The sequence below is a fragment of the Malus domestica genome, chromosome 10, assembly GCF_042453785.1.
Source record: "Malus domestica chromosome 10, GDT2T_hap1".
Taxonomy (NCBI): domain Eukaryota; kingdom Viridiplantae; phylum Streptophyta; class Magnoliopsida; order Rosales; family Rosaceae; genus Malus; species Malus domestica.
Window position 1 is genome coordinate 18,791,988 of NC_091670.1, and position 72,089 is coordinate 18,864,076.

Below are 72,089 nucleotides of genomic sequence, written 5' to 3' on the forward strand. Positions count from 1 at the left end.
AAGATTTTTTGTGTGTGTGCGCGCGCGCGTGACTGGTGAAGAAAAAGAAGAAGGAGATTGGGCAAAGCTGCCCAACCAGAGGAGGAGAGCAGGAGCTCCGGGAGAGAAAGGAGAGAGAGCTGGGCGAATGGAGAGAAGAGAGAGAAAAGCTCGGCCAATCGAAACAGAGGAAAGGAGGAAAGGAGAGAGAGAGTGGCGCGGGGGATCGGCCGAATCTCCTTGGCCCGTTCTTGACCTGGTCGGCACCCATGCCTATTTTCGATGATTTTCACCCGTTTTTCCGGCGAATTGCTTCAAGAAACCTCATGGGAAACACTCTAGCAGCCTTCCTCTATCCATTCCATCTCAAAATTGGAGAGATTTGGCTTTGAAAATGGAGAAAACCGCAAGAAAGGGGTGCGGCGGCTTTGGCTTCGAATCACCCAATCCTGAAGCAATTCCTTCCAATTTTCACCACTCATAACATCCTCTTGAGGCCTAGAACAAAGCCCAAACATTGGTTGGGACGGCAGAGTTGATTTGAGGACGAATTGGAACTCACCCATTTCTAGGGTTCTTCACGGGTTTGATGGAATTGGAGTCTTTCCAGGCAAAATTGGCCTTGTCCACAAGTATAAAGTTTACTCTACCCATTGAGATCTTCATTTCTGTAAATTTTGGTAATTTTTTGAAATAGTTGGATTTTCCGGCGAGTCGGGGCCGCTGACCGCCACCCATGGCGGCGCATGCGGCGGCACGTGGCCAGTGGGCCGTAAATGTTATTTTTAAGCTATATTTGATGTCCTAAGTTCAGTTTTGATAGTGGCTTAACATTGGTTGATCATTTGGACTTAATTTCGATTCGATTCATGGTTAGGCCAAAAGGTGAATCGACGATCCAACCGTCGGATCGTCACCAAACTTTGATATGTAGTAGAATGTAATATTTGAGGATTATAGGAACTTACAAATCGGGAATCTGATTTACGGATCTTTCGGAATTGGAGTTGTAAGTTCATAATATAGAATGTTAACCATCACTTGGTTTTGGCAATTGACAGAGATCCGACCGTTGGATGGTAATGAAATTTTAGGATGTTGTCCTAGAGGTATATTGTAGATCTCTGGAAGTTTCAGATTGGAAATCTGAGTTGCAGATCTTCCGGATCGAACTACGTAGTGACGTGTTTTATATAAGTTATATTCTATCGATATGATTTCTGAGGCATGTCTTGATGATTATTCTAGGCGCCGATCGTCATGACACCTTGATGTGTTGTGCTAGGGAGTTGAAGGGCGAACTCCAGGTGAGTGGGCAGTTTTTTTTCCGTATATACCTATATAAATGATATTTTTCCCAGAAAATCAATTTAAGTGAAATGTGATATGAAATGCGTTATGAAATGCCATGCAAAATATATATCTATTTTATTTATGCATTAGTAATTACATACATGCATGATTGGTGATGCGGACGCACAGGTAAGTGCCAGGTAAGTTCATAAATTAAAATTATGAGACTATTGAGTTGATGTGATTAAAAGCTCATAAACCTGCACTAGGGTGATTATGATTTAGCAGAGATGTGATTCAAGCCTGTAAATATATTTAGTCACCCCCTCACCATATGCTCACATTGGATCTAATTTAGGTGCCCAGTCTTGTCATACAGACCACTCGTAGGTGGTTCCGACTCGTAGGTGACTAGCGATTTATCGCATAGCTATCAGGAGAGGATAACGTGAGCATAACTATATTACACCCAGTTCTGTCGTACAGACCATTTCAGTGATTCCGACTCGTGTGCAGTGTAGTGCCGTACAGGTCACTTGTGGTCACTCCGCCTAGATTGATTGATGAGATTGATTATGAGCTATAGTTTCAGCCGGGCTAATTACTCGGTTGGCATGTTATTATTTATGATGAACTTACTTCACTGATATACTTATATGATATGATGAAATATATTTTGACATGGCATATACTTTACATATCACTATTTTTGAGCTAGTTTTGAGATAAGTAATTATATTTTTATATTCTTGGGAAACTATACAGGTTTTACGGAGAGGGGTTACCACGTTTTGAGAAATGTTTTATCTTTGAAAAGATTTGTTTTACTGACCCACTCAACTTTGTTTTTCACCCCTTCAGTTTCTAATTAGCTGGGTTTGGTGGCCACGATGAATCCAACGGTGTCCTGACAGAATTCACCAAAGTAGGATTTACCTACGGGTGTTATATCTTAGTAATTGTCCTACTCGACTGCACCTAGACGTTCTTTTTACTCTGAATGTGTATTTATACATTGAGTTTCGCACTAGCATCATTTCTTAGCTAGTATTGCTAATGTTTCGGTTTTTATTTATTAGTAATTCTATTTATTTTTTTAGCTTCCGCACTGTGCAAATGGTTACGTCACTCGCACGTGACGGCCAGCACGCCCTCCTTCGGGATGGGGTGTGTCAGTTGGTATTAGAGCCTAGGTTGCAGTCCTGTATATCTTGAGAATTTCCTAGTGTCTTCTGTCAGAACTATACCGCCTTATAGAGAGCCACATCGTTCAGATGAGCTTAATTTCCCTGATATAGCTCAGTTAGGGGAAGTTATTGCTAATATGATTCAGTCTATTACCTAAAGGATTCCTCTTAAGACTGTGTATAAATTGAAGCTGAATCATTAAATGGAAAATGAAGGACTTGAGGGAGCAGAGCATTGGCTTAATCATTTGGAAAAGACGTTTCGGTTTATACAAAGTCAAAGGAATCTTTCTTTTGAAAGGTAGGTCGAGACGACTACCTGGTCTCCGTGTATCAAAATTGCATCCTGGTGGAGATAGGAGTCTTATACGATGTCACCGGAGGAAACAGCTGATTGAGAATTGTTTAAAGTTGTTTAAGAAAAGGTTTATTCCTCTGGCATATATGGACGGTAAGAAACAAGAGTTTACAATTTGAGACAAGGAAAAGAATGAGAATCAAAGGAAAGATGACCAAGGTAAAGGTTATGTGTCTCAAGAACCTCGCAAGACTTAGAGCTTCAAAAGAAGTGGAGCTAATTCTAGTTCTGCCAGCAAAGGTTTAGTACCATTGGTCAGATGCGAGGTGGTAGATTTACTGGAGATCCTAGATTACAAAGGCGAGGTGACTCTAGTAGAGAAAATGTACCTTTGTGTCGTAAGTGCAATAGCATACACTTTGGAGAGTGTAGGTGAGAAAGCAGAGGATGCTTTACATGTGGACAAATGGGACATAGAGATGCAAGATACTCATAATCTTTCAGGCTTGATCATGGGCACGTTAAACATTCTTGGTCACTTTGCTAGAGTTTTAATTGATTGTGATGTAGAAATTTTATGTTATTAACGATGTTGCCAAAGAAAGTAGTGAATGAGCACGATCGAGGAGTGTATATGTATTTCCCCATGAGGGGCAAGATGGTAATATTGTATCCTCGGGAATTGTTACTTACTTATCGAGACAATAGTGAGTTATCAGTATTGCGGGCTGCAGACCGTAATATTAATAACTTATTCGTTGGATTCGTTAAGCAAGTAAACAGGTAGTTCATTCTATGCTAGTATTGTGCTTATTCAGGGTGTCCAGTGATGGTGGATTTCGATGTTATTCTAGGCACAGATTGGTTGCATTATGAACGTGCCAATATAGATTGCTACGAGAAATCAGTTACTTTCCATCGTCTTGGATCACCAGAGATTACTTTTGTGGGCGAGCAAAGTGAAAGGATGTACGCCATTATTCTGTTGTAAGAGCAAAGAGATCATTATCAAAAAGCTGCCAAGAATACTTAGCTCACATAGTGTTAAATGATGCTACACTGAGTAGTGTGGAAAATGTAAAAGTTGGTTAGACATTTTCTGTTGTAATTCTGGATGAGTTACCTGGGTTGCCGCTAGGCAGAGATGTGGAGTTCACCATTGATTGGTTTCTAGGTACAAATCTTATATTAAAGAATGACTCCTATTGAGTTACGAGAATTAAAAATTCGGTGTGCAGGAATTGATTGATAAAGGTTCCACTTAACATAGTACATTACCTTAGGGAGCGTCAGTTTTTGTTGTGAAAAAGAATGATGGGACATTAAGGCTATGCATTGATTATGGGCTATTGAATCGGGTAACGATTGAGAACCATTATCCATTACCTCGCATGGATGGTTGGTTTAATCAGCTTCGAGGTGCCTATGTATTTTCAAAGGTTGATTTAAGGTCTGGTTATTATCAGTTGAAGTGTAGCAGTGAGGATGTTCCTAAGATTAATTTTAGGACTCGTTGTGGTCTTTATGAGTTTTTGGTGACGTCATGTGGAATGACAAATGTGCTTGCTGCTTGTATGCGTTTGATGAATCAAGTATTCCAACAATATCTAGACAGGTTGTTATTGTTTTCATTGGCGATATTTGAGTATATTCTAAGTCGAAAGCGGACCGTGTTCGACATTTTAACTTGGTATTAAGGAAATTGAGAGAACATCGGTTGTATGCTAAGTTTAGCAGATTCCAATTTTGGTTAAATCAAGTGGCATTTTTGGGACATGTGGCATTTTTGTATGCTAGGTTGAGCAACCGCCTCGCCGCGAGCATCAACTCTAGCATATTATTCATGTATTGAGGAGCGAGCCCTTATTCTATAAAAGAGACTCCCTCACTATCATTAGAGAGCATCAACTCTAGCCCATCATTCATGTATTGAGGAGCGAGCCCTTATTTTATAAAAGGGACTCCCTCACCTTCAACGCCACGAGCCGAGCAGCTTCGCAGCATGTGCTACTTCTAGTTGAGCATCATTTCAGATTGAGCACCGCCTTATATCGAGCATCAGTTCAAGACAACATCTAGTTACTTTGGCCCACACATGGACTGAATTTCAAGTCTCCACCCAAAAGACTCTCTTAACTGAAGACTTGGGGGACTACTGTTTATACCATATTTAGGGCCTCGTATTTAGATCTCGTACAAATACTCGGGGGACTTAAATGTAATTATGTGATAAAGGAATGGGCAAATATGTAATAAGTGAGGAGTTCTTATTCTATAAAAGGACCTCTCACCCTCATAATTTGGGGAGGCCAATTCTTAAGGCTCCTCACCCTCTTAACGCTCTCACTCTCAGAGCTTTCTCTCTCCCCCACTTCTTAGAGAAATACAATACAATCAGTGTGGACGTAGCCCAAACCTTGGGGTGAACCACGATACATCTTGTGTTATTTATATTTCTTGCAGATTCACGGCTGGATTTACGTTGTTCTAAGACCTCCGGTTTTGTGCATCAACAAAATTCATATTCATACTAACAGACGATCGGATCTAATACCAGAAAAACGACTTCCTTCTCAAGAAGTGCAGAAAGTACTGAAGAATTGTGAGATATCATACTTCTCTTCTATCATTAAAAGACCTCTATCACCCTTAGTGTCGCTCTATTGTTCGTAAATGGCTTGTCGCGTTGTGGCCTTCTCTACGGTTTCGGTCAATGTGAGGAGGAACCCCCAACGTGTTATATAAAACGGAGAAATTAGATTTACATACTTCTTTTTGTTACTCTATTGATTAAAATTCTATTCATTTTTAATTTTTGATCAAGGTCCTTGTGTTGGAAGTATGCCCACAAAGCCACTCATTTGATGTAATAGCTTTTGGAATACTTATTGTATTAAACTTTTATATGTTTAATGAAGGGCAAAGCTTATTGTTAATCACTATTTATTGTATCTTGTGTTTAAGCAATAAGGGAATCCAAGGAATATATTTGATCTAAGAGATAAGTGATTTAAGTAAGTTAGATTAACGAGACCTTTCTCTTATGTTCATTCCTAAAACGTTCCTAGCCATAGGATTGCCAATTGGGCATTGACAATCCGCTAAGGTAAGTATGTGTTATGTCGACTCAAGCGCGAGTATGACAAGTCTCAAGTCATTTAGTGTTGGACACTAAGACAAACACATAGGTGCTCGAAAAAGTAATCGAGTACACTGAACAACGATAAAAAAGAGAGTTCAAACATACATGTCATGTAAGAACTCGATAGTTGCAATATGCAAAGTAGTCCTTTGACCTGAGGCATCATAGATGTCTAATGGTTAGGTCATTGATCTTTGATCATGTTAAATGACATTCCATTGGAGTGTCCACGACATTGTTGGGATCAAGCTATCTAGTCATGTAGGCATATGAATGCACGACAAGGGATCTCTAACCTTCTATGGTGGAAGGAGAATACTCTAAGATATGATTCGGGAGTCTTTGGCCAAAGCATATGAATATGACTTAGGAAATTTGTTCCAAATCATATTCAATCGAATCATATAGAGAAGTATCACATTGGATAGTAGACATGAAACAAACTATCACTCAAACAATGTGATTACGAGTATTGTATTAGAGAATGACCGTATTGCATTGTAGTTGTAACTGGATAGGTTCTCCAACCACTTTTACTTAGCTTGGGTAACCATGATATGATGCTAGGTGTCACTCATGGTTTGTGGAAGCCTTGAAGATTAGCAAACACTAATCAAAGGGAGAATTGAAATGTTGTTTCAATTCACAATCGATCGTTAAGAGTAACAATCGCCCACTGCCTCGTTAATTGGAACCTAATGGATCGTACACCGAGTAAGGGTGAAAGTGAAGAAATATAAATGAGATGGATAAGCAATTAAATGGTTTAATTGAGAATGGTCAAGATTAATTAATTAGTTAATTAATTTTACGAAAGGTTCGTATTGGGCTTTTAAGTTGGTTTTGGGCTTCGGGGCTCAAAAGCGTTTTAGTCCACAAGGCCCATTATGTTTAAGTTGTATGACAACTAAAACAAAATGGGCAATTAGCCCAATAACAAAGGTAAGGTCGGCCATAAGGGTGAGGGTAGCAAACTTGGATTAATTACAAGTTTGCCACTCACTTGAAATGAAGTATAAAATCAACTTTATAGCTTTATTTCTAATTAGGGTTTTTCTTGGTCAAATGAGGTGAAACACTTTCTCTCATTTTCTCTAAAGAGGCCGGCCACTTAGAGAGGATTTAGCTAGCAATATTTTCTTCTCTAAGTCATCTATTTCATCTTCACACTTCATTCTTGGTGTGAAGACTTAGAGACATCAAGCTTTTGATGTTTTGAAGAACTAATCCTCAAATCCTCAAAGAAGAAAATGAGCACTAAAGGAGGAAAATCACAAGGAAGATCTAAGGAGCAAGGAGGTGACTTGAAGGCCCTCCACTTGGGTGAATCCCTTGTGTAATCAAGGATGAGCTTCAAGGGTAAAGAAACTCTAAATCTTACCTTCTCTTTAAATGATGTTAAAGAGTTTATTGGTTCACCATATACTAGGCTTTGAAAGTCATGGGTTTTATGAATTGTTTTTGAATGCATGCCTACTTTAATATGTTAATAGTTTGCATATGTATTGACACACCCCGTCCCGAAGAAGGGCATGCTGGCCGTCACGTGAGAGTGACGTAACCATTTACACAGTTCGGAAGCTTTAAAAATACAATTACTAAGATATAACACCCGAGGGTGAATCATACTTTTGTGAATTCTGTCAGAACACCGTTGGATTCCTCGTGGCCACCAAAGCTCAACTATTTAGAACCTGGAGAGGCGCAAAACAAAATTGAGTGGTTCAGTAAAACAAAGTTTTTCGAAAACATTTCATTTAAAACATTTCTAACCCCTCGCTGTAAAACCTGTATACTTTCCCAGAAAAGTAGTATATAAACATATATATATATATATATATATATATCATCAAAAGCTCAAATCACAATACTTCAACGCTTTTCAGGAAGAATATGCCATGCCATGTCATATGCCAAAATATAGTATGAATGCATCAATATAAATCAGGCGAAATAATAAATCAACCGGAGACCCTACAGTGGTCCTGTACGGCTGATTCTATAGCTCAATATCCCATCCAGCCGGAGTCACCAACTGTGACCTGTACGGCCTTGCCGGAGTCACCACTGTGACCTGTACGGCACTACACTGCACATAAGTCGGAACTACCTATAGTAGTCTGTACGACTAAGATGGTGAAATAATATGCTCTAGTGCTTCTCTCATCAATCATCTGTGCACATAATCTAAGGTCACCTACCAGTCGGAACCCCTCTAATGGTCTATACGACTGGCATGTCGGAACCACCTCTAGTGGTCTGTACGACTAGCATCTACTTGGATACAAGATGAGCGTGTGATGCAGGGTGAATAACATAAGCACTAACACCAAGGGTGCAAGTTATGAGCTCTCAACATAATTCACATCATCATTCATTCGCATAAACCATATAAACTCACCGGATACTCACCTGTGCGTCCACAACACCAATTCACATATATATATAAGCATCAATATCAATTCATATAATTTATGATATGCATCATGGCAATTGAAAACATACTTTCATATAAATTCGATTTCTGGGACAATTAATAGTATATAGGTAATACGAAAGACAAAAACTGCCCACTCACCTGAAATTCGCCCAACAACTCCGTAGCACCATACATCAAGGCGTCATGACGATCGCCGCCTAGAACAATAATCAAATCCAACCTTAGAAATCATATCGATAGAATTTATAACTTATATAAGACACGTCACTACGGAGTTTGATCTGGAAGGCCTGCAAATCAGATTTTAAATCCATAACTTCCAGAGGTCCACAATATACCTCTAGGACATCATCCTAAAATTTCATTACCATCCAACGGTCGGATCTCCGTCAATTGTCAAAACCAAGTGACGGTTAACATTCTATTTTATGAACTTACAACTCTAATTCCGAAAGATCCGTAAATCGGATTCCCGATCCGTAAGTTCCTAAAATCCTCAAATATTACGTATTACAACGTATCAAAGTTTGGTGACGATCCAACGGTCGGATCGTCAATTCACATTTTCACCTAACCACGAATCGTAACGAACTTAGGTTCAATTATTCAATTTACGTCCATCAATTATCAAAACTGAACCTAGAACCTTAAACACAAGCTAAGAATGACATTGGCGGGCCATTGGCCACGCGCCGCCGCACGGGCCGCCGCGGGTGGCGGTCGGCCGCCTCGGTTCGCCGGAAAATCTAACTATTTCCAAAAATTCTCAAAAAAATACAGAATTGAAGGTATCGAAGAGTAGAACAAACTTTATACCTGTGGCCAATGCCAATGTGGCCTGGAAACACTTCAATTTCATCAAACCCGTACGAAACCCTAGAAATGGGTGATCTTCAATTCGACTTCAATCCAACTCCGCCGCTCCAACCAACGATTGGGCATTGTTCTAGGCCTCAAGGGGAGGGTATGAGTAGTGTCAATTGGAAGAAATTGCTTCAGAATTGGCGGATTCCACCGTGGGTGCCCTCGGGCTCGACGTGAACTTTTGTCATGAAATCACGACCAATGACCCTCAAACTCGGATGGAAATGGAAGCTGGGATGATGCCATGATGATACCAAGTGAAAACTGAGTAAAACTCGCCTGAAATGGCCAAATTTGGCCGGACTTCCCTCCGGGTCGCGTGGGTTGGGTGCGCGGGTCGCCAGGACCCGACCGATCCCCTCCTTTCCTTTCTTCCTCCTTTCCCTCCTGTTCTCTTCCTGATTCGTCACTCATCTTTCTCTCTCTCCTTCCCATTCGGCTTCATCTCTCTGTTTCCAGATTGGGCAGCCTTGCCCAATCCCGATTTTTCTCTGTTTCTTCCTCCCTTCCCCGACAGCTTCCCATACATACACACACAAAACCTTTCGCTCATCCCAACCATCCATTTCATTCATCATTAAATCTGGGCCGTCCATTTTCATAAAAGAATTTCTATATTTTACTAAAATTATAATTCCTTAAAATCCCAATTTCAAACGTTAATAACTTTTTCGATAAAACTTCAAATCACGAACCGTCTACGCCCACGCGTCCGTAGTGCTGAATACTACGAGGATATGTCAAGAAAAGAAAAAAAAATTCTTAGATGGCACGACACAACGATAACCTCGAATAATGCACGTGCCTCAAAGGGCATTTTTGTAAAATCCTTTATTAAAACTTTAAAAATTCTTAAAATTAGGGACGGACTGTCACATGTATTCAAATGTTCTTACTTGTTCTTAGCTAGGACAAAATTTTTCCTTCACCTTGGGTATTAATAACATCATTAATTATTTGAATAATAAAATATTTTTATTTTTAAATATATTCTTTTAGTGTTAAAAATGTTACAATTAGTATATTTATATTTATGGCTAAATTTTTTATCATATATTTTTATTTTTAGTTTGTTCCTATTTTTAATTTACAAATATTTTTTAATTTGTACCAATTTTCTTTTCATTTTTAATTTGTACCCATATATTAGTTTCTTTTTGTGCCCATATTTTTTAAAGTTTTATTTGTGTTTGTACCCATGTGTATACCGTCACGTGACATTGCATATTTAATCAATGATAGAAAAATTACATATGGTATATTTATGTTTTATGCCTAAACTTTGTATCATATATTTATATTTTTAGTTTGTACCCACTTTTAATTTGCAACATGTTTTTTAAAATTTGTAGTATTTTCTTTTTAGTTTTATTTTGTACCCATGTATTAATTTCTTTTAGGGCCTATATTTTTTAAAAATTCATTTGTACTCATAAGTTTTTAATCTTTTATATGTACCCTAATTTATTTGTAATGTACCCATTCTTCTTTATTAATGTACCACTTTGTTATATGTGAAATGTACCAATTTTTTTGTAAAATGTACCAATTTTTTTAACACTATGGATACATTCTTTTTCCATTTATTATTTCTTATTTTTACGTAGTTTTTATCCATTTATTCAATCAAAATGTTTGAATTCTTTTATTGTAACCGTTTCTAATAGTATTATAATGAGGGATTTTAAATTTATAGGATTATAAATCTTATAAAATATCAAACAATTAATGTCAAAACTATAAAAATAAAAATATTAATAGTAATACAATGAGGTGTACAAAGTCAATGGACTTTGATCAAACTTTGAATATCATTAAGGTTTTAATAAAAAAATATTAATGATTAAGGACCGTATCTAAAGTATCCCTATATAAAACCCTTGATGCTAGACATTCTGATAGACAAACGAAGCAGCTTATAGAAAGAAGCTGCTACAAGCTACTAAAGTGACTGAAATGAAAATAGGCAGATGTTCAAGGGCATCACTGCAAGTGTAAAGGCAACGGGTAGAATTGCCCGCACGTGGCATGAAATAGAAGGACGTGTCGGCAAGTCCAGGGAACACCTGACTTTCTGGAAATTGATCCAATTACATTTTGGTGTTAGGGAAAGGGAACAGCCCTTCAACAACGTCGGTCACGTGTATGACGTATGCGAGTGCGACTCTCTTCACCGACTCTCTGCTTTTCTGGGAAATGATAAACTCGCTTTAACGTTTCTCCACGTGTTTCTCTCAGCTCTCCCCCTTTTGTTCAAAACTTAAAACTTAAAACCCCCACGTCACAGCCTCACAGTCTCCGCGACCAAAGAAACCCACCAACCGCCATCATGACGGCCGCTTTCCGCCGGAGCACCAACCTCACTCGCCTGTTACACAAGAACTCCATCACCGACCCGATCGCGCCCCGGAGACTGCTCCAAACCCAAACCCAAACCCAGACCCCCTCCAAAGCCTACCTCCGCTTCCCTCAAGTCTTCCGCAAAGCCAGAGACTACGACCTCTCCCCCTCCGTCTTCTCCTCCGCCTTCTCCTCCTCCAAGTCCTCCGTCGAAGCGCCGTCGGCTTCCAAGTTGGGGTTCGTGGGATGGTACCTGGGTATGATCCAGAGCCGCCCCATTTTGACCAAGAGTGTGACCGCGGCGCTTATTTACACCGCCGCCGATTTGTCCTCCCAGGTGGGTCGAATTGTAATTATATCGTCACTTTTGGGCATTTTGTAGTTACCCACTTGGTCAGTTTGGCTCTGGTTGTATCTAACCAAGTAATGATCTTTATCAGACATTAGCAAAATCATCCTTATCAGAATCTTATGATCTTGTAAGGACAGCGCGCATGGCTGGCTACGGGATGCTGGTTTTGGGTCCGTCGCTGCATTTCTGGTTCAATCTCATGTCGAAAGCTTTGCCGAAACGAGATATGTTTTCGACAATGAAGAAAATGGCAATGGGGCAGCTGCTTTACGGACCTACAATGACGTCTGTTTTCTTCTCCTTGAATGCATGTCTACAAGGTGTGCATAAAGTTCCTTTCTTAATGACACATTTTTTTGTGATGAGTGATGCTTGTATGTTCGATTTTGTGGAAATTTTGTATTTTGCAATGTTTAGGAAAGTTGTGGAATTCCCTATGCACATTTTGAAGGTTCAGGGGTTGAATTAGGCGGAAATTAGGCTGGTTTGTCAATGACTGTGAATTAGGCTGGTTTATCACTTTGACGAATTGTTCATCATAGGAATAGGATGCTGCTACCGAAAGTAGCCAAGTTTTGTGAATATGTTATACAATTCCAGTTGTAGTTCACCACAAAATATGGTCTAGATGTTTGTAGGCAAGACTTGGATGCATAATGAATAAAACCTGTACTGCTGCGTAAGAAATTTACCCGTTGTAAACTTTAAAAAATAGAGTGAAATTGTGTCTGCAGAGAGATGTGTGGATACCATGATTAATTTCATATGGTCTAAGTAGTTACCATGATTGCCAATTCCAGGTGAAAATGGTGAAGAAATTGTTGCCCGCCTACAGCGAGACTTGTTCCCTACATTGTTAAATGGTGTTATGTACTGGCCAATATGTGATTTTATCACATTCCGATTCATTCCTGTCCATTTACAGGTATGTGGAAGGCTCTCTTTTAGCTTGGTTTTTCTCAGTTTTATTTTGGATTTTGGAATTACGTGAAATTGGGATTGCTTGGGCTGCTGAGTTTTTACAAAACACGGGTTAAGAGCCTAAAGTTTGGCTCTTGACAAGCGTAGGAAGTTTCCGACTTGATCAGTTCACCTGCACATTTCTCACGCTCTGGAAACTAACTTGGTTGTTTTTGATGCTCTCATTTTGAACAGCCATTAGTGAGCAACGGATTTTCGTATCTGTGGACCATTTACATGACGTACACGGCAGGCTTGGAGAAAGCTGGCACAAGGACGTCCTAGCTGATTGACTCTAGGCGCCTATTCTTTTTACTAGTCTCATCTTCAAGATTTAGACATGTCTCAACTACCCTGCTTGGAAGTTGCTTGTCTCAACTACCCTGCTTGGAAGTTGCTTGTGATGAACCTTCTGGACGCCTGAGCAGAAATGCGAGCACGACATCCACAGCCGGACTATGGTTGAAGGCTTGAAGCACAGGCTATGAATCTCGCTCTCATTGCGATTCATTGGTAATTACATTCGGATCGTGTCTTTTCACCATTCGTGTAAAAGTATTTATGCTGTTGGGTCAAGTTTGAGGGTTTTGTATAAAGCAATAGGTTGATGTTGTTGAAGACACCGCAAGTATCAGTTGGAGTGTCCACGTAAAAATCTTTACAACAATTACAAGAGTAAAACGCCAACAATGAAATCGCTGACATTTGAGAAAATATGTCAGCTGAGAGGAGTAACGCCAAGCAGCAATGGAAATGGTCACTGTCCAACTGCAATAATTTGAACACTGGATATTGCATTTTTCGCATGACTTGGTAACAATAAACGGGCGAGCAGAAACAATTTCCGTTGAAGGATGGTGCGAAGAATTCTTCACACTTTCCATGTCTTGCTTGTATTGAAAAGTTTACATACTATCGTATTAACATGCCCCCTCCCCCATAACCCCATAACAATTATCAAGCCTATATCGAAACGCAACATAAAGCAAAACTTCTCACATAATCTACGACTTATTCCCTATCGCAATGCTTCAAAACTCCGTAAACAGGCAAAGGCTTAAGAGTTGATCATGTTAAAGAATTGACTCAAAACACTCTACTGTGAGTAAGTGAGGGTGCAATTTCATGTCTCGTGATCTCATCAATTGTTGATTATGTATAAGGTTCTGCTCACTCTTCAGATGCTCGCAAGACAATCTTCTCGAGCTGTATGGGCCAATCTACGCCAAGCATTTGGGGATTTAGCTCCACTGATGCACAAAAATCTGACATGGTTGCATAAGTAGATTTTGTTTCTCTTTGCATATGTCTTCCACGCAACATCCCATTTGAACCATCGTTGTACGGATATGAACCACTCACTTGTTTTAAGTGATCACTGCCATGCCTTGTCCCGCCTAGCCGAATACAAGGTTCCATTAACCTCTTCAGATAAGCATCCAATCCATTATTCAAGAGGTTAACACAGTCTATAGAGACATTAATACCCTCCTTCTCCAACTTCCGCTCCAAACGATTTCTTAAGGATCTCGTATCAGGTAGCTCACCACTGTTTTGACAGGTCACAGGGTGGTAAGCACCACTTACTGATACATTAGGAAGAGATTTACGCGATCCACCCAAATATATACCGAGTGGAGCAGTTACTGGGCTTCTACTTTGAATAGCTGGGCTTCCTGCATCCTGTTCAACCTCTTCTCCATCTTCTACAGAGGCAACTTCAACAGGCGGCCTGCTTCCAAAAGAAAGCAATTCAGTAGCACTTTGCTGCTCTTGTGCTTTTGAAAAATGTTGGGACTTTCCATTTGGCCCCAAAGGACTTGGGCGGTCCTGAAACTTGCGTTCTCGATTAACTGGAGACAGGATCCTGTCAGGGGATGGAGAAACTGCATCTGCATTAATCGAGTGAAGCGCATCCTTCTGATAACCATTTGCTACTTTAACATTAAGGGTGCATCCCCTTTTCCGAACACCGGTCAAGGGCGGATGTTTTGCAAGGCAGGCGTTCTTGAGGATGGATTTAATAAGCCCGTTATGAAGATTGACATTTTCCCTCCCAATAATCCGATTGCAAAACTTGTCGAATTCGCACTTGCTAATCTTTGAACTAAACAATCTTCTGATCAGATCAAAGTATTTGTCAGCTCTCTGATGCCCAATCTTTCGCACAATTAGCGCTTTCAGCTCCAAAGTGTCGATACGAGAAAAGCTCTGATTGAGCACCATTTTCCCCCAACTCCACTTCCCAAAATTCACCAAAACCAGATCCTCATCGAAGCCTCGAATTCTCCAGCAAAACCCAGATCACAGAAGACATGATCTTCAATCCAAAACCTAAAACCCTAATTTTCAGACAATGCTTTCACCTGTATGTTCACCAAAATTACAGCAACAGAAGTAAATTTCTCAATTTCTCAATCCAAACGAACGAGGGTAGTCAAAGTTTGCTCAAATTACTAAAATTAGAAAGACAGAAATCATTGGGAACTAAACGTTGACCATATCAAGAGCTCACCGACACAGAGATCAAAATATCTTTCCTGCAATTCAAAAAGTAGAAGGAAAGAGTAGCGGAAGCAAAAAACGCAAAAATATTTGACAGATTTCAGCAACAATTTACAGAAATGAAAGAAATCCAGTTGAGATTTGGGCGCGAATTGAAAACCCAACAAGCAAATTGACCAAAGAACGATGAGAGAGAGAGAGAGAGAGAGAGAGAGAGAGATAGAGAGAGAGGCACCTGAGGCGAAGGTGGCCGAGGTTAGATTGACCCCCTTGAGAGTTGTAGTGTGTTTTTTCCTCTCTTTTTTTGGTGCTTTTGGTTTGTGTGTTTAATTTGAGAGATATTTCTGTTTTTTTTATTTTTTATTTTTTTTATTTTTTTTTATTTTTTTTGTGGGGAGAACTATTTCTGTTCTTGTTATAACAAGGACAGACCAAACAGGGCTAACAAGTGAAGGGCTTTTGTGCGCTTTCAGAACCTTCTTCTCTGAAATGCACGTGCCTCTTTGTGAGTTTGGGAAACTCGGGTGTGAAGACTTGTTAAGGGCCTGTTTGATTGCGTTCATTTTTTGATTTGGTAATAAGTTGCCAACCGGCTCGCCGACAGCAGCGGCTCGTCCACTGGCGACCAACCGGGGCATGGCGGCGGTGACCGTCCACACAGCGGCGCGTGGGAACCACATACCTACTTTAAGGTTATTCAACGTTTCGAATCACGTGATGCGCTCTATTTAAACAAATTTGAGATTGTTTATCACGTTTGAATTAAAAAGCTTTAAAATTTACTTAGATGAGTACTAAAGGAATCTTTTTCACGTGTAAGCTTGAGTAACTTAGATACAAAGCAAGACGTCTCTTGAAGAGACACACTCAAAATTTATGTGAGCGGATCCCTTCTAACTATTTTTCATTAAATTTTTTTATAAAACTTAATTGTTTTAATGTAGTCATGGATGAGGCTAAGATAGTGAATGGTTAGTGATGGGTACATATTTTCATATATTTTAATCATATATTTCCTTTGGATTTTGTGTATATAAATGAGTTAAATGCACTAATTTATATTGTTTTAATTTATAGGCATTCAATACGGGAGGTACGTGAAAAAGAAGTGAAAAATGAGCTTTTTGAGTGTCTAGAGTAATTCCAATGGAGCAAGAGGCTAATTAACTGAACCGAGGCATATGCGTTACAACAAGAAGATGAGACTGCAACGGTTTTGGAAATCAAATGGACATGGGAGTGCTATTCAATGGAATTTAGGAGAGAACTTAATAATTAGTTTTATTATTTCCGTTTATTTTTTATTATTTCCATTAGGATTAGTAATTAGTATGCTTTTAATTACCTTTAGGCGCTTGTTTGCCGTTTATTTTATATAAGGAGATCCTTCTTCTTATGATATGGGGGGTCAACCACAAAAACAAAACCAAAAATCATCTATTGTACATAGGAGGTTGCGACAAGGAAGGCCAAGAGGAAGAGCTACTTTGGAGTTTTTCTTTTCTAGGGCTACGATATAGCCCTAGTCATGATTACTTAATTGCCTTGTGGCATTGTTATTATCATGATTTTCTTCTTCATTGAGTATCTTTTGCTATTTGTATTGCGCTTGATTTTTATTTAGATGCTTGATCACCATCTAGGTTTAAATTAGGTTGATTTGATGCAAGTTAGAGTATATGCCCTATTTAACTTGGGTTTAGCTTCTGGCAATTGATACCATAACCACCTATTTGTAGATGCCATACAATTAGGGTTTGTGTGATTTTCCAACGAATTCCATAGAGCTTAATGGGTTCTTACTTGTTTAAATCCATCTAGATGCCATAGAGGGTTAACATAGTAAGGATACTTTTGATGTAACCAGATGCCATGGCCGTCGAATAATTTAGGGAAAATCGATCATCAGTATTGGGGAACTACTTGAGCATAGCATATTAAGGGAATTAAGTAGAATTGGTTACAGTGAATTCGGATGCCCTAGGTTTTATTTTCTTATGTTTTTAATTTTATTATTTCATGCATTTTATTTTCAAGTCATATTTCATTTTTAGTTTAATTCAAAATTTCGCTCTTTTCCATTAAAGCTTCTCAATTACAATTTGTTTCAATTTAGTTAGTAAGATTTTTAGAATCAATTTGATCTCTGTGGGACGATATCCATGCTTATATGCTATACTCTCATTTGATTCGTATACTTGTGAGCACAAAAATTTGAGAGTTAATGAGCCTAATTTCGGTTATCTAATTTTCGCAACAAGTTTCTGGCGCCGTTGCCGGGGATCGAATTTGATTCTATTCCTTACTTAATTGGATTGTTACATTTTCGTAGTTGGTTTAGCTTTAGTGTTTATTTTTAGTTTTTTTTTCAATAAAAAAAATTATTCTCCTAATTCTCTTGTTAGCTTACCCATTGTTTTATTGTTTTTGCAGAAAAATGGAGCCACTTTACCTTGTTGCCAATACAAAATTCAAGTTTGGGGGTGGATTGCCTTCTACATCTTTGCTTGCCCGTCTCCTTGAAACCCGGGAAGTTTCTTTGTCTAAGAGCTTTATTGATTAATTTTTCTTTATGTATTGTCTATTTTCTTTACTCTTCTCTTCATTTTTTTCAGTCTTGTTCATTTTTTTTTGTAGAAAATTAAAATAAATAAATACATAAAAAAATTATAAATTTCTGAAAAATCCAAAAATATTTTCTTTTTCTTTGTGTCTTGTTATTTTTGGCTACTTTCCAATTCATTGATAAGATTTGGTCTTTATTTTCTCTTAACTTTCAAGAAATTTATGCTTGGCATTAGTTCTTTACATTATCTTTGTTTAAACTATATTTTTTTTTATGATCATGACTTGGAAAAACAAATGCACATAGCCTTGTTGGTGTGAAACTAGAGTCTATGCTTCTCGATCTTCTTCACTGCACTTTCGTACTTTACTTGGATTGCGTCAAGCCTAGTCTTCAAATCCACGATCTCTTGGCGAGCAGTCTCAAGCTGCAGAGAAGTGGGCGCAGGGATATTTTAAAATTGTGAAATATTACCGTTGTGCCACGTGGCACAATCTGGAGTGTTACAATTCAAAATTTTTAAAATCTAATGGCAAAGATTAATTAGGTGAATAAAAATTTAAAAACAATGTAAAAAATTATTAAAAATCCGGAAAAATATTTTGAAAATTAAAAAAAAATACTTTTCTATAAATACCTTCTCATTATCTTATACCCTACACCACAATTCATATTTTCTCAACTACTTTCAACCACATTCCTATCTTTCTCTCAAAGTTTCAATCCAATTTTTTCCAACAAAATGACTACTAATGCAAGTACGAATTGGATGCTTCTTGAAGATGTTGCGTTGTGTAGTAGCTGGACTGAAGTTACTCATAATTCGCTTACGGGTAATGAGATGCAGTTGCGAGAAATGTGGAGTCTTATTCATACCAATTGTCTTGAGAAAATGGGTGGGAAAAAAACCAAAGAATCGATGTCCAGTCGTTGGAAAATACTTAGCCAATCGTTTAGTATGTGGAGAGACGCCTTGGCACAAGCTAGTGGTAATATTTGAATTGGGGAAAATTTAGCGGATCAGGTAACAATATATTATTTATTTGTTTGTATTATTTATTTGTTACCTACTTTGATTATAATTATTTGTTTGTATTATTTATTTGTTACCTGACACACCCCGACCTAGATCGAGGCATGCTGACCGTCACGTGAGGGTGGCGTAGCCATGTGCGCAGTGCGGAAGAATAACGATATAAAGAAATGCGAATAAATAAAAACCAAACTGACTAAAACACTAGAAAGGATAAGGTAAATGACGAGAATAAGAATGACTACACATAAGCAGAGCGTAGGTATCCTAAGTGCAGTTCAGCAGGACAAATACTAATTATACAATACCAAAGATGATCCTACAATGGTGATAATCTGTCAGAACCACCGATGATTCCTCGTAAGCCACCAACAAGCACTCCTACCTAAAACCTGGACGCCCGCAAAATAGAAAGTGTGAGTTGGTGAAAACAAAGCTTTTCAAAACCATTTCACTTATCAAAAGTAGTAACCCCTCACCGTAAAACCTATATAATTCCCAGAAAATATCATACATGTTTATATCTCAAAACCAAATTCAAAATAAAAATTCCACAAATATACCATGTCAAATCTTAGCAAGAAATAAGTAAGTCAGGTGAAATAAATCAATATGAAATAGTATGGAAGTCGGAGTCACATAACGTCACCTGTACGGCTGAGTCTATAGCTCCTCAACTAGTTCTCTGCACACAAGTCGGAACCACCTAATGTGGTATGTACGACAGGCTGGGTGTAAATAAATATGCTCAAGTGCTACGGTCATGTGAAGGCTGTGCGAAGTATCGCAAGTCACCTACGAGTTGGAACCACCTAATGTGGTTTGGACGACAGGCTGGGGTGAGCGTGTGGTGCGGGAGGTGAACGATCAGGTGAAGGCTAAGCCCTGTCCTCGGGCGGAGCACTAACACCAGGGTGCAGGACAATGAGCTATAAATACATCTCAACACAATCATACTCACTACCATCAATATACTCACCTGAAGCTTACCTGAGCGTCCGTAGCATCAAGCAACAATATACATATATAACCATACTAATGCATAATCAAACATAGAGCATTTGACATGGCATTTCAAAATATCAAATAATTTAATTAAGTTTTCTGGGAAAAATACCAAGTGTATATTTATTGAAAACGAAAAGCCCACTCACTGATATGTAGAAGGGTCGTAACCCTCAAGCCTTGCTTGACTGCGCTCTTCCTTTGGATAGGTCTCACCTATATGCGAAACAACTATTTAAACGTTATTTTTTAAGCACATAAACAAAATTAGGTAATAATTTCTCATACATCGCTCAATTGGGGTGTTTGAATATACCAACATGGACTACTCAACCCCATAAACATCCCCATATTTTTAGAAAATTTTTTCGATCACCCACGCGCCGGCCAATGCATGGCCAGACATGCCGCCATGCGCATGCACGTGCCTGGCACACCAAATGGAATTCCTCACTAGGCATATTCTCTTAATCTTCAATCCACAGTAAAATCTCATAAAACTCCTGGTAAATAGCACAAGGAGTCGTGGTCGCCATAGAACGTCATTTCTTCTTAGTACCCAACCTGAAACGACGAAGCATCTCAATCGGATTAGCAGCAACCTCCGGGTGATAACGAGACAAATCAGTAAACCTCTTGTAGTACTCATTAGCTGTCATTTTTCCCTGTTTAAAATGCATGAATTCTTGCTTCTTGCGATCTATATATTTTGGAGGAATGAATCTCTTCTGAAATAACTGCTTAAAAATTTCCTAATCAGCAGCTTCCTCTAGTGATAACTGATAAGACTCTTGTCTCCACCAGGATGCAGGCTGCTCACTGCTGATTCGTGGTTGCTCCCAATTCTCAACTGCTGCCACTTTTTTAGGATCCACCAGAATACCTTGAGCTGATATAACATGTCCCAAAAATGCTACTTGATCTAGCCAAAATTGGCATTTGCTAAACTGAGCATACAACTGGTGTTCCCTCAATTTCTTCAACACCAAAGTGAGATGTCGAACATGCTAGGATTTAGAATTAGAGTACACCAGAATATCATCAATGAAAACAATGACAGACCTGTCTAAATATTACTAGAATACTCGATTAATCAAATCCATAAAAGCTGCAGGTGCATTAGTCAACCCGAATGGCATCACAAGAAACTCATAATGACCATATCGAGTCTTAAAAGCTGTCTTAGGGACATCCTCACTTCTGATCTTCAATTGATAATAACCAGACCTCAAATCAATCTTAGAAAACATACAGGCGCCCCGAAGCTGATCAAATAAATCATCTATACGCGGCAATGGATAACGGTTTTTAATTGTTACCCGATTTAATTGTCTATAAGCAAACATAGCCTCAAAGTCCCGTCTTTCTTCTTCACAAATAAAACTGGAGCTCCCTAGGGTGAAGTACCAGGCTGAATAAAATCCTTATCAACTAATTCCTGCAATTGGATTTTTAATTCCTTCAATTCAATATGAGCCATTCGATAAGGAGTTAAAGATATAGGATCAGTACCTGGAAGCAAATCAATAATGAACTCCACATTTTGGTCTAGCGGCAATCCAGGTAAATCATCAGGGAATACATCAGGAAAATACCTGACCACACGAACATTCTCCACACTATTAGGAGTATTATCATTCAACACTACATGAGCCAAATATCCTTGACAACCTTTCTCTAACAACTTTTTAGCTCTTATGGCAGAACTAACACCATGTCTCACCCCACTACACTCGCCCATAGATGAAACTTAAGGCAATCTAGGACGATAGAAAATAACTGACTTCCTGTAGCAATCTATATTGGCACGATTATAATGCAACCAATCTGTGCCCCAAATAACATCAAAATCAACAATATCTAACGGGATGAGATTAGCTGGCATAACTACATTATCCACTAACACGGGACATCCTGAATATACACAACTAACATAACATCTTTCCCCTCTAGGCATCGCAAACTCTAAATCATACCCAAGAAGTGTAGGATGAGGTTGGGTCGTCTGAGCGAACATATGAGAAATAATATAATGCGTAGCATCATAATCAATTAATACTCTAGCAAAATGACCAAGAATATTCAACGTACCCATGATCAAATCAGGATTATTTTGAGCATCCTGCAGTGTTATGTGATGAATACATCCCTGAGCTTGTTGTCGTCCTCCACGACTTCTGCTAGTCTGCCCACTACGACCTTGCACATTACGCCCCTGGCCTGGCTGATTAGACTGCCTCGATGATTATGCACTACTAGAAGTAACCTCCACGTGCTGGGATTATCCTCCAAGGTACCATTGTGATCCATTAGTTGAATACGGCGGATACGACGTATAACCTCCAAGATACTGAGGGTAACCATTCTGCTGATATGAGTCATGCAGATATTGATACTGCCATGCAGAATAAGGAGCTACATCGCCTTGATAATGATAAGCACCTCCGCGACCTGTCTGACCATAACTACAAGATCCTTGAACTTGCTGGCTCGGCACTGGTAGTGGCAAAGAAGGCTGCTAGGGCCTATGCTGATTCTGAGGACAATGCATAGCCTGATGCCCCAATTGACCATAGGTAAAACATTTTCTAATACCCTGTCTGCACTCCCCAAAATGTCGACTATTACATCTACGACAAAACGGACTACCAGAACCACCAAAATCTCTATGCCTCTGAAAATGAGGACCTCCAGAAAATCTACCACCACTCATTTGCCTAGTGGAACTCATACCCCAGCTAAAAGAACTAGAACTAGCGCCACTCCTCTTAAAACTTTGAGTCTTACAAGGTCCCTAAGATGATTGACCCTTACCTTGATCATCTTTCTTCTTCTGGTTGTCTTATTTCTCCTCGCTCTCACTAGGCATATTCTCTTAATCTTCAATCCGCAGTAAAATCTCATAAAACTCCTGGTAAATAGCACAAGGAGTCATGGTCGCCATAGAACGTCATTTCTTCTTAGTACCCAACCTGAAACGACGAAGCATCTCAACCGGATTAGCAGCAACCTCCGGGTGATAACGAGACAAATCAGTAAACCTATTGTAGTACTCATTAGCTGTCATCTTTCCCTGTTTAAAGTGCGTGAATTCTTGCTTCTTGCGATCTATATATTCTGGAGGAATGAATCTCTTCTGAAATAACTGCTTAAAAATTTCCTAATCAGCAGCTTCCTCTAGTGATAACTGATAAGACTCTTGTCTCCACCAGGATGCAGGCTGCTCACTGCTGATTCGTGGTTGCTCCTAATTCTCAATTGCTGCCACTTTTTTAGGATCCACCAGAATACCTTGAGCTGATATAACATGTCCCAAAAATGCTACTTGATCTAGCCAAAATTGGCATTTGCTAAACTGAGCATACAACTGGTGTTCCCTCAATTTCTTCAACACCAAAGTGAGATGTCGAACATGCTATGATTTAGAATTAGAGTACACCAGAATATCATCAATGAAAACAATGACAGACCTGTCTAAATATTACTAGAATACTCGATTAATCAAATCCATAAAAGCTGCATGTGCATTAGTCAACCCGAATGGCATCACAAGAAACTCATAATGACCATATCGAGTCTTAAAAGCTGTCTTAGGGACATCCTCACTTCTGATCTTCAATTGATAATAACCAGACCTCAAATCAATCTTAGAAAACATACAGGCGCCCCGAAGCTGATCAAATAAATCATCTATACGCGGCAATGGATAACGGTTTTTAATTGTTACCCGATTCAATTGTCTATAAGCAAACATAGCCTCAAAGTCCCGTCTTTCTTCTTCACAAATAAAACTGGAGCTCCCTAGGGTGAAGTACCAGGCTGAATAAAATCCTTATCAACTAATTCCTGCAATTGGATTTTTAATTCCTTCAATTCAGTATGAGCCATTCGATAAGGAGTTAAAGATATAGGATCAGTACCTGGAAGCAAATCAATAATGAACTCCACATTTTGGTCTAGCGGCAATCCAGGTAAATCATCAGGGAATACATCAGGAAAATACCTGACCACACGAACATTCTCCACACTATTAGGAGTATTATCATTCAACACTACATGAGCCAAATATCCCTGACAACCTTTCTCTAACAACTTTTTAGCTCTTATGGCAGAACTAACACCATGTCTCACCCCACTACACTCGCCCATAGATGTAACTTAAGGCAATCTAGGACGATAAAAAGTAACTGACTTCCCGTAGCAATCTATATTGGCACGATTATAATGTAACCAATCTATGCCCAAAATAACATCAAAATCAACAATATCTAACGGGATGAGATTAGCTGGCATAACTACATCATCCACTATCACGGGACATCCTGAATATACACAACTAACATAACATCTCTCCCCTCTAGGCATCGCAAACTCTAAATCGTACCCAAAAGGTGTAAGATGAGGTTGGGTCGTCTGAGCGAACATATGAGAAATAACATAATGCGTAGCACCATAATCAATTAATACTCTAGCAAAATGACCAAGAATATTCAACGTACCCATGATCAAATCAGGATTATTTTGAGCATCCTACAGTGTTATGTGGTGAATACATCCCTGAGCTTGTTGTCGTCCTCCACGACTTCTGCTAGTTTGCCCACTACGACCTTGCACATTACGCCTCTGGCCTGGCTGATTAGACTGCGTCGATGATCCTGCACTACTAGAAGCAACCTCCACGTGCTGGGATTATCCTCCAGGGTACCATTGTGATCCATCAGCTGAATATGGCGGATACGACGTATAACCTCCAAGATATTGAGGGTAACCACTCTGCTGATATAAATCCATATGAAATAGTATATAAGCCGGAGTCACAAAATGTGACCTGTACGACTAAGTCTATAGCTCTTCAACTAGTTCTCTGCACACAAGTCAGAACCACCTAATGTGGTCTGTATGACAGGTTGGGTGTAAATAAATACACTCAAGTGCTACGGTCATGTGAAGGCTGTGCAAAGTATCGCAAGTCACCTACGAGTCGGAACCACCTAATGTGGTATGTACGATAGGCTAGCACCTGCCTTGGATCCAAGGTAAGCGTGTGATGTGGGAGGTGAACAATCACGTGAAGGCTAGGCCCTGTCCTCGGGCGAAGCACTAACACCGAAGTGCAGGACAATGAGCTATAAATACATCTCAACACGATCATACTCACTACCATCAATATACTCACTTGAAGCTTACCTAAGCGTTCGCAACGTTAAGCAAGATGAGAGAAAATCGGTTACGGTGGTTTGGACATGTGCAAAGAAGGCCTACTGACGTTCCGATTAGAAGATGCGACTATGGGACAGAGGTTCAGGGCCGAAGGGGCAGAGGAAGACCTAGGAAAACTTTGGAAGAGACCCTAAGAAAAGACTTAGAGTACTTGGATCTAACGGAGGACATGACACAGGACAGAACACAATGGCGTTCTAAGATTCATATAGCCGATCCCACTCAGTGACTTGGATTTTCCAAGTCTCCAACCGAGAAGTTTTCCGCACTCGGGAAATTAAGGGAACACTACCTCAACCTATATGCTCCACTCACAAAGCTTCAACATACAAGCTTCAACAAAAGAAAATTCAAAGAACTTAGCGAAGAAGGCTTTGGTGTATTTAACACAATACGTTGAAATGAAGGAAAGCTTATTTATTGATATCCCCGATAAGTTACAAATATGTACATATACTTGAGTCAAAATAAACAAACAAGAGGGAGCCTTCACAAAGGTTGCTTAGGAGAAGTCTCAGCAGTCGGTAGAGCCCCAGAAAGAGAAGGCACCGGAGGGGGATCATTCGGAGCCTCAGTATTGGACAAAACCCTAGAAGGAGGAGGCATCAGAGATTGATCATTTGGAGCTTCATTACGCGGTACAGCCCCAGAAGACGAAGGCAATAAATGCCTTTGGAACAAACCCACAAATCTCTGATGATCAAGTAAAACCTGACCATCAGATTCCTTCATCTGGTCAAGCTTCCTCTTCATGTTTGTAGCATAGTCATGTGCGAGCCGGTGCAACTGTTTATTCTCATGCTTGAGCCCTCTAATCTCCTGTTTGAGACTCATCACTTCAGCCGCCAATGATTCAACTTGGCGGGTTCGAGCAAATAGGCGTTGGGCCATATTAGACACAGAACCTGCACACTGAACACTGAGAGCCAGAGAATCCTTAACAGACAACTCATCAGACCGTTTGGAAAGTAGTCTGTTATCTTTGGGAGTGAAAAGGTTCCTGGCCACTACCGCAGCGGTCATATCATTCTTCATCACGGAATCCCCAACGGTAAGAGGACCAGTAGGGGAGACGAAGGATGGGCGCCATATGTTGTCTGGAGAAGGCGGGGCTGCCTCTTCAACAAGGTTCAAGTCAAAACGACGGTCGGAGGGGCCAGACATTTTCAAAGGTGTTGAAGAGAGAAGAGGTCGGACAAATCAAGATCTTAGAAGTGCAAGAATGGAGCTTCTACTGGTGGATATTCAAGTGTGCTTTGGAACTTAATGTCAGCCCCTATAAAAATCTGCACTCGACGAAGCTTCAGAAATCGAAGAGGCGCCTGCTCAGAAATCGAAGAGGCGTTTGCTTTCTCAAAAGCTGGGCTGCTCAGAGATTCTCAAAAGCTGGGCTGCTCAAAGACCACAAAGGCCGATCTCAGAAATCGAAGAGGCTTGCTTTCTCAAAAGCTGGGCTGCTCAGAGACCACGAGGGCCGATTTCAGAAATCGAAGAGGCACCTACTTTTCCAGCCTTGTCAGCACCTGTCACACGCACACTCAGCTTTGCGGAAATTATGGGCATTCTGTCGAAGATTTCTGGCGAAGTAGAAAGCACATGAATCGTACTGTTCAATCACCCACTTCCCACACGCAACAGTAGCTCATGGGTACCACAGATAACTTTGCCAAAGTTCTCTGAAAAAGTTGAGACACGTGAAGCTTGCAGCTCCCACTACATCGCTCTGACCAAGAAGGGTAAAAGAATTGCAAAGAAACAACACTAACAAAGTTTAGACACATAAATTTTGAAGGTCTAGCTACCATATTATTACCCACAAGGGTAAAGGAACAGTACCACTGCTGGATAATTGGAAAGTCCCGGTGTGTCAACCTCTGTGCTTCGTGGCAAGGTAGACTAGCAAACATGCCCAACCTTTACTCACATTCGAGAAAACACTCCTAACAAGATTGCTTGCTCCAAAATCGAAGAGGCACCGCCCTCCGAATCTCGAGAGCCAGACTCTCAACATGATTACTTTCTCAAAAATCGAAGAGAGGGTAAAGGAACAGTACCACTGCTGGATAATTGGAAAGTCCCTGTGTGTCAACCTCTGTGCTTCGTGGCAAGGTAGACTAGCAAACATGCCCAACCTTTACTCTCATTCGAGAAAACACTCCCAACAAGATTGCTTGCTCCAAAATCGAAGAGGCACCGCTCTCCGAATCTCGAGAGCCAGACTCCCAACATGATTACTTTCTCAAAAATTGAAGAGACATCGCTCTCCGAATCTCGAGAGCCAGACCCCCAGCAGGATTGCTTTCTCAAAAATCGAAGAGGCATCGTTCTCCGAATCTCGAGAGCCAGACCCCCGACAGGTCTGTAATCTTCACACGCAACATCAGCTTTCCAGATACCACAAACCACTTTTTCAAAGTGCTCTGACAGAGTTAAAACATGTGAAGCTAGCAGCTCCCACTACCGTGCTATAACCAAGCAGGGTAAAGGAATAGCATTATTACTTGATGTTAGGGAGACTCCTATATATGTCGACTTCCATCCCTAACGGACAGGCAGACCTGCAAAAATGCTCAACCCTTTCTCTTATCTGAGAGGGCACTCCCAACAAAGCCTTTCGAAATATTCAGCTTTTTTTCCCCCCGATAATACCTCTGTAAACAAGCTATACTAGAGCAAGAATATCTCATATCATCAGGGTTAAAAGCAAGAGTATCCCATATCATGCTTTTTCCCTGTCTTTTCCTTTGGCCTTGTTCTTACCTGCAAGACAAGGAGAAAGAGAGCAATCAGTCAGCACTTGGAATCAAGCTTCCAGCCAGGAACTGACTGCCTGGAACCCCTTACCTGATTACTTACCTGGCATTGCTCTCGAGTACTCATCTTCAACATCTTATGCTTCCAGGGAAGATACCGCATCTGCCTGAGGAACAGATAGGGCAAGTGAGAAGGATACAAGGAAGCATGTGGAGACAAGCGTAACAGTACACGTGCCGATACATCCACTACTTTATCAAAAGCAAAAGTATCCCATATCAGCAGGGTCGAACGTACTCTAGATTTGATGGACTTGTTTTGACCCTCAAATTCTTCAGTCGGCCTTATACTCTGGAGGAAACCAGAAAACCCTCCAGCCCAGTTCAAGAATAAGCCTGTGGAAAGTTACTTCTTCAAAAGCAAAAGTATCCCATATCATCTCTCCTCATTTTTCTTCTCTTTATCCTTCATGCTGCCTGCAAGATAGGGAGAATGTGAACAATCAGCCGGAGCTCTGATTGCTTACCTTGTCTGTCACCTCTTTCAGCAGATCCCCCAGCTCGGCGACTTGGGGGACTCCTACTACATGGTTTGTATCTCGCTTGACCAAGCATGAAACTACAAGTAAGCTTCAAGTGAAATTGATACATTACCTTGTGCATCTCCACCAGTTACAGATACCACCCCTGGATGGAGGAAGAGTACTTCCAGAGAAGATGCCACATCTACCTATGAGACAGATAAGGCAAGTCAAGACGATACCACACTCCGGTACTTAGAAGTTTCGTGGCTACGAGATCATTCTCCCACAATTTTTCCTAATGTCATTTGTACTAAATCATTCACTTGTACTCACTAAAGGAGAGTTTGAACCTATGTACTTGTGTAAACCCTTCACAATTAATGAGAACTCCTCTATTCCGTGGACGTAGCCAATCTGGGTGAACCACGTACATCTTGTGTTTGCTTTCCTATCTCTATCCATTTATATACTTATCCACACTAATGACCGGAGCAATCTAGCGAAGATCACAAAAAGTGACCGTTTTCGCTACCTAGGATCTATCTTGCAAGAGAACGGAGAATTAGATGGAGATCTCAACCATAGAATACAAGCTGGATGGATGAAGTGTAAGAGTGCATCCGGCGTGTTGTGTGACCGTCGTAGGCCACTGAAGCTCAAGGGAAAATTTTATAGGACGGCAATAAGGCCAGCGATGTTGTATGGCACAGAATGTTGGGCGGTGAAGCATCAACGTACACAAAATGGGTGTAGCGGAGATGAGGATGCTTCGTGGGATGTATGGGCACACGAGAAAGGATAAGATTGGGAATTAGGATATCCGAGGTAAAGTAGGAGTAGCCAAAATTGAAGGAAATATGAGAGAAAATCGGTCCCGGTGGTTTGGACATGTGCAAAGAAGGCCTACTGACACTCCGGTTCGAAAATGTGACTACGGGACAGAGGTTCGGGGCCGAAGGAGTAGAGGAAGACCTAGGAAAACTTTGGAAGAGACCCTAAGAAAAGACTTGAGTACTTGGATCTAACGGAGGACATGACACAAATGAGTGCAATGGCGTTCTAGGATTCATATAGCCGACCCCACTTAGTGGGAAAAGGCTTTGTTGTTGTTGTTGTTGTATATATATATATAACCGTACTAATGCATAATCAAACATAGGGCATTTGACATGGCATTTCAAAATATCAAATCATTTAATTATGTTTTCCGGGAAAAATACCAAGTGTATATATATATATACTGAAAACCAAAAGGCCACTCACTGATATGTAGAAGGGTCACAACCCCCGAGCCTTGCTTGACTACGCTCTTCCTCTGGATAGGTCTCACCTATATACGAAACAACTATTTAAACGTTATTTTTTAAGCACATAAACAAAACTAGGTAATAACTTCTCATACATTGCTCAATTAGGGTGTTTGAATATAGCCTACTCAACCCCACAAACATCCCCATATTTGCTCAATTAGGGTGTTTGAATATAGCTTACTCAACCCCACAAACATCCCCATATTTTTAGAAACATTTTCCTATCACCCATGCGCCAGCCAAGGCACGGCCAGACGCGCTGCCATGCGCAGGCACATGCCTGGCACACCAAACGGAATCCTTAACGGCGTTAGGGCATATTTCGTTAATTAATAGAATATACCATTAAATTTACCTGACGCCGTTAGTCGCCGTTAGGAATATTCCATCAAAGTTGACGGAATATTTGTCTTCTTCTCCGGTGAGTCACCGGATTCCGTCGTCGTCACCGGAAACTAGGAAACCTTCAAACCATCATTTCTCACTCATTTTAGCACCAAAATCCATGAAATTTATATCAAAATGAAGCTTAGAACTAGAGGAACACTTCCTTACTACTTTGGGGACCTAAAACCAACGGAATCTCACCGGAAAAATCTTGATAATTCAGCCACCTCTGCAACTCGCCAAAACTAAGCCTCCCGACGTCCAAAACCTTTCAAAATCCTTCCCTAAGCTTCGTGAAGCAGTCCTAAGGCTCACTAGAACCTTAAAATTCAACGAAACCTCCGTAATCATGACGGAGTCACTGTGCACCACATCGTGGTTTCTTGGTTCACGAGTTCCCGACGTCCTCACGTCCAACTAAGAGTATAGTTGAGTTCGTAAGGTTACAAGGAAGGTGATGATGGTATCCACAAGCTCGATCCGTGAATGGAGAGCTAGATTAGAAGTTGTCCGTACAGGTTGTACGGACTAGGGGTGGGTTCAAAAAATCGAAAACCGAAAAAAACCGAAAACCAAACCGAACCGAAACCGAAAAAACCGAACCGAACGAAAAAACCGAACCGAATTGAAAAAACCGAACCGAACCGAATTCTTTTGGTTCGGTTCGGTTTTAGTGATCTAGAAACCGAACTAAACCGAACCGAACCGAATTAATTAAATTAATTTTTTTATTTAATTATTTGTTTTGGGTATTATTTTCTAAACCCAATTTGTAAGTTAAAATGTGCTAAACCCAATGTGTTGCCAAACTTTAAGCTCAAAATATTTAAAAAAGGCCTATAAAAACTCTAAACCCTAACCTATTATTTATCCCCCATATGAGGTTACGGAACCAAACCTCCTCCAGAAGTACCTACATCCATCTCCATAGCACTGCCTACTTCTGCCCTAGCTTTCTTTTCCAAATCTACTCTCATATAACATGTAACAGAATCCATAAACATTTATTTCGGGTAGATTACTTGGGTAATTTGTGATGGAAAAGAATCTAACACACACTAAATAAATCCACCCACGCATTATTTTTACTAATCAAGTTGTCAACATGCAAATACAAGCAAACAACCTTGATCTTTGAACAACATCATACAATTTAACTTTTCTAAGTCATTTGTACAATTTTTGTGTTGTGAGGTTGTTAGTTTGGACTTTGGAAGACTTGATTGATGATTTTAGTTCAATTTTAAATGTTTATTTTCATTGTCTTTGATTCTAGTTAGAATGCTTATGTTATGATTGTGTTGGATATGTTAAAATTTAAAATTTCAATGTTTTTCATTTTTTTGAAAAAAAAAAAACAAAAAACCGAAACCGAACCGAAACCGAACCGGAAAAAACCGAACCGAAAAAAAACCGAACCGAAAAAAATCGAAAAAAAAATGAACCGAACCGAACCGAACCGAAATTTTGGTTTGGTTTCGGTTTTGGCAAAAAACCGAACCGATTTAAACCGAACCCACCCCTAGTACGGACAGATGAAAATGATCGAGAGGGAGAGAGAGAAAGGAAGTCAACGGGAGAGTGAGGGTGTGTGAGTGTGGTCCAGTTTGTAGCCAATCAAACAAAACCTTAAGTCCTTTAGTTCTAATTGGGTCCAATTAATTAGGAATAGAACTAATTGATCCCTTTTCTTGGCCCAATAATACAATCTCAACTCAACGCACAAGGGCATAACCGTCACTTCACGCTATCGAGGATAAAGTATTTCGGGACGGGATGTCACATTACCTACTTTCATTGTAATTATTTGTTTGTATTATTTATTTGTTAGCTACTTTCATTATAATTATTTGTTTCTATTATTTATTTGTTACCTACTTTCATTATAATTATTTGTTTGTATTATTTATTTGTTATCTACTTTGATTATAATTATTTGTTTGTATTATTTATTTGTTACCTACTTTCATTATAATTATTTCTTCTCCCACATTGTGTAGGAACTTCAAGCACAAGCTTGGTATAATGCCAAAAGCAAAAGCAAAAACAAATCTTCCACTCGGTGGGAATGTTGGAATATTATCAAAGATTGTCCTAAATTCAGAGTTGTGCCTGTCGGTCTAGAAGTTTTCATGAACAGCACCCTTCTACACTCTACACTCGATCATGCCTCGCATATTGATGAAGATGATGTAGAAGAAGTGTCTAAAACGCCCCCCTGAACAAGCGTCAGGGTCGACCCGTTATCCAATTAGGCCTCAAGGTAAGAATGCTTTAAAGAGAAAAGGGAGTGCTTCCAAGAATGATTACGCAAAGTATATGGAAGAACTTGCTCGCCAAGGTGAAATGACTTTGGCGCGGGAAATGGCGAAATTTGAGGCTGATAAGGCTAAAGAGGAGGTAAAAGCTACAGCTGTTGAGAGAGCATTTTAAGCTAATAAGAGGGAACGAGAGCTACTTAGGCAAGAAAGGGAACAAGTTAGAGAAGAAAGAATGGCTCAACTAGATCGTGAATTATGAACACGCCTTTAGAAGGAAAGTCTCCAAATTCTACGTCCAATGCATACAATCGATGCTTCCAATCATACCAGGAAAACCTTGCATCTCGACCTTCTTCAGAAGCCATTGCAGGTCCATGTTAGTAGGTTTCCGGAGATACTCTGCGTGTAGATAGATTCGATTGCTCCGCAAAACCTCATCAGAGACTCAAGAATGGTTGAATGCCCTATCCTTACTATCTTATCCACTTGGTCTGCAGATACTCCATATGCAAGCATCTGCATTACAGCAGTAATTTTTTGCTCAGGAATGAGACCCATAGCACCAAAAGCATCATTCTTTTGCACAAAGTAAGAATCATGGTTGCAAACAGCAATCATGATTTTGTTGAACAAATGTCGTTCCATTCTTAAACAACGTCTGAAGTACGTATCAGGGAATGCACTGTTACAGACAAAATAATCGTCTAAGAGCTTTGCACCTCGTCATTGCCTGTTTCTATCAAGGTTTCCGGAACGACTAGGCCTGGAGATCTGAGCTATAGCTTGGATGACTCGACGGGAATGTGAGGCTCTAGCTATTCTTACTTCATCATCTCTCATTCTAAGCTCTTCATCCGCTTCCATCTCATTTTGGGCCACTTGGAGATTGAACATTCCTTCTGATTGGTTAAACAATTATTCCTCTTGCTGCTCGATTTCCCACATCATCCTTGAGGAAGAAGACATTGTAAGAAGGAAGCAGAAACTATGAATGATGATACAGATTTTGATTTTGGTGAAGAAAGAAGCAGAAACTATGAATAATGATAGAGATCTTGAGAAAATTGGTGTGAGATTTCAGATGATGGATGATGAATTATATGGAGGATTTAGAAAGGAGTAGGTTGTAGATAGTGCCACGTGGTATGCCGTCATTCGTTAAAAATCCGATCGAAATCTATCGTCAAAGATTCTGAAAAGGTAACGACATGTGGCACGACGGCATTGGATAAAAATCTTATCGAAATCCATCACCAATAATTATCTTTTCGGATAATGACACGTGGCGCAACGAGAACGATTTAAAATTTGATCGAAATCTATCCTAAAAAATTCTGAAAAGGTAACGACACGTGGCACAACGGCATTGGATAAAAATCTTATAGAAATTCATCACCAATAATTGTCTTTTCGAATAATGATACGTGGCGCAACGCGAACAATTAAAAATCTTATCTGAAATTACACATAAATTTTTTTTTTAAATAATATTTTATTGCCTATTGCCAGGACTATTCAAGTGCAACGATGGAGATACAAAAGGCAGTTATTGTTCATTAAGGGTTGTTACTGTTCACTAGGTGGATTAAATAGTGAATAGCCTGAGGGGGTTCTCACGGTGGAGTTGCTCTCATCATTTGTTAATAATTTGTGCTTCGGCAAGTTTTGTTGCAGGATGGATTGAGGCAAGAGGTTTTTTTTTTTTTTTTGTTTTGTGAGTGGCTGATTGTCGGGACGCCTTCGAAAAGAAATATCGTCATGAACTCCTTCCTACTTTAGGACACTTCATGTATTGATGTGCTCGAAAAATTGACCCACCAAAGTTTCTAGCCTCCGTCGAGCACACACCAATTCCTTCCTCGTCCCAACCTTTCTTTCTTGCAGATCTCACACCCTACCCACCAATATTTATTTATTATTTTAAATTACTTTTTTTTTTCAAAATTTTAGTAATTAATTAAATAGGGGGTTTAAAGTCGTTTCCAAGAGGATAATATGCCATTAATATTTTTATTAAAAACTAGTGAGAGTACAAGACAGAAGAATAAGGCCCCGTTTGGGATTAAGGTGATTTTAAAAAAAACCACTGTGAAAAAAAACTGAGGGTCATTTTTGTGTTTGGTAAACTAAAAAAAAATGGCTTATTTTGGAAGCTGCTATGAGAATAAGCTGAAAATCAAAGGAAAAGCTGAAGCTGCTATTTGCTGCTTTGAAAAAAAGCCAGTTTTTTCAAAGCACACGGAGCTACAGTGCTCCTTTAATGAAAAGACACACTATCATCCTGATTTTTTTTTGCAAAAGCACTTTCACAAAAACGTTTACCAAACACTCTACTGGCTTTATTTCACAGCCGCTTATTCTCATAGCACAGCCGCTTATTCTCACAGCAGCTTTTTTTCAAAGCACAGCAATACCAAACCAGCCCTAAGCATATCAACGCTCACATAGTAATGTTAGCATATGGACTTGAGAACGAAAGGACAGAGACGATCCAACAAATTATAACGACATCTGGGCTATATGCAAGTAGCTACCCCAAATCTAATTGGATATAATTAACTAATGTAATAAAATAATCTTAATAGACATTTGGATTCCTTAGCAAGTGGATTTTTTATTTTTTATTTTTTGAAGTGTAGAAGTCAAAGTAGTAATTAATTAGTCGTAATTGGTATGCTAAGATTTTTCTTGTAAGGATAATGCTTGACTACTCACTGAAGAGTACCAATATACTGACTTTGTTTAAAAAACGATACGTGTCCATGTTAAGTCATAAGCACCAAACTAAATTGGTTGCCAAACATTCACTATTCTATTATCCAAACACTCTTCTTCTCCCTTGCCTAGCCTTCCATCTCCAACGAACATCATTCACCGCACTCTGTCTCTTCTTCGGTGACTCATCCTCAATCATCTCTGCTCTGATGACCCAAGCCCACTACATCTCCCAAGTTATTATGAGAGAGAGAGAGAGAGAGAGAGAGAGAGAGAGAGAGAGAGAGGAGATGAAGAGGAGGAGGGGTGGTGGAAGGGGTGGGGGGTACCGATCGGCAAGGACGATGGTGAAGAGGAAAGCCTGACAATGGTTGGAGGGGGAGAAAAACGATGTTTAGATACTAGAATAGTGAATGTTTGGCAACTAGTTTTAGTTAAATTGTTTTGTCGGTTAAAAAGAACTCTTGTCGGTTTGTAATTGCTCCACATAACAAAGTCAGTATATTGGGTACTTCCCAAGCATTTCCCCTCATGTAACACTCATTATTTGTTAATAATTTGTGCTTCAGCAAGTTTGTTGCAGGATGAATTTAGGGGATAAACGTCTTTCAAATAGTCTATATAAAATGGCGATTTTATCTTTTTTAGATATGTCATGTATAAGTCACATGAGTAAGTTAACAGAAAATTGGCTGTTTGTAGTGAGTTTATGGATTTTTTTTAAAAAAAAAAAACATAATACATATAACTTAATTTTCACTCGAATAATAATTCAGAGACTAAATTGACAGCTAGTTTTAGTTAAGTTTTTTTGTCGGTTAAAAAGAACTCATGTCGGTTTGTAATTGCTCCACATAACAAAGTCAATATATTGGGTACTCTCCAATGAATACCCAAGCATTCCCCCTCTTGTAACACTCATCATTTGTTAATAATTTGTGCTTCGGCAAGTTTGTTACAGGATGGATCTAGGGGAGAAACGTCGTTCAAATAGTCTATATGAAATGGCGATTTTATCATTTTAGATATGTCATGTGTAAGTCACATGAGTAAGTTAACAGAGAATTGGTTGTTTGTAATGAGTTTATGGACTTAAAATCTAAATTTAACGGAATTGGTTGTTTGTAATGAGTTTATGGACTTTTAATAAAAAAAACATAATACATATAACTTAATTTTCACTCGAATAATAATTCAGAGACCAAATTGACAGCTCATCTAGAAAAAAAAATTAAAACTAAAAACTTACCATACGGTTTCGCATAAATTAAGAAGAAAATTGAGGTTGACAAAAAATAAAAAAAGAACTTACCAAAAAAATTGAAAACATACGTAGAGAGAGCCGTCATTACAAACCCTAGAAACAATGAGAGCAACCTTATTTCCCGCCACATATTCCCCCTGTCGATGTGTATGAAGATGTCGGAGCATCCATTCCACGCCCTCTTTCAAACTTTTGCAAAAGTCTCCAATTCGATTCAAACCCAACTCTCGAATCTCATCGCCCACTCTCACGAGCCATCACCCACCGCCCAAAAACGCCTCCTCTCTTCCTCCTCCAAAGTGGCAGGCTCATCAGACAATGGCTCCGCCCAATCCCAGCCTAAAGATATCCTCAGCACGAAAATGGTACTATTGCTCGTCTATAATCTTCAAACTCACTCATTTGCAGTGTTTTTGTTCTTAAAGTTGCAGCCCTTATTGGACATCCATGTTTATCTTATGAGATATGGATAGTACGGAAAGTATTCGATAAAAGTCCTCAACGAGAGTCTGATGCGGATTTGTACGTATCAAATACAAATATCAATGCATGTGGCTTCTTCTCTAATTCGAATAGAGTGAATCCTATTGAAATATGATTTTATCTGGCGCTTTTGTTCGGTGGATTGTGTACGTAAATGTAGGGTTCGGGTGAGGTTTGTGGTTGCAGCAACTTAGGATCGGCTTAATCGCTGACTGGGTTGAATCGTTTTCTTGTTATTATCATCATTAATTCTATAGATAAAGGGAAAGATGGTATAGTTTTTTTTTGGGGAATGTATGCAGGTTTGGTTTATAGGGTTTAGCTTCTGAGAAGGCCACCTATATTGTGACTCCTCTTTCACTTCTTGCAGTCCATAGTTAGCTTCCATGACGTTTTCAAGCCATATTATTCAGTCAAAAGTTATTTAGGATTTCAAAACGAAATTGAATTGTTGGTAAATCTTAATCGATTCCTTATATTCAGGGAAAATCGGTTTCTCCTTTGACTAAAGAAGAACTCGGAAGATCCACTTGGACGTTTCTTCACACTCTTGCTGCTCAGGTAAAGGAAGTAGTTTGTAGTAATTATCCAACGTGCTGTAAATTTGTTTAGTATTGTATGTGTGATTACCCTCATCTGGGCTAGGTACCTAGTCTAACTACTTGCTAAAAAAACCAGATTGCTAGAAAATTACTATTGTACAACTGCTTCTTCTGCACTTGATCACAACACTTCTTAAACAATTAGTTGATCCACGATTTATGTTTCGTCTTTCATTCCCTTTTCGTTTGTTTTGAGAAATATATCGATCAATTCCAATTCTTTCCTTTCTATTGATTCTTTTCCAATCGAGATGTATGGATCCATGGGTCTGTGTCTATATAGATCTTGTTCATGGATTAACGAAAATGTGCAAAAGCTCTATTTGCCTCTGCCATTCTCTGAGTCTCTTCCTTTTTGCGCATGGCATTGCAACTCCCAAAATGATATTCAGCTATTAGTTGTTTAATGTAGATTAACTTCGTTAAGACCTTTTCGAAATTTTCAGTATCCAGATAAACCGACAAGGCAACAGAAGAAGGATGTAAAGGAACTGGTATGCTACTCTCTCTCTCTCTCTCTCTCTCTCTCTCTCCCCATATAAATATAAATATACACAGAAAATTTTATGCACTCTTACTTTCTTATTTCTTTTGGATGGAGTCTCATCAGAATTTTAAGTGAGTTATGCAGAGAAAAACAAAACGAAATTTCTTTATATATTTTTGCAGATGATTTTGTTCGTAATACGCGGCCATGTTTAGTTCTGAAACTGATATTACACAATGTAGAAGAACTAGATTAGGCAGTCGGACCAACTCATTTTGATGGCGTTTACCATGCAGATGTCGATATTATCACGGATGTACCCCTGCAAGGAATGTGCAGATCACTTTCAAGAAATTCTGAGGTTCAAAATTTCATCTTCGTTTCAACTTTGCTCATCATTTTGGTTTTAATCTAGTTCCTCGTAGTAGTTCTCAACTACGTCATAGGGTCATTCGCTATTAAATAATTAAATGTGATTCAAATGCTGCAGTCGTACGATGCCCCTCTGGTATAATTGTGAACTTATAGATGTATACGTGTTTGGCAGATCAAATCCTGTACAGGCTGGATCGCATGCTGAGTTCTCCCAGTGGCTGTGTCATGTGCATAATACAGTTAATAGAAGGTAAGTTCTGTAACTGTCCTGGTTTGTAATCACAGAAACCGGATAATGTTTATATTCTAGCAAATTTTATTCTTTTGAGATCTAATATGCGGAGTTGATGCAGCCTTAACAAACCGGTGTTCCCCTGTGAACGCGTTGATGCACGCTGGGGCAAGTTAGAGTGTGAACAGCGTGCTTGCGATCTACTAGGAATTACCGGAGATTTTGGCGACAATGCATTTTAAGTACTTTGTGGACTAGGGTTGAATGATTAGAGTGGATGGTATTATTGCACAAATCACTGATTGTAATCAACTTCCATATAAGGAATTTCATGAGTTGCAGATAAAATTCATATTTACAGGACCATTTACATCTTTTAAATCCTTTCATTATTAGCAAACATTGTCATGCTATTATCAAGCTATGCACAAAGAATCCAACAAAGCGAGATTAGTCCAACTTGATCTCGCTACATATCCTTACAGTTGATTATAAATAGCACAACGCATACTTTGCGGTTTTAGTAGTTATGCTCTGATGGATGTGACATCTTGTAAAAATGGAACTTAGTTTTAGATTGTGTCCCCTCGTGGGGAGATTGTGCAAGGAACTCAGATGATAGATTAAATAAATAACAAATGAGTCTTTCGGTTCAAAATAATTCACATCACAATTTCCTTACTTATGTTTTCGTCATTAAGTTGATATTATTTCGTCACCTCTATGGTTGAATTTTACCGTCAATTTAGTGATGGCCATCACATTGCCACCCTTAGCTGGAAGGCTAATTTGGTCGAGATGTGTCGGTTTGGTATAGCGAACGTCCTCATGAACTTTTGACAAATCGGTCAAAATTATGAGCTTTGCTTGATGAAACAATGGTCTAGAAAACCAGCCTTTCAACCAGATTCAAGGATCCTAACTTTCGAAAGTAAAGAATCCAAAGGCATATGGACAATATGTGAGAACCAACTATTTGAACATAACCTTACTCATGGTCATCACGGCAGTAATAAACATTGATAAGAACATATCTTTAAAAACACCTCATCCGAGACCATCTGCTCCTTCGAAAAATAACGAAACGACAGAAAAAAAACCTCCCACAAGATTAGTGTGACAATTTGACTTCCAGATCTAAACCCTCAGTTAGATTATGTGCCATGTTGGCTATTAAACCGTACGGAATGGCGGGGCCTCGACAAATCTCAGAATGTAGGCAGTTTCATATACAGGCCGCAGTCGTGGGATCAGTTGAGCATCTAAATATGCAACACAGGAAAAACACCAGACGGATAGGTCACTGCACGAAATGTAAACCTCGGCAACTTTGTAAAAATAACGCTATAAAAGTAAAGAAAAAGACTTGCGGATGCCTTAGGAGAAGGCATTGGTAATTGTACCTATAGGCTATAGCTGAGAGCAAGACAACGATTTGCCCGCTGATAATGCTGAAGCATGTGCTTGTTCACGTAGCGGCTGCAGAGGACGTCCTTACAGCACAAACATAACCAGTTCTCATTGGGGTGCTGGCATCTAGTATAATACGAAAACTGTTCCCCCAGATTAAAGACGTTAGGTATGATTCAGGAATCAGGCGCTTGGACTTTTATCAATGTAAAGCATAAAGAATCAACAGAAGCATGCTACACATCTTTGTATTTCAACTATTTCAAGATTTTATTCCATGACAAAACTTTGAAATTTTCTTTCGTTTGAAGTTCTTTTTTTTATCAATGGCACTTGGAATAAACAAGCAAAAAACACTTTAAGAAAAGAATGATCGCCTTCGAACTAGGCCGAGTTTCCTTTCTATCCCTATTACAACTAAGCAACGATGGTACAAAAGTTCAAATTGGTGATATGGTCTTCTGCGAAGTACACAAAATACATTCAATGTACTCTACGGATTGAGGGTAGGGTATTAGTACATCGATACATAATTTAAATGTGGGAATTTGTCCTTTAAAAAAGGAAATATTGAATGAATTGATCGTAAATTATAAGATTTTACGATTTTTGTCGCCTCTAAGGAAGATACTACAGTTCATTTAAACTAGTACACCATCATGCTGTAGATGAGGCACCTCGATCATCACACTTTCAATAATTAGCTACGAATACGGATGCAACTCCCCCTTGCTAACCGAAAAAAGAATGTAATTAAGATTCCTTGTGGGTAAGAATTTTATAGTTTTTATCTTATTTTTGCATATCTTACCAAGCTACCAGCCAAGGGGGATCGAACTCGGGACTTCGGGTGCAAGAGTATATGCTCTTTAAGTAAAAATATTAAGTGATCAGAAGCTGAATTAAGAACTGGGTAAACTTGGCACAAATCAATCAACAAACAATTAAAAAAAGAAAAGATCAAATCTCAGAGAAGAAAAAAATAGGAACCTATTGCAGGCAGTATCAGGAGTGGGAATGTGAGCGAGATTAGAGGACAGGGAAGCAAGGTGATCGCATGATGCTCGGGCTTCGACCCAACCCGATTCAGCTCCATAAAACAATTCTTCCTCATTTTCTCTGTGAACAGATTCGCCTTTGTTTTCAAGCAGCCATATATTTATCTAGGGTTAATTACAGATTCGCCTTTGAACTTTTACAATATCATTTCGGATTTTGCTACATATGTTGATACCCCGATCACGAGAAGGTCCTTCGTAGGGGAACCAGATTAAGAGGGTTGTGAGAGGAGGGTGAGAGAAAAAATGGGTCAGGGTAACGCTCATGAAAGTTGTATGAGTTGGCTATGACTTAGGGCAAAGCTGCACACCTCATCAAACTATCTATTTGAGATTATTTTAGGACGGACGACCAATAGCTGACAATGTAAAACGTTTATACATGTTAAGGAGGAAGAGATATGAGTGATCAATTGTTATAGTCAAGGGAAATTTTATTTAAACCCATACAACCTCTTTTTACACCCAACTTTAAAATTTTGAATATTAATTGTCTATTTTACCCTATTACGTAATTACTATTAACTACAAAATGAAATTAATAATAAATCTCAAATTTATCAATAAACCCAAACACTATAATTAAACCCTACAATTGAAAGCTTTTCGGAAAATAAATGACTAAGAGTGCTGCATGGCATGATATGATTCTCGAGTCGAGGAATATGTGAATTGCCTTGCGATTAGTATCAGTACATCACTTTTGGGATTATCCCAGTCTGTTGCTTCATCTTTGGCATTTAAGTATCAAAGTTGTGTTCGAATGGAGATGGTAAAGTTGAGTTCTCTCGAGAAATTTTAAATGGTGTCAGAATTCACGTTCCATTGGGGCCATCACGGGATTTGCTGTTGCAATAGTTTTCACATGGAGGCTGCTTAGATCACGCAGTGGACCACAAAGAAGGCAACCAAAGCAGCAGGCACCTGCATGTTGTGAAAATTTCGTGGTGAAGTTATGGAACCTCTGGGTTTTACTTTTAGATGTTTCTATACTTCACGATTAAAACTGCTAAGCTTCAAATGTTCAATAATGGCTAATAATTGGTATATGATACCCTGTGAAATAATTTAATATCCCGAGAATTTGTTTGATTTTTATAGGGGTGATGGGTGACAATTTGAATCAACCAATTCACCCTTTTAAGCTTATCTGTAGGTAACTTGTCGTTTACTCGGAGTAGTCCTTGAGGAAAGTACCCCAGAGGAACTTCAGGTGGTCTACTTTTCTTTCCAGCAACATCTTTCCGATAGAAATTGTAATTGAAAAAGGATTACCATTGCCTTTTAACATTGTTCCTGGCAGAAACAAGTAACTGTGAGTTACTCAGTGTTGGAAGTACTCTTGGAGATCACAGAATTTTGTGATTTGTATCTCATGAAAAGAGTTCTCAATGATGAAAGTGAAGTGCGTGCAAGCCCCTGCCTCAATCATTTTACTTGTTTGTATGAGTGCATTTGAATTCAATCATTTTACAATTGAAAGCTTTTCAGAAAATAAAGGACTAAGAGTGCTGCATGGCTTGATATGATTCTCGAGTCGAGGAATATGTGAATTGCCTTGATATATATATATTTGTTCATCTACTTTGCTTGAATAAAATAATTGAGAATAAAGCTATTACATTTTTCATTCTTCGAAAAAAAAAAAACTTTGAAGCAATTGTTGAAGAAATGGGTGTAAAAATAAATCCACATATTGAATTGGGTTTATAGGGGTATATTAGGTATTAAATTTGGGTTTAAAGAGATATTAATAGTTTAGTTAAAAATCAAATGGGTGCAAAGAGTAAGTTGTGTGTAGAAATATGTTAGATGGGTTTAAATAAAATTTCCCTATAATCAATAACTAATTATATCAATCGATTTTTAGTTCTTCTCAAGCAAATATTGATTTGAGAACGAAGAAAAATCTAACCAATAGGTTTGATTTCGATGGGTTTTCAATTTTTTCAAAAGTGACCTAATGGCTGACCTATACCTACACTTGCATGTGATTACTGCTTATGTCTACTTTTGTAATAAAAATCACTAGTTGACCTCAATTGACACTCTGTTTGGGCCCAAAATGATGGTTTGGGCCGAGTTTTATTCTCGGCCCGAAAGGTCTTACGAAAGGTTATTGTGGATCGTCTAGTTCATGGGCTTCTTAGCCTAGGTCGGCCAAGTCTTGCTGCAGGACGAGTAATTGAATCCTGGCACAATAAGGAGTCTCGGCAAGATAAAAATATTGATAACCCGGAAGTGAATGCGGCTTGATACAGGACTGGGTTCAAAGTCATAGTGAAAATATGACTGGTCGAGATTGTGTTTAATTAGAATAAGAAGTCCTAATCCGAGTAGGGTTTTAACTCGATCCAGAGAGGACCTGATGCTATAAATAAAGGAGGTTGTGCATTATTCAAGCCTCCCTCCAATTCAACACACAACTGCCTTGCGCAAATTCTCTCCACAACCTTGAGATTTTTTCTTTTCTCTTTTCGCCTACACACCTTCAGTTTGGATAAACAGTACTGTGAAGGCCACTGGTGATATCTTCAGTTGGCATAAACAGCACTGTTGCCGTAGAATCAGCCAGTCTCGCAACATCTTCAGTCGGCATAGACAGCATTGCGTCGAGGGCGACTGGTTATCTATCCAAGTCTCAGTCGAGAAGGATTTCCGAATCCTTATTGGTCGAGGTCATCTCATTAGCCTTCTCGGTGAAGTGAGGTGTTACAGTTTATTGGGCTAGGCATATTGCACGTCGAGTTATTTTATGATTGGATACTCTCAAGTGAGATTTAGAGTTTGGCACTTTGACGGGCGAACCACGTTTACTGTTAAGACTTATATCCGCTTTGAGTATTTGTGCCCTTACACTTTGGTGTCGATTCGACGTGAGTTTACTCTGACGAATACCATCACTGTGACCAGATCCGACGACGACGATTTGTGAACTTCGTAAGAATAATAGCCTTGTCTTTAGGTTCGAGAACCCAAGAGGCCAAGACGTGTTCCTTCCTCGGTTGCAATCGCAAGACAAAGAAGTTAGTTGTGCACCTAACGCAACATCAACACATTTTACTCCTCGGCCGAACTTGGCCGACGAGTTGGCAAGCCCTGTATTCAATCGAATGACGTAGTTAGCTCATAGATTACTCGGCCTGCGCACCACGTAGGCTTAGTAGTTTTTAGGGTCAACACACTTTTTAAAGATTTTAATGACTAGTTTGAAATATAAAAAAAGTTTTCAAGGACTAATATGAAAAAAAAATCTCTCAGTTTCTTGCTAAAACTTGTAACTATACCTTAGAGGTGGGTTCGGGTACGGTTACCGTACCAAAACTCCATACTGATTACCATACCAAACTTTCAGTTTGGCAAAATTCATTATCATTACCGTATCAAACTTTTGGTATGCCAAATAGTTTGATTGGCATGGCATGGTAATGATAAGGAAATTGTTATTAGCACTCTAAAAATCTCATTATACACTCCTCACAAATGTATTTTTCTTTCTAATTATAGAGCGTTTGGAGTGCCAAATGAAATTTTTAGAGTGCTAATAACAATTCCTTAATGATAATTGCCACTTTGTTTTGTACTACTTTTTTGGGCTAAAATTTGATTTTTTTTTTCCAACCCAATTTAAGGGCAAAACTTTTTTTGTGTACTTTTATCTCATTATTGTAGCCTAAATTCATAGATCATTCATCACTCACAATTCACACATAATAAATCAAATGATGCATCAAGATTCATGGTGGAAATTAAGATTACAAACCAAATCAAATAGAAGTTCCCAATCCAAATAAAAGTTAAAGTTTCAAACCAAAGCAAAATTGAAGTGGATCTAAACTTCAAAAAATAAAAATATACTGTATGTTACATTTTAAAACATAAATTATGAGTTTTGTAAAATCAAATCAACAGTCTAGATTTTATTTAAGGTGTGATCAAATCTTAGAACAGTCTACAAAATTTCAGAGGCCAAACACTTCATCAAAGGCAAGCTAAGGGTGATAAAGTAATATATAGATATATCATATATTAAAAATACATTATATAATTATATATCTTTTGACCAAAAAAAGAAAAAAAATTATATTATTTTTCGGTACAGTATGGTAATAGCGTAGTAATAGTATCAAATACCAATATCGTATCATAAAATTTCGGTTTGATACAATACTGTCCATTACAGATTGGCACAAAATTAGTATAGTACGGTTATCAATTCGGTTGGCTTGGTAATTTGACAAAAAATTTCAAGCCTAACTATACCATTTCTCTACAAGATCCGGGTCGGATTGTTTAAAGTAGGGTTATCCAAGCTCTGACCCGGCCAGATTACCTCCGTGCTTCCTGAAGCCTAGGTTTTGACTCTCCCTACTATATATACCAACTGCAAACCAAGGTCCTCCTACACGCCCCCCTGAGTGAATCCGCTGCGACCGCCAGAGCTTCTGCTTCCGCCGACGAAATCATGGGGCACTCGAACGTCTGGAACTCCCACCCTAAGAACTACGGCCCTGGATCCCGTACCTGGTAACTCATTTTTCAACCCTACTAATTTGATTCATGATTTCAACTTTCTTTGTTAGTTTTTTGAGATTTATCTGTGTTACTGCTACGTATTCAGTTTGCCGAAAAGATTGTGTTGTCTGGGGTATTCGAATCTCATCATTTTTGGGTTGTAAAATCTTTCATGCTGCTTTGTGGGTTGCGGATTTTGATTTACCAATTGGATTTCATTATCGTCCCTCTCTTATGTCAAAAGAGCAATTTGACAAAGTTTGGTTCTGTATTTTTGGTGTGGATGTGTTGAATGCTTTGAACGTTTTTTTGTGTATCTACATTTCGGATTGAGTTCCGATTCGATGCATTTTTGGGTTTGTGTATTCGTGCATTTTTGTGCTCTGATTTGATGCTTGTTTTGGGTTTGTTTTTGTTAAAATTGTTATTGAGTATGCTTACTTTGGTTCCTTTGTACAGTCGCGTGTGTGGAAACCCTCATGGTTTGATCAGGAAGTACGGCCTCATGTGCTGCAGGCAGTGCTTCCGCAGCAATGCCAAGGAAATCGGCTTCATCAAGGTAAAGGCTTCGAGAACCCTTAGCTACTGATCGTGTTCTGATTCCGTTTACTGAGCTGAGATTACACCGTTTCCACAATGTAATTGGGTTTCATTTTTCAAACTTTTTGTTTGCAGTACCGTTAAGTGGCTGATATTCAAACATTCCAGGAGTCGATGATTTGGCCCAAGATGAGTACTAGTAGTAGTGGTTTCTGAGTTCTCATCAACTTTTAAGAAGATATTTTTGTTTTAGCTGATCTGCTGTTGAACTTGAATTGGTTGTCAGACTTAAGAATATTTGTTATTAATGAATTAAAGTTTGATTTATGTTCTCTTTTGTGTGGCTGTTTGTTGTTTCTCTTGTTCTTTTCTTGGTCATCTCGAGTTGCTTGCTTAGCATTCCTTGGTTCCGAAGAGATTTTTGCTTAACAATCTATCTATTATTGAACTTGAAACTGGCCGTCAGTGGTTATCCACATTCTATGTGTAGTGTTTGTTTTGAAAGCGATGTACCGTGTTCTTGCTATGTTCTTTAGGCTGTAGTTATGATGCAGACTAAAGTAGTTATGATGCAGACTAAAGTAGTTTAAGCGGATGGTAAGGCTTGAGGAAACACATGAGGATTTGACATATGATCACCCCTTGCACTTGCTTTAATTGCTGAGGAATTCATTGCTTTTATGGTTGCCTCTACCAAAATTTAGTAATCTATCAACAGTGGCAAGATGATTGAAATTACCATTTCATTTCTTATCAGATTAATTGGTTGAAATTTTAGATTATTTGGTTGAAATTTGAAATATATTTTAGATTGCATTGGTGAAGATTTGTAGTAGTCCATAAAATGAATACTAATCTGTAGGAAGTGAAATTAAAAAAACTGTTATGTTGATTTAGTAAGAATTGTTTTGAAGTAAGAGAAGTTGAGGTTTCATGTGCTGATTTGATTTCATCAAAACAAGTTTGATTAACTAGCGAAGCGAACCCAGTAGACCATCGGTGCTTCTATTGTTCTTTTCACATGTTATATAGGCGCTCAAATATGTTGTAACAAAAGAAATGTGCTTTTACAAAATTGGTGTGCATGAAATATTTTGGAGCGTCTGATAGTTTTTATTTTATGTTATATTTGTTTGGACTTAATATTACACCATCGGCTCTGTGCACAAGGCTGTTATGTGAGAGTTGGTAATTTTCAACTATTGTTGAAGGATAATATTGTGATTTTAAATCATTTATCTATTAGACCATCTCCAACCCTTAGGTTAAAATTAAAATAAAAAAAATCAATAAAATTGAACTTTTAATCCAGAAATAGCTTTTTAGCTTTGTTTGTACCATACTTGACCAATTCCGAAACTACTGAGTATCGGTCAATATTGTACCATCAAGGATCCAGAAGAGTTTCTCTCCAACCAGGAGGCTAATCATAGCGCGACACGTGTCGACATCAGAAGCCAATCACAACACGACACGTGTCAATATTAAAATGAAACTAGAAACTCTATTCTATAAATAGAGATCGTTCTCTCACAATATTTATGAATGTCATTTGTACTAAATCATTCACTAGTACTTACAAAAGGAGAGCTTGAACTTATGGGTAAATCGTTCACAATTAATGAGAACCCATCTACTCCGTGGATGTAGCCAATCTGGGTGAACCACGTACATCTTGTGTTTGCTTCTCTGTCCCTATCTATTTACATACTTACCCACACTAGTGATCGGATTTAGCGAATGTCACAAACTTAACACTTTCTGTTGTACCAAAGTCCTCGCTGATTTTGTGCATCAACATTTGGCACTGTTTGTGGGAACGACACTTATTCCCACTCTTTTCAGCTTTGTTAAGCTGGTTTCCACCATTCGTACTCTCTTTTGACCAGGCATCCCTCTCTAACATGGGGAGCGAAGGAAGCCACAACACACAGAATGACACCCCTCTTGCACCTAGTGCGAAGCAACGAAAGAAGGAAGGAAAGAGGGTTGCTCTTCAAGCTAAAGTCGATGAGCTAGAAGCTCAGAACAACAAGATAGCAATGAAGAATGAGGTCTTCCAGGAGCAGTATGAGAAGCTATTTGAGACGCTTCACGAAACTGGGCATACTCAAACACGCGAGTTCGTTGCCCCTGTGGACATCAACCATTATCTGGGTGCCCTCCAACATGGAGGGTCACATTTCTTCAACATGGGTATCCTTGATGAAGAGCGAGCTAATCATCAAAACATTGATCAACATGAGACATCTCTCAACCCAGCTGCTTCGACCAGAAGCAGGAGAAGTGGAGGAAGACACCTCATTGCAGAAGGGTTGGAATGATCGAAAGCCGTTTATCGTGATTGCCGAGACTTCCTAAAGCAACGTCGAGAGAATCCCCTCCACATATGCTCAAAGATCAATGACCCAAGGGTTTCTGAAAGACTCGGTCCCCTCCCACGACCCAGGCCAGCTACCAATCTGGGGAAGGAACGACAGGTCCCAGAGGAACATGAAGGTACAGTGGACTTTGAGGTATTCCGACATACTCGCCCTAGAAGTTAGTACGGCGAGTCCAAGGAAAAATCACACGCCTTTGCTCAAACTTTCCTACTTCCAAAAGGCGATGGAGACTTACGAAAGAAAATCCCAATGGTACATGACTTCACTCAGAACCCCATTGTCCTACAGCTCATTGAGGAAGTAAACAAGTTGAAGGTCGAACGTTAGGCCGAGATACCTGACTGGAACCAACCCAGGCCTGGCCCTCTCACAAGGAGGATCCTCGACACCCCTTTTAAGCAAAGACAAAACAAAAGCTTGGTTTACAACTCTATACTGGAAGGGAAGACCCAATTGAACACCTTAACCTCTTTGAGTCTACCATGGCATATCAGATGCACACCGACAAAGAGTGATGTCTTCTTTTCCCCTCCACCCTCTCTAGTGGAGCTCTAAACTGGTATTACCGTATTCCACTTGAGACAATAAACTCATTTGATGAACTGAGGAAACTATTTGTCTCTCAACACATCTTCCAGACCGATCGCTTGCATTCTGCAAATGACTTGTACACTATTCGCCAAAAGCCAGACGAGTCACTACGAGAGTATGCCAGTCGTTTCAGCCATAAGTATTCTCGCTGCACTGAGGCAGATGACAAGACCGCCCTTAAGGCCTTCACGACAGGCCTACGTGATTGTTTCTTCAAGTACATGATAAATACCAACACTTGGAAGACTTACTCTAATGTGATGGCACAGGCTTACAAACATGTCTCCGCCGAGGCAAGGACATATCAAGGGAAACCCCACACAACCACCCCTTATCAGCAAGTAGGGAGTGGAAGCCAGATCCAACCAAATGAGAAGACCTCGACCTTCCAAACGGCAGCGGTGCCTCCCCCTACCTTACTTAATACTTTGCCAAGTCAATAGACATATCAATCTCAGGGCAAAAGGAAAGATTTCCATCCTCACCAGTCTCATTTTAGTAAAAGGAGTAAGGGACATTACCGCGATAACCAAGGGTATTGCCATGATAATCCCCGACCCCAGGCAGTCAACACAGTGAGTCAAGCACATGTCAGGACAGCCCCTACCCCGAGGTATGAGGCATACACACCTTTGAACGCCACATGTGTGGCTATTTACCCCAGCATAGCACACCTGATACCGAAGCCAAAGCTAAGGCACCCGGATTACAAGCCCACGAAGAACACGGGCACGTTTTGCTGCTACCACGAGCATAACGGCCATGACGGCGAGAAGTGTATCACCATTTGTGATCATATTGAAGGTTTGGCACGTGAAGGAAAAATTGATCAATTCCTCCTTCACCCTCCAAGAGGTAATCGTAAGCAACGCTAGGTGAATGTGATATATTCCATAAGTGGTGGCACACCCATATCTAAATCTTCCAATAGGGCCATGAAAAATGGTGAACAAGTTTTAAGGTATGGCCACCAAGTGTTTCACGTGGAAGACATCAGGGGAGGTAAGTATCAAAAGCCTAACTAGGATACAATATGTTTCTACCCTGAGGAAGAAAAAGGTATCATCTACCCTCACAACGACCCACTGATTGTGGAAGCTCACATAGCGAACTTTGAAGTACAACGAATCCTGGTAGACACGGGGGCTTCGGTCAATATCATGTTTGCTGAAGCTTTCAGGGCACTTAATGTAGCTGAACACTTGCTCGATCGCTCGATTTCCCCTCTGATAAGCTTCTCCGGTGATATCGTGCAACCTTTGGGGAGCATACACTTATCTCTTACCATTGGCACATGCCCTTACACAGCTACCATTACCACTAACTTCCTAGTGGTTGATTGCCCAACGGCATACAATGTCATATTCGGACGCACATGCATCAATGATCTCAAGGTCATGGTATCCACACATATGTTGTTGATGAAATTTCCAACCCTTTATGGCAATGGTTACATCAGAGGAGATCAACTTAGTGCATGATCATGTTACAACACTTCGGTTAAGCAACAACACCTGCCTGTGCCCAATGAAACCCTTTCTATACATGACCAAGTTATAAAGACCAGCCCAGACGAAGCCAACTTGGATCTTCACGATGGCAACAGTCAACCCAACGATCTTCGAGATGACTCTTTCACCCAGCAAGCACAACCTGCTGAAGAGTTGGAGAAGGTTTCTATCTCAAAAGATTATCCAGATCGTATGGTGAAGATTGGCACCACCTTGTCACCACCCATTTGGTTGGCATTGATCTTTTTTTTGCAAGAGAATATTGAGGTCTTCGCTTGGTCATACGAGGACATGCCATACATTTCTCCCGATATCATCTGTCATCGCTTAAGTATTGACCCCAAGACCAAGCCAGTGAGACAGAAGCGAAGATCTTATGACGTTGAACGGTACGAGGCAATAAAGGCAGAAGTTGAAAAACTCAAAGGCATAGGCTTCGTCCGCGAAGTCAATTATCCAACGTGGGTAGCAAATGTTGTCATTGTTAAGAAAAATCCGACCAAGTCTCCTTCTCCAAAAGGTCTTATGGAGAATGTGTGTCGATTACACCGACCTAAACAAAAGATGCCCAAAAGATAGTTTTCCTCTTCCTCTCATAGACAGACTTATAGACTATACGGCAGGGTGTGAACTCTTGAGTTTCATGGATGCTTACTCAGGATATAACCAAATCCTCATGAACCCTCCGGACCAAGAACACACCGCCTTTACTACTGATAGGGGACTATATTGCTATAAAGTCATGCCCTTCGGCCTAAAGAATGCAAGAGTGACTTATCAGATACTGGTCAATTCAATGTTCGCCGAACAGATTGGGAAGAGCATGGAAGTTTACGTTGATGATATGCTAGTCAAGAGAAAACATGTTGACCAACACATCACCAATCTATCTGAAACTTTCACCATTCTGAAGAGGTATCGAATGAGGTTGAACCCCAACAAATGTGCCTTCAGTGTAGGCTCTGGCAAATTCTTAGGCTTCATGATAAGCCAACGAGGCATTAAGGCTAATCTCGAAAAGATCAAAGCAATACTCGACATGAAGGAACCGGTAACTTCAAAAGACATCCAGAGCCTTACTGGCAAAGTGGCAGCCTTAACTAGGCTCATCTCTAAGGCCACAGACAGATATGCTCATTTCTTCAAAGCACTTAAAGGAAGTAAGAAGTACATTACATAAACTGATGAATGTGCTGAGGCATTCAAGAACCTCAAAGACTACATGAGTAAAGCCTATTTGCTTTCCAAACCTGAGGTTGGTGACACTCTCATTATCTATCTGTCCATATCGGCTTCAGCAGTAAGTTCTGTTCTCATTCGAAAGGATGGTAATGTCGAACGGCCCGTTTACTACGCTAGCAAGGCCTTACAAGATGCGGAGACACGATACTCCAACATTGAGAAATTGGCTCTAGCATTGGTCATGTCTGCTCGAAAACTTCGCCCTTACTTCCAAGCATTCCATCATTGTGTTTACCAATCATCATCTTTGACAGATACTCCAAAGTCCTGACACTTCTGGGCGAATGATCAAATGGACAATAGCATTGGGTGAGTTTGACATCTCCTACCAACCAAAGCCAGCTAAGAAGGGCCAAGTAGTGGTAGACTTCATCGCTGACTTCACATATCCTGTTGACATTGTTTCTACGCCTAAAGAAGTGGTTTCATTACCCTCGGAAGCTCAGAAAATAGAACCAACAGCCCCAACATGGAGTCTATATGTTGATGGCTCGTCCAACCAACAGGGTTGTGGAGCAGGACTAGTCCTTACGACCCCTGACAAAGTGGCGATGAAGTATGCTCTTCGTTTCAAATTCAAGGTGGCGAACAATGAGGCCGAATATGAAGCCCTCCTAGCAGCCTTACGTTTGGCCAAACACCTTGGGGTTAAACGAATTGATATCTTCAGTAACTCCCAATTGGTGGTTAACCAAGTCACCAACAACTTTGACGCTAAGGATAGCTCCATGGTAGCACATTTGGCACAAACACAATTGTTGCTCAAGCACTTCCACTACCAGATCACCCAAATTCCTCGATCAGCAAACAGTCATGCAGATGCTTTGGCTTGCCTCGCCTCAGCAGTGGAAGATAAGATTGGGAGAATTGTTGGCAGCACCAACACCATGGATGCGGAAGTGTGCAACTTATAACAGGGGGATAGTTGGATTACCCTAATTTATAAATTCTTTGCTCATGGCACCCTTCAAAATGACAAAGTCCAAGCTAAGCAAATTCGATACAAGGCTACCCGTTACTTGATCATTAATGACCAACTCTACAGGCGGGGTTTTAACCTACCATACCTAAGATGCCTTATGCCCGCAGAGGCATAAACTGTCATTCGGGAAATACATGAAGGAGTATGCGGAGATCATGCTGGATCTCGATCCCTAGCACACAAGGCTTTTCGCCAAGGATAATACTGGCCAACACTTCACCAAGATGCCATCAGAATATCCCGCTCATGTGATAAGTGTCAACGCTACGCAACTATTCCTCACTTCCCTCCCGAGCCGTTCACTCCTATGATCAGCCCTTGGCCCTTCGCCCAATAGGGACTTGATTTGATTAGCCCAATGCTTGTAGGGAAGGGCAAGGTTCGCCATGTAATCGTTGCAGTTGACTACTTCACAAAGTGGGCAGAAGTAGAACCCTTAGCAACTATTACTGAGGCAAAAATAGAAGACTTCGTGTGGAAGAACATCCTTTGCAGATTCGGCATTCCTAATGCGATAGTCACTGACAACGGGCGATAGTTCGACAACAATAAGTTCAGGATGTTCTGCTCTAAGTTAACATCAACTTATGTTTTGCCTCCCCAGCTCATCCCCAGTTTAATGAACAAGTTGAAGCCATCAACAAAATAATCAAGCGAACTTTGAAAACCAGCTTGGACAAGGCTAAAGGTTGTTGGCCAGAATTTGTACCCCAAGTTCTTTGGTCATACCGCACTTCGTATCAGACATCAACAGGAGAAACCCCATTCTCACTTGGATTTTGGAACAGAAGCAGTTGTCCTAGTTAAGCTTGAGTAAGCAACGTTCCGAGTCCAGAACTACGTGCAAAGTGAAAATGACAAACAACTTACCCTCAACTTAGATCTAGTCGAGGAACACGGAAACCAGGCCCACTTGAGGAATGTCGCTTACAAGCAGCGCATCTCCAACTACTATGACTTAAGGGTCAAACCTCGTTCTTTTAAAGTGGGGGACTGGGTATTGAAGAAAAGATTACTCTGCGACAGAGTCCCGAGTGAAGGAACACTTAGTCCAAATTAGGATTGACCGTTTGAAGTTGTTGGCATCAGTCGCCCTGGCTCCTACAAGCTTAGAAGCTCCAATGGCAAGACCTTTGGCCATTCATAGAACGCTGATCACTTGAAGTACTATTACAAGTAAACTCGCATTGTACAAGTGTTAAGTTTCAGTCGTTCGGCATCCTATGTAACGAAGACTATTTGGCATGAATTCAATAAAGAGGTGATTTAGACAACTCGGTCATAATCCTCTTACATTCATAGCAATGAAACACTCGGGTTCAAAACTTCAACATGAATGCTTCCAACATGAAACAAAGTCTAAGTATATGTCAACAAGACTATACAATAAACGAACAGCTTCACAGTATATTTGTTCAATCATACATTCCAACACATTCATACATAAGCCAACTGTGATTTGAAAGGGTTCAACATACTTTGTGTCATTCGACACTTGCTACAACGTGCCTAGATACCTTGCCCTTATTTTCACCAACCAGGTGGTGAAATGTACAACCTGTACTCTCCGTCATGCCACCAACCAGGTGATGAAATGTACAACCCGTATTCTAATATCATTTGGCAACTTGCCACTCATGCTACCAACCAGGTGAAGAAGGAACCCATCTTCATGCCACCAACCAGGTGATGAAATGTACAACCTGTACTCTCTTTCATGCCACCAACCAGGTGATGAAATGTACAACCCGTACTCTTCTTCATGCCACAAACCAGGTGATGACATGTACAACCCGTACTCTTATATTATTTGGCAACTTGCCATTCATGCCATCAACCAGGGGAAGAAGGAACTCATCATCGTGCCACCAACCAGGTAATGAAATGTGATGAAAGGTGATGAAGGAACTCACCTTCGTACCACCAACCAAGTGATGAAAGCAACTCACCATTCATTCCACCTATCAGAAGACGAGGGGAGCACTTATGCCCAACAAGAGTTATAGTCACCAACAAAGTCTTATTCCAAGCCAACAACTTCAGTGCATGGCATACGAAGATCAAGCTATTCAGCCATCTTGATTAAGACAGTGTGAAGCAAACCAATTTATGGTGCCAACAAGAGCTTCATCAAAGGAGTTCAACCACAATTCTCAAAAGCTTCACTCTTGATCAAGACAGTGTGAAGCAAAACCAATTTATGGTGCCAACAAGAGCTTCATCAAAGGAGTTCAACCACAATTCTTAAAAGTTTCACTCTTGATCAAGACAGTGTAAAGCAAAATCAATTTATGGTGTCAACAAAAGCTTCATCAATGGAGGGCAACAACAATTCTAAAAAACTTCACACTCTTGATCAAGACAGTGTGAAGCAAAACCAATTTATGGTGCCAACAAGAGCTTCATCAAAGGAGTTCAACCATAATTCTTAAAAGTTTCACACTCTTGATCAAGACAGTGTGAAGCAAAACCAATAACCAATTTATGGTGTCAACAAGAGCTTCATCAATGGAGGGCAACCACAATTCTCAAAAGCTTCACACACTCTTGATCAAGACAGTGTGAAGTAAAACCAATTTATGGTGTCAACAAGAGCTTTATCAAAGGAGTTCAACCACAATTCTCAAAAGCTTCACACTCTTGATGAAGACAGTGTGAAGCAAAACCAATTTATGGTGCCAACAAGAGCTTCATCAATTGAGGGCAACCACAATTCTCAAAATCTTCACACTCTTGATCAAGCCAGTGTGAAGCAAAACCAATTTATGACGCCAACAAGAGCTTCATCAAAGGAGTTCAACCACAATTCTCAAAAGCTTCACACACTCTTGATCAAGAAAGTGTGAAGCAAAACCAATTTATGCTGCCAACAAAAGCTTCATCAATAGAGGGCAACTACAATTCTCAAACCTTCGAAGCAAATTCAAGACTGTTCGAAGCAAATTCAATTTATATGGTTCATCCAAACCTTCGACTACTACAAGGTGTGGCTTGCATTACAATCTCTTGCTCAACAGTGTTGAAGCAAAATTTGTATATGTTGTCTATCCCACATTTTTTAAATTTCTAGTTTCCAAAAAAAAAAAAAAAAAAAAAAATTGGGAAATTCAACAAAGCTTCATTAATAGAGGACAACTACAAATTCTCAAAAGCTTCATACTATCTTGATCAAGATAGTGTGAAGCAAAATCAATTCGTGGTACCCAACAAAGCTTCACCACGAAAGCTTCACCACGAAAGTTTCACCAACAAAAGCTTCATCAATGGAGGACAACTACAAATTCTCAAAAGCTTCACACTATCTTGATCAAGATAGTGTGAATCAAAATCAATTCATGGTACCTAACAAAAGCTTCAACTCCAAAGCTTCACCTACAAAGCTTCAACTCCAAAGTTTCACCTACAAAAGCTTCAACACAAAAGCTTGACCCACAAAAGCTTGACCTACAAAAGCTTCACCCACAAAAGCTTCACTCACAAAAGCTTCACCTACAAAGCTTCAACACAAAAGCTTCACCTACAAAAACTTCACACTATCTTGATCAAGATAGTATGAAGCAAAATGAATTTATGGTGCCCAATAAAGCTTTAACCTTAAAGTTTCACCTACAAAACTTCAACACTAAAGCTTCACCTACAAAGCTTAAAATATATATATATATATATATATATATATATATATATATATATATATATATATATATATATATATATATATTCGGAAATTCGAAAATTCAAAAATTTGAAAATTCCAAAAAAAAAAAACAAAATTCGAAAAAAAAAAAAAAATTTGCCTAGATCTCCTATTCTTTGGGCCGAATAACTTTCATAACAAATATATATGAAGGAGGAGTTTTGGGCTACCACTTAGGAAGGAAATGCCTCATTCGTCAACTCCCTCGACCGGAGACTTGGGGGACACCTACCATATGCTACTGCACCTTGATACTCAGAAGTCTCACGACCACTCAGTGACTTGGATTTTTCAAGTCTCCAACCGAGAAGTTTTCCTCACTCGGGAAATTAAGGGAGCATTACCTCAACATACATGCTTCACTCTCAAAGGTTCAACATACAAGCTTCAACAAAAGAAAAAATTCAAAGAACTTAGTGAAGAAGGCCTTGGTGTATTTAACACAATACGTTGAAATAAAGCAAAGCTTGTTTATTAATATCTCCGATAAGTTACAAATATGTGAAGGGAAATTTATGAGATTTCATGTGGGATTTCTAGTGACTAGCATGCATATACAATTCAAAATTTATATACGAAAGCAACGGAAGCATGTTATCAAATAATATCAAAGCTCTAGTCATGTAAATCCCCTTCAAGATTCATAGGTTTATGTAAGATGCATAAAAAACAAATTTATATAAGGACAAAGTTTAGGAGTAGTTTTATACCTCTTGATCTAGATCTTAGACCAAGGATGGACCACCTCCAAGACCTTTGCTCCTTGAAGTCCTTGAGCCTAGCCTCCTTCCTTGCCTCCTCCACTTTGTTAGAATGAGTGCTCCTAGGTTCTCTTCAAGTTTCCAAAGTTGAAAACCTCTAAAGATCCTCACCCACTAGTGTAGTGAGAAGGATGAAGGAATAACCAAAAGGGTGAGAAGATGATTAGATAAATCACCCCTATGGTGGCCGGCCTTTGGTGTTGAAGAGAGTGATATTTTATTTTCTCTTTAGTTGTTTTGAACACCCAAAAACCCTAATGAAAAATATCTCTATAAAGTTCCTTTTATAGCAAAAAAGAAACAAGTCAACATTTGACCTTTCTCTCCTTTCACTCTATATGGCCGGCCCCCTTAGTGTTGTTTGGGCTTTGTGCTTTTATTTATTTCAAGTCATCCAATGCTTGAATAAAAGCCCAATGGGTTTAGGCCCAATGGGCCCAATTAAACCCGAACGTTTCTTTAAGCCCAAAATGATCTTATATTGCTTTTATGATTTCTTTAGACTTTCTAATTAATCACAACACTTAATTAATCCAATTAATTATTTCCATCATCCATTAATTACTCACTACAAGAGTGTATTGGTGAGCAATCGTTTTAGGTTCTAATTAGCAAGGCAGTGAGGTGATTGGCACCAATCCAATTGATTATAGTTAATCCAATTACTTAGTGAATTAAAACTTAATTTTAATTCACATTCTTCTTTGACGATTACATTTAATCATCTAGAAGAACTCACAAGTCATGAGTGACATCTAACCATATATCATGGCTACCCAAGCTAATGTAGAAGTTGTTCAGAGAACCTATTCAGTTGGAATTACAATGTAATTCGATCATTCTCTAAAACAATACTCTCAATCACATCACTAGGGTATGGATATATTATGTCAAACCCCTAATGTGATTATTCCTTCTTATATGATTCATTTGAGTCGTATAGGAACGCTTTCTTTTATTACGCTCGATACTTCGGCCGAAGATTCCCGAATCATATCTTAGAGTATTCATCCTCTCATAACGAGGATTAGAGATTCCTTGTTGAACATTCACTTGCCTTCATGACTAAGTGGCTTAACCCCAACTATGCCGTGGACACCCGCGGATGGAGTGACTTTGACATAATCAAAGATCAAGTACTTAACCACAAGACAACGATGATGCCTCAGGTCAAAGGACTACTTACATTATTCCAACCATTAGAGTTACTTGCTTGACATGTGAGTAGACCTCCATGCATGTACTCTCGTTCGATTGTGTCCAGTGAACTCATTACCTTAATGAGCACCTACATACTTGTCTTAGTGTCACTACACGAATGGGATGAGACTTTCCATCCTTCTAATTGAAGCGGACATAGTATGTACCGGTCTATGCATTGTCAGTATCCCTCTGACAATCTTATGACCAGGAACCTTTTGGACATGATGGTTATGTGAAGAAGGTCTCTGTAGTCTAACATCATTAGATTACTTCTTCAATCGATCCATTGTCCATGGATTCATCATTTAGGACATATATTGTTTATATAGATAGTCCTAAATAGTATCTTTGCCATTTGATGTATAAGAGTCATCTATACATCCATTTATTGTCCTGAAAGGTTTCTTCTAAAGATTGACTTTCAGGGCATATTTCCAACAATATGTACATATACATGAATCAAAATAAACAAACAAGAGGGAGCCTTCACAAAGGTTGCTCAGGAGAAGTCTCAGCAGTCGGCAGAGCCCCAGAAAGAGTAGACACCGGGGGGTGATCATTCAGAGCCTCAGTACTGGGCAGAACCCCAAAAAGAGAAGGCATCGAAGGTTAATCATTTAGAGCTTTATTGCGCAGTACAGCCCCAGAAGACGAAGGCAATAAATGCTTTTGGAACAAACCCACAAACCTCTGATGATCAAGCAAAATATAACCATCGGATTCCTGCAGCTGGTCAAACTTCCTCTTCATGTTTGTAGCATAGTCATGTGCAAGCTTGTGCAACTATTTATTCTCATGCTTAAGCCATATGATCTCCTGTTTTAGACTTATCACTTCAGCCGCTAATGATTCAACTTGGCGGGTTTGAGCAAATAGGCGTTGGGCCATATTAGATACAGAACCTGCACACTGAACACTGAGAGTCAGAGAATCCTTAACAGCCAACTCATCAGACCGTTTGGAAAGTAGTCTGTTATCTTTGGGAGTGAGAAGGTTTCTGGCCACCACCGCAGCGGTCATATCATTTTTTATCACAGAGTCCCCAATGGTAAGAGGACCAATAGGAGATAAGAAGGATGTGCGCCATATGTTGTCTTGAGAAGGCATGGCTGCCTTTTCACCAAAGTTCAAGTCAAAACGACAGTTGGATGTGCCAGACATTCTCAGAAATGATAAAGGAGAAATGAGGTGCAATAAATCTCTGAAGTAAAGGGAAAATTCCTACAAGCAATAACTCTCTGAATGTACTTCCTGCACACAATTGGTGCCCTTATAAAAGAAAGGGCAACATGATCGTTGGTTCAAAAATCGAAGAGGCACCACTCTCCAGATTTCGAAGAGTCACCATTTTCAAAAGGCAATATCAGCTCCTCGGATACCATAGATAACTTTGCTAAAGATCTCTGACAAAGTTTAGACACATAAATTTTGAAGGTCCAGCTACCCTATATTACCCACAAAGGTAAAGGAACAACACCACTGCTTGATAACTAGAAAGTCCCAATGTGTGTTAACCTCCGTGCTCCGTGGCAAGGCAGACTGGCAAAAATGCCCAACCTTTACTCACATTCGAGAAAACACTCCTAACAAGATTGCTTGCTCAAAAATCGAAGAGGCACCACTCTCCGAATCTCAAGAGCCAGACTCCCAACAGGATTACTTTCTCAAAAATCGAAGAGACATTGCACTTCAAATCTCAAGAGTTAGACTCCTAACATGATTGCTTTCTCAAAAATCGAAGAGGCACCGTTCTCTGAATTTCGAGAGCCAGATCCCCAACATGATTGCTTGTTCGAAAACCGAAGAGGCACTGCTCTCCGAACTTCGAGAGACAGATTTCCTTGGATAAAGTTTGTCTGCAATCTTCACACGCAACATCAACTTTCTAGATATCACAGACCATTTTTTCAAAGCGCTTTAACAAAGTTAAAACATGTAAAGCTTACAGCTCCCACTACATTGCTATGACCAAGAAGGGTAAATGAATAATATTATTATTTGCTCAAAAATCGAAGTGGCACCGCTCTCTGAATCTCGAGAGCCAATCTCCTAACAGAATTACTTTCTCAAAAATCGAAGAGGCACCGCTCTCCGAATCTCAAGAGCCAGACTCCCAATAGGATTGCTTTGTAAAAAATCGAATAGGCATCGTTTTCCGAATCTCGAGAGCCAGATCCCCGACATGATTGCTTGTTCTAAAACCGAAGAGGCATCGCTCTCTAAACTTCGAGACCCATATTTCCTTGGATAAAACTTATCTGCAATCTTCACACGCAACATCAGCTTTCCAGATACTACGTACCACTTTTTCAAAGTGCTTTGACAAAGTTAAAACACGTGAAGCTTGCAGCTCCCACTACATTGCTATGACCAAGAAGGGTAAAAGAATAGCATTACTACTTGTTGTTAGGGAGACTCTTATATATGTCTACCTCCATCCTCCATGGACAGGTAGACCTGCAAAAATGCTCAACCCTTCCTCATATCTGAGAGAGCACTCCCAACGAAGCCTTTCGAAATATTCAGCTTTCTTCCCCCCCCAATAATACCTATGCAAACTTACCACACCAGAGCAAGAGTATCTCATATCATCAGGGTCAAAAGCAAGAGTATCCCATATCATGATTTTTCCCTGTCTTTTCATTTGCCCTTATTCTTACCTGCAAGACAAAGAGAAAGAGAGCAATCAGTCAGCACTTGGAATTAAGCTTCCAGTCAGGAACTGCCTGCCTGGAACCCATTGCCTGATTACTTACCTGGCATTGCTTTCGAGTACTCATCTTCAACATCTTATGCTTCTAGAAAAGATACCACATCTGTATGAGGAACAGATAAGGCAAGTGAGAAGGATACAAGGAAGCATGTGGAGGCAAGCGCAATAGAACACGTGCCGATTCATCTATTACTTCGTCAACAACAAAAGTATCCCATATCATCAAGGTCGAACACACTCTTGATTTGATGGACTTGTTTTGACCTTCAAATTCTTGAGTCGGCCTTATACTCTAGAGGAAACTAGAAAACCCTCTAGCCCAGTTCAAGAATAAGCTTGTGGAAAGTTACTTCTTCAAAAACAAAAGTATCTCATATCATCTCTTCTCCATTTGCTTCTCCTTATCCTTGTTGCTGTTTACGACACAAGGAGAAGGAGAACAATCAACCGGAAGCCGAAGTTGAACTTCCGATCCAAGTTGCTTGCTTGGAAGTCTGATTGCTTACCTTGTCTGTTACCTCTTTCAGCAAATCTCCTAGCTCGGAGACTTGGGGGACTCCTACTATAGGATTTTGTATCGCACTTGACCAAGCCCGAAACTACAAGTAAGCTTCAAGTGAAATTGATACATTACCTTGTGCATCTTCATTGGCTAAAGATACCGTCCCTGGATGGAGGAAAAGTACTTCCAGAGAATATGCCATATCTACGTATGAGACAGATAAGGCAAGTGAAAATGATACCACACTTCGGTACTTAGAAGTTTCGTGATTACTCAATGGCTTGGATCTTGCAAGTCCCCAACCGAGGAGCTTCCATCACTCAGGAACTCAGGGGAGCACTATTTGTACCATACTTTACCAATCTCGAAACTACTGAGCACCGGTGAACGTTATACCGTCAAGGATCCAGAAGAGTTTCTCTCCAACCAGGAGGCCAATCACAACGCGACACGTGTCGACATCAGAAGCCAATCATAGCGCGACACGTGTCAACATCAGAAGCCAATCACAACACGACACGTGTCAATGTCAGAATGAAACTAGAAACTCTCTTCTATAAATAGAGATTATTCTCTCACAATATTTCCGAATGTCATTTGTACTAAATCATTCACTAGTACTCACAAAAGGAGAGCTTGAACCTATGTACTTGTGTAAACCCTTCACAATTAATGAGAACTCCTCTACTCCGTGGACGTAGCCAATCTGGATGAACCACGTACATCTTGTGTTTACTTCCCTGTCCCTATCTATTTACATACTTACCCACACTAGTAACCAGAGTAATCTATCGAAGGTCACAAACTTAACATTTTCTGTTGTACCAAAGTACTCGCTGATTTTGTGCATCAACAAGCTTCAACCCTTATGAGCTATATTTTAAGCTTCAATTATTAAAGAATGAATTTAGGTTTTTTTTGAAATAACTTAAAAAAAAATTATGTAGACTATTCTAAATTAATTTTATGAACATTGTAACTTAAAAATATTTAAATTCGGATAAATATTGAAAAATCACTAAATCAACACATGAAACACTATAACACTATGAAAGAATATGAAACGTATGAGTTAAATTGGAAGAAATAGTTTTGGAAGATGGTAGAAAGAAAAGTTGAAGAATTGTAAAAGAAAAGTGAATTTTGTGTGGATGTTTGAACAAATGCATAAGTATTTATAGAGTTTTTGGGTGAATTTTCAGTTAAATAGTTTTTTTAATTATTTTAGCCATAGATTTAAATTTGGGCCATTTGATCTTTTTTTTACCATTAGATTTGATCATATTCAATCTTAGCCGTTGGATTTAATAAATTTATAAATATAAAACTCATGAACCATCTCCCAGATTTTTTTTATTGATTCCTGTCAAAATGAAACAATTTGAGTATGAGTAAAAGGTCTAACAAAAACATTAACTAAATTAAATGTGGACCGTTGGATAAACAACAACCCATTAAAATGTGAGCCATTGTTCACAAAAAGTGTCGTGGGGCTTAACTTTATTGCCGGACAAGTGGTCGACACGACTCACGTGGGTGAGTTCGCCAGCTGTAACCTTGTATGAGTTGATGGGTGTGGCATGCGTCCTTTGCACGATTGTTGTTCAATTGATGGTCTTCCACTCGCACAAGTGGGCCAACCTACTAATCCAAAACTAGAAGCCAAATTTTGAGATTTACTCCAAGGGTTGGAGTTGGTCTTAAGGGCGTTTGTTTACCCTCACTAATTTTGATTGAGAACTAGACTGGATTAAGTATTAGTCTAGTCCGTGTTTGTTGCCTTGCAAGACTAACTTTAGTGGGACAAACGAGGACTCGCCTCGATTAAACACTTCACTAAACAGTCTTAGCGAGAGTCCCCACAAACCATGGGACTCTTTAAGACCTCTGCTTCGTCTTGCTCTCTACTCGCCCGGAACCTAATCCGTCTACCTCTCGCCTAATTTTTTTTCTTCCTTTTTCCCTTTCTATTGTGATGTCTTTGTAACAATTACGGTTTCTTTACACAGGCAAGCCAAGCGGCTCAGCTATTCACCCCAATTTCAAATTTTACACCGTTGTTTACAAGCGAGAAAGAAATGAATCACTGCACGATTCAGCAAGGAAACGCCCAATCACGAACAAGATCTCATATTCGAACCTACCTACAAGCTCTGTCGTCCGATTCACCTTAGACTTGACCTCGATTTTCGATGGCATGGGCTACAGGCTCCGTCTTTCTCGACCTTGTTGACTGCTTCATCCTCAACGAGGACCTCGTTGACGGCATCATCTCCATCGTCTGCTTTGCTTTTTAGGGTTTTACAGAAAAACTCAGAAAAAAAATCAGGTACTTTATTGAATTTTCTCAATGTATAATAATTTTTGTTTTGAAATTTATTTTTTTGATAACCAATTGGAGTAATGGTCCCTCAACTAAAAATTCATGACCATCGGGCCTTTAACTCATCAAAACGTACAGTTATAGTCATTTTCGTTAACTCTTTCAGAATTCCGTCAAATGAGTTATGTTGGAATGATCATTGCTACAATTTGGTTAAAGTTGAGAGACCATTGCTCTAATTGAGTTAAAGTTGAGGGAACATTTCTCCATTTGAGTTAAAGTTGAGAGATCATTTCTCCAGTTAGGTTAAAAGTTAAGGGACCATTGTTGCAATTTTTCTCATTTGGTTTTCCATATTTGCCTCTTAATTCAACCTTATGTTCATGACACGTGACTCATTTTGACAGAAGTTCTAACGGAATTGAAAAAAAGAACCATAGCTGCATGTTTTAAGGAGTTAAGAGACTAATGGTCATATATTTTTAATTGACAAACTATTACTCCAATTGGGTTAATTTGAGGGACCATTGCTACAATTTCTTCGTATTTATTTTTATTTTTATTTTTTAGAAATTTATCAGGGAATTTGGTGTTAGAATTTGTGTAAATTGTTGGCATTGTGTTGTGTGTTAGCAAAATGGGTATGTAGTTTGATGTGCTTACATATTCATGACCGAGTCAAATTTTTTCAGTGGATACAAACTCTTCACTTAGTCAGCAATCTTTATCCAATAGGAAATCTGTTAGGTCTGTTTGATTTTTGAATGTGTGTGGTTAACTGATCTGTGGTTGATCATGTGGTTTGCTTGTACTTCAAATATGTATCTTGTAAATAGGTATTCTCTAATCCTAATGTAATCTTGAATATAGTATAAATATATTGCAGCATTCAACTTGGAAGGTATGCAATTGATGTGAAACTTGCCGTCTGTTCTAAACACTTCCCACCATTCTTGAATTTGTACAATTCACGGCAAAATTGTTATTAGGTTTGCTTTTGTTTTGTATCCACTCTCGGAACCCAGCTTGTTTCATGCACAGAATATGTTGTTGTATTTGCTACGGCTCCAAATCTCACTCTTTCCTGTAATCGCAGCCAATCGGCGTTGTTCTTGTGAGCCCAGAAGTTACAGATGTCATACACTCTCAGAGCAGCAAGCTTGGCTCTTTTTCTCATGCATTTACATATTGTGGACACCCCGTAGCCTATGCAGTTGCAATTGAAACACTCAAGATCTACACAAGTAGTTGAAGGGCACTGTGGTTGCAACTTGTAAATGTATTAATAGCCGATGATGTAAAAAAATATGTAGACTTTCATGTAAACCAAATTCCTTTTTTGGTTGTGTTTTCTAAGATGAATGATATTTTGAATAAAGCCTTTTTTTTTTCTCTTAAAAAAAGGTTTTTTTAAACAAGACAGTAGAAGTTTTCATAAGAAAATAAAAAATAAAAATGTAGTCCTAACTAGTCCAGCACTGCACTAGATGTTTCTTAATTCTAGTACTACTTAGTTCATACCAAGCCAATCCAGCTGAAGTTAGTCCAATCCGAAATAGTCTGATACAACAAACGCACCCTAAGACTATAAAATTATCTTGGCATTACCTTATGTAAGATAAATGGGAGGCAAACTATATCTCCAATTTGGAAGCAAGCAAATGATTTGGGATTTTTTATGGCATGGGGCCTATTTTACTAAAAGAAGAGGTGCGGCAAGAGAGAGAGTGGATAGAAAAAGTCTTAGGAAATTGTAGGATGCTATTCTCCTGTGTCAGTACCTTTATTATGGCAAACTATAAGGAGAAAGAAACTTATTCTCCAAATAATACAAATCTAATAGGAAAGAAACATTAGAATAAAAAGTAATCCTAAACCAAATTTACCAAGGATTTACACATGCACACTATGTGAAATATTAATTACAATACTCTCCCTTGAGTGTGTAAATACTCAAGTAGATATCACATCAGATTCTGCAAAGATAGTTGAAGTCGTCTCGTAGACACTGATAAAGTAACATGCATAAGAAAGTAGGTCTCACAAAACTTGGCTATGGTAACATTCATAGAGTAAAATAAAGTTGTCTTAAATAGGGATAACATGAAGTCGTCCTACTAATAAAGTAACATGAAGTCGTCTCAAACAAGGAACATGCATAAGAAAGTAAGTCTTACAAAACCTGGTTATGGTAAAATCCAAGGTGGGACAAAAACCCATGGTCTAAGGAAAAAGATGAGCTAATGCAAAGTCAATAGTAAACGTCTGCAAGACGCACACAATGGTACAACCATCTCAGGATAAGTGCCACATTAAAAAATCTAGTTAGGTAGCAAAAATCCAAAAGAAAAATGCTCATAATTGTTGGGAAAAAAGTACATTAAGGTCAAGTGAGCATACTTCAGGATACTCCTCCTGTTCCAAATGAGAACTAACAATGTTGCAAATTAGAAAATTTATGTATACCAATTCCTTGAACAAGCTGTTCGAAAGTTGACTTCGGCAATGACTTGGTGAAGAGGTCGGCTAGGTTTTCTCGAGATTATATTTGCTTGACTTCAATCTTATTATAATGTTCTTGTTGCTGATGGGAGAAGAAGAACTTCAACCCAGTATGCTTGGTGTTGTCTCCTTTGATGTATCCCTTCTTGATTTGATCGATATATGCGACATTATCTTCATAGATCGTTGTAGGGACATCAACAACAGAAGATAACCCACCATTGCTTTTTATTTTTATTTTTTTTAATGCTCAACAATAGCTCTCAGTTAGAAGCATTCACGAGTAGCTTCGTGCGTGGCAAAAATTTCAGCATGGTTTGAAGAGGTCTATTTGGTTGACCTCCAAGATATGTGGTATCTCTAATGGTAAATATATAACATGTCACGCCCCAATCTCGACCTACGTCCAGGACCGACACATGACGTCATCAAAAATCAGTATATCTAACATACCCCGTCTCCGAGATATGTATCAAGCTCAACTCATGCCTCGAATTTGTGAAGTAATTTTTTTTTCGGTATACTTTATGGCTGCATCTAACCTTCTCGTTAGACTGCCTATGTACCCTCAATAGGGATCAAGCCATTCGTAATTCACCATTCACAAAATCAGACATTTATCCCACTGAGTTCAAGCAGAAAAGCATAACATTCCTTAATCATTTAATATAACCTGATAACATGAAATTCTTGGGCTTAGGCTATATAACAAACCCTCATGAAATCATGATTTCTCTTCCATCCTACATATAAATCATTATGTCTCATCCTGATATCACAATTCACAACATACATCATATTTAAAAACCGACGAAACACGAAATCATTCTCTAGCCACATTAATTAATTAATTTGATCAAAGTAATAACAATCATTCCCATATCTTCTAAATCCATACCTTGTGAAATCATAATCGAATCGTAGAAAATCCCGAAGGAGTCACCCAGACGTCCAACATCTTTTCTAACTCAATTCACAAGATTCTCGAAACCATTGACACAAATATATATAAAACTAAGGCTAGAGTGACACAGTTTGGCCAAGCCTACTTCTCCAAATAATGAGATTTCAGACCACTCTACGAAATCTAACAACCTCGGATTCCGGACCACTCAATGGAACCAAACTAAATACGATCGCCTATCAAATGTACCAAATACAACTAATCATCATCACCTATAGAATGCGTATGGTCCCCCATCGCGGATATACCAGCAGAACCATAGGCCTAATCTCATCGGGCAGATAGTGATCACCTATCGCGGATATACCAAGCATAATCATCCTTAACAATCCACCATCGCGGATATACCAAGTAGGACTGTATCATATAACTCTAGGTAGTGATCACCCATTACGGATATACCAAGCATGATCACTCCTAGCATATGTATGGTCCCCCATCGCGGATATACCAAGCAGAACCATCCATGTACCACTACTACATGGTGTGGTCTCATCATCACACATTATACCCAATTATACGTATACACGTTATCGATTCCACATATCAACCAACATCTAGTTATATGGAGCACAGCACAAGGAATTCCCCTAATTACTATTTCTACTAAAAAATCTAATAAAGCACCTAACTCATCTTCTGACTTTCATCCCTATCACATACTAGGTAGTAATGCCAAGTTCAAATAGGTATTCAGTTGGCAATCATATCCAAATAATTATCAAACAATAATTAGATCCCATAATTGTCATAACATTCATCATAATTATCATTCACATTATAAAAAAGATAATTAAACACATATATATATTGCAAACATCATTAGTACACAAGCCAAATCATATGTAATAAGCATAGGTCTATGGCTAAATATATAAAAATCACATTTCAATAGAAATCATATTTATAAGACCAAATCATATTCACAAATGATACCAATATAAGAAATTAAGGTAATAATCGTATCTCATATATTCAAGTCACTATCTAACCAATATAGGCCCACTAGACTTCAATTAGTCTCGTAGTACTAATTTTATTATTTAGAACATTTCGAGACATGTTGACCACAAATCAACTTTCTATCAACGATAGGGTCCACAACTCAATGTAATTCGATCCTGAAGATCCGCACATCGGATTTCTGATCCATAACTTCCCAAAGTCCAAATTATGCTTCTAGAATAACTTCCTAAAATTTCATTATGATTCAACAGTCGCATTGTCGTCAATCACACAAACAAGTGGCAGTCCAATTTGATCACCACACCAAACAATTGAATAACCGAGCTAGACATAGGTTCGCAAGGTCACTAGAAGGTATTTGGTACTTAGATAACACTCGTGGACGGTCCCACGCATCGCCGCGCACGGTGGTAGCCAAGGTGGAGGGTTTAGAAACCCTGAATTTTCAACATTAACCAAATGAGGTCAAATTTACATGGTAGCTAGAGCTCAACAAGGGAAACACTTTTCACAACTAGGCCGACGATAAATTCTAACAGGAAATCGTCCAAATTCATCGAAGAAAACTGGATTTCTAGGGTTCTAAACACCCAACTCTAAAATGAACACGAAAGCACAAACTAAGCATACCAACTTGAAGATTATGAAGAGTAAATGAAGTTTCATACCTCACTCAAAGGAAATGGTTGCCGGAATCACCGAAAAAATGATAAAACCGCCGGAAAAGTCGTGGGCTTTGTTGCTTCTAATTGCAAAGATGGAAAAGAAAATGGGAAATCTAACACTACAGAGATCTAGGGCTCATCAAGAGCTTTCCATGGACACCAAGATCACCCAAAACGGAGCTCGGACGGAGGAGATACAAGCGGGTCAAGTTGGTGGGTTAACGAGTCCATTCTCCCCCCCCCCCCAAAAAAAAGGGGTTAGAATCAGATCCTCCTTTTATTTATTTATTTTTAAGAAACCTCCCTCCTTTCTAATTGGTCCCTTACTCTCTGTTTTATTTTGATTTTATTTATTTATTTATTTTTTCTGAATGGTCCATCACCTTTGATTGGTTACCATTCCCACATGAGGGGAGTTTTATTTACTTTATAACCTATAGTTTAGTAAAACGATTTCAAATGTCTGTAACTATATCATAATAATCCAGACTTGCAAACAGCTTTCGCCTATGCGTTCATGGTTTCGAGATCTATTCGAAAACGTTACTTGTGACCTTGAAAGGTCAGCGAGTAAATAATAATTTTCCAAACTTCACTCTTCGTAACTAGTTTAATTGAAATCTAAATTCAAATAAATTAATATAAATTCTCGAAAAATAATATAAAATCTAAATAATACAAATACATAGATTATAACAGTGAAATCCAGGAATGGGATTTCACATTCTTCCCCCCTTATAAAATTTCATCCTCAAAATTTTCAGTACCAATCCTTTCAACCATTCACACACTTAGTTACCGACAAGTTCAACAATTCCAAGTACCATTTCCCAAGCCGTAAACAAAGCGGCAACATTGCTAATATGCTTACACGCACAACATCATCATCTCAACTCGAGAACATCACTAATCTTTGTACAAGCGGAGTGTTACTTCCAATAATAATTCAATCATACAAATACAACAATTTCACAAACATCCATATCCATGACTTAAATGAAAAGCATTATGACTACTATTTGAAGTAACAATGATGCATGTGAATTTCTCACCACATTTTCTAAGATTAAATAAAAATTAGTCGAACCACTTATTCAACGTACTATCAACATTCATCGACAGAAACTCTGCTTTGGAATAAGTTAGCATAATTTATGAGCTCAACATATTGATACCAACCAAGAGCAATGTCACATAAGCAACACAAGCCTTCAAACCAACAAGATCAAACGGTTAAGTAGCGTCCCTATGGATGCAAATTTCTTCCTCCTTGATCTTGGACAAAATTGCACCTACAAAATAAATAACACCTTTGGTTATGGCCACAAGCCTCACGCGCCCATGATGAATGGGGGGGCTTTGGCCAAAGAACCTCCGATGCCAAAGTTAGAATTTAGAGAGAAAGAGTTTTTAGAGAATTTTGGGATTTTTTGCAAGAGTCTTGGAATTAGTTTTTGGTGAAAATAGGAGCCTATTTATAGAGATAGGGTTCTTGATTTAATATGATTTTGGGAGTTATGTGATTAATTGACTAATTAATTTGGCAAAAGGATTATTACCAAATGAATTAGCTAATTAATGGGATGAATAAGCAAAGTATGGCCAATTCCTTTTCTAGCAATAGATGGCCGGCCATTTAGTGCATATTTGGGGATATTTTGTGGTAATTGAGATTTTATGAAATAATTAGCTAATAATTCCCTATTTATCTTAGCTAATTATTATCATAAAAAGGAAAGATATGGTAGAAAAGGTAGGAAATAAAAGGAGATGGCCGGTTCCTTTGGGGGAGTGGGTAACCGGCCAAAAGAGGTATTTTTTGGGTGTGATTGGTGATTTAATTGGTTGATTAATGAATTTAGGAATTAATTCATTAATTAGCCAATTAATCTCTATTTATATGGAACAATTTATAGGTTATGAAGTAATTACCTAAAATGAGGATGGATGAGATAATTTGGAATTGGTTACCTTTTTGGAGCATTTTTGACTTGGTTGAGGATGATTGTCTACTGCTTGCGCGTAGAAACTTGGTACACCTCAAGGGTATTTTTATCCTTTTTACCCAAAAATCCACGTGTTGCCTTGTGATTATTTTTGGCTCCACAAATACCCCCACACCTGTTGGGCTGCTCGTAGAAAAGGGCAGCAGGTGTAGAGATCTTCTTGCTTTAGGAAACTTAGGACTGCTTCCTATTTTGATGTAGATTCTCTCTTTAATAGGAAATTAGATCCTTCTAGGAAAGGGAAATAAATTTGTCTCAAAACCTATTTAAGTCCACCTTAAGTGGGTTATTAAATCAACTTTGGAGAGCGATTTATTCTACCCTACAAGAGAGAGATAGCTTAGAGGATATTTGTTCCCCCTCCTCTAGCAATGTTCTACATCTTGCCCGTGCAAAGAACCGTCTTTCGTTGATTTCTTCGTCTTCTTTGTGCCGCATCGAGGTAAGAAAAAATTAATTTTCCTTGTCTTCTTCTTGGATGGTGCTACCGCGGGGCAGCCGTTGGGGTGGTGCGGCACGTTAGTTGGCATGGGCCAGGAGTCGGCTTAGCATGGGCCGATGAGGTATTGTGGCAGGGACCACTGCTTTAAGCTGCTCGACTTGGCTAGAACCAAGGGCAGCTTGTGTGGCTGGGGCCACGAATTGTGGCGTTGGGGCGCAGTGCTAGGCGAGTCACATGGCTCATGTCCTTTTAGGCTTTTGAACATGACCAAGCTAGGCTAGTGATTGAGAGAAATGAAGAGGTTGCGGACCTCATGAGCTGCTGGAATGTTGGGTTGAACTCCCCTGCTAGGTACCACGAATGGCATTGGCTACTTTAACTTTTTTTGTCAGGAGAAACGTGGGCTGTTCCTAAAAGAGGAGGTGAATAAGATCAAGGCGGATGCATTGGCACGTCCCATCACTATTGTGGATCCTGCTGCAAGTGAAGGTGGGAAAAAAGATCTTCCCTGCCTGCTCAAGAGCTGTCGGTTGAGAAA

At 39.2% G+C, this 72,089-nt stretch overlaps 4 protein-coding genes and 1 long non-coding RNA gene across 7 annotated transcripts; 3 read left to right on the top strand and 2 right to left on the bottom strand.

Annotated features, from left to right (window-relative positions):
* The first annotated feature begins 11,390 nt into the window (after positions 1-11,390).
* Positions 11,391-13,707, top strand: LOC103430146 (protein SYM1-like). 2 transcript variants are annotated; one of them, XR_011572021.1, is made up of 5 exons: positions 11,391-11,880; positions 11,984-12,215; positions 12,696-12,820; positions 13,051-13,503; positions 13,601-13,707. XR_011572021.1 is itself a non-coding variant. In XM_008368277.4 (4 exons), exons 1-4 carry the CDS (start codon positions 11,533-11,535, stop codon positions 13,138-13,140), a joined length of 795 nt encoding a protein of 264 aa, XP_008366499.1. In that variant the 5' UTR covers positions 11,391-11,532; the 3' UTR covers positions 13,141-13,707. The 2 variants fall into 2 exon arrangements, 1 of the variants encoding a protein (XP_008366499.1); XM_008368277.4 differs by having other exon boundaries at positions 13,051-13,707.
* LOC103430147 (uncharacterized) lies at positions 13,697-15,730 on the bottom strand. Its single transcript, XM_008368278.4, has 2 exons — positions 15,596-15,730; positions 13,697-15,221 (listed from the first exon to the last, which is right to left on the bottom strand). The coding sequence occupies exon 2, from the start codon at positions 15,079-15,081 to the stop codon at positions 14,026-14,028; it is 1,056 nt and encodes a 351-aa protein (XP_008366500.1). The 5' UTR covers positions 15,082-15,221; positions 15,596-15,730; the 3' UTR covers positions 13,697-14,025.
* Positions 15,731-36,427: 20,697 nt separating this feature from the next.
* On the top strand, positions 36,428-38,943 carry LOC103430148 (FAD-linked sulfhydryl oxidase ERV1). The gene is made up of 6 exons (XM_008368280.4): positions 36,428-36,763; positions 37,365-37,442; positions 37,930-37,977; positions 38,267-38,331; positions 38,518-38,595; positions 38,699-38,943. The coding sequence occupies exons 1-6, from the start codon at positions 36,542-36,544 to the stop codon at positions 38,817-38,819; spliced, it is 612 nt and encodes a 203-aa protein (XP_008366502.2). The 5' UTR covers positions 36,428-36,541; the 3' UTR covers positions 38,820-38,943.
* Positions 38,944-39,528: 585 nt separating this feature from the next.
* On the bottom strand, positions 39,529-41,265 carry LOC139189068 (uncharacterized). 2 transcript variants are annotated; one of them, XR_011572566.1, is made up of 3 exons: positions 40,978-41,265; positions 39,981-40,113; positions 39,529-39,880 (listed from the first exon to the last, which is right to left on the bottom strand). It is a non-coding gene; the product is annotated as an uncharacterized lncRNA (long non-coding RNA). The 2 variants fall into 2 exon arrangements; XR_011572567.1 differs by having other exon boundaries at positions 39,529-40,130.
* Positions 41,266-45,296: 4,031 nt separating this feature from the next.
* On the top strand, positions 45,297-46,427 carry LOC103430149 (small ribosomal subunit protein uS14z/uS14y/uS14x). The gene is made up of 3 exons (XM_008368281.4): positions 45,297-45,572; positions 46,020-46,119; positions 46,236-46,427. Exons 1-3 carry the CDS (start codon positions 45,511-45,513, stop codon positions 46,242-46,244), a joined length of 171 nt encoding a protein of 56 aa, XP_008366503.1. The 5' UTR covers positions 45,297-45,510; the 3' UTR covers positions 46,245-46,427.
* Positions 46,428-72,089: the final 25,662 nt, after the last annotated feature.

Excerpts from the sequence above, each read along its gene's own strand:
- LOC103430146 (XM_008368277.4), top strand. The coding sequence starts at position 11,533 with ATGACGGCCGCTTTCCGCCGGAGCACCAACCTCACTCGCCTGTTACAC. Across the intron at positions 11,881-11,983 it reads CCGCCGATTTGTCCTCCCAG|ACATTAGCAAAATCATCCTT; the intron begins GTGGGTCGAATT and ends GATCTTTATCAG. Across the intron at positions 12,216-12,695 it reads CTTGAATGCATGTCTACAAG|GTGAAAATGGTGAAGAAATT; the intron begins GTGTGCATAAAG and ends TGCCAATTCCAG.
- LOC103430147 (XM_008368278.4), bottom strand. The coding sequence starts at position 15,081 with ATGGTGCTCAATCAGAGCTTTTCTCGTATCGACACTTTGGAGCTGAAA.
- LOC103430148 (XM_008368280.4), top strand. The coding sequence starts at position 36,542 with ATGTGTATGAAGATGTCGGAGCATCCATTCCACGCCCTCTTTCAAACT. Across the intron at positions 37,443-37,929 it reads TTCACACTCTTGCTGCTCAG|TATCCAGATAAACCGACAAG; the intron begins GTAAAGGAAGTA and ends CGAAATTTTCAG. Across the intron at positions 38,596-38,698 it reads CATAATACAGTTAATAGAAG|CCTTAACAAACCGGTGTTCC; the intron begins GTAAGTTCTGTA and ends GAGTTGATGCAG.
- LOC103430149 (XM_008368281.4), top strand. The coding sequence starts at position 45,511 with ATGGGGCACTCGAACGTCTGGAACTCCCACCCTAAGAACTACGGCCCT. Across the intron at positions 45,573-46,019 it reads GGCCCTGGATCCCGTACCTG|TCGCGTGTGTGGAAACCCTC; the intron begins GTAACTCATTTT and ends TCCTTTGTACAG.